Genomic DNA, 72,089 nt, shown 5'->3' on the forward strand with positions numbered 1-72,089 from the left:
AGGCACTTTGCAAAAAACAGCTCTGTTTTCTTTGGGAAAATGTGATGTGTCCACGTTGTGTTTTGGGGGCATTTCCAGTCACGGGCACTGGGCCTAACCCCACAAGTGAGGTACCATTTTTATTGTGAAGCTTGGGGGAACGCTGGGTGGATGGACATTTGTGGCTCCTCTCAGTTTCCAGAACGTTCTGTCACCGAAATGTGAGAAAAAGTGTCTTTTTGGCAACATTTTGAGGTCTGCAAAGGATTCTGGATAACAGAACCTGGTGAGAGCCCCACAAGTCACCCCATCTTGGATTTACCTAGGTGTCTAGTTTTCATGCATGCACAGGTTAGGTAGGTTTCTCTAGGTGCCTGCTGAGCTAGAGGCCAAAATCCACAGCTAGGCACTTTGCAAAAAACAGCTCTGTTTTCTTTTGAGAAAATGTGATGTGTCCACGTTGTGTTTTGGGGCACTGCTTGTCACGGGCGCTAGGCCTACCCACAGAAATGAAGTACTATTTTTATCGGGAGAGTAGGGGGAATACTGGGTGGAAGGAAATTTGTGGCTCCTTTCAGGTTCCAGAACTTTCTCTCACCGAAATGTGAGGAAAATGTTTTTTTAGTCAAATTTTTATGTTTGCAAGGGATTCTGGTAACTAAACCTGGTGAGTGCCCCACAACTCACCCCATCTTGGATTTTCCTAGGTGTCTTGTTTTAAAACATGCACAGGTTTGATTGGTTTCCTTAGGTGCCGGCTGAGCTAGAGGCCAAAATCCACAGCTAGGCACTTTGCAAAAAACAGCTCTGTTTTCTTTGGGAAAATGTGATGTGTCCATGTTGTGTTTTGGGGGCATTTCCTGTCATGAGCGCTAGGTCAACCCACAGAAGTGAGGTACCGTTTTTATTGGGAGACTTGGGGGAACGCTGGATGGAAGGACATTTGTGGCTCCTCTCAGATTGCAGAACTTTCTGTCACCCAAATGTGAGGAAAAGGTGTTTTCTTAGCCAAATCTTGAGGTCTGCAAAGGATTCTGGGTAACAGAACCTGGTGAGAGCCCTACATGTCAACCCATCTTGGTTCCCCTAGGTGTCTTCTTTTAAAAAATGCACAGGTTTGATAGGTTTCCTTAGGTTCCGGCTGGGCTAGAGGCCAAAATCCACGGCTAGGCACTTTGCAAAAAACAGCTCTGTTTTCTTTGGGAAAATGTGATGTGTCCACGTTGTGTTTTGGGGCATTTCCAGTCACGGGCACTGGGCCTAACCACACAAGTGAGGTACCATTTTTATTGTGAAGCTTGGGGGAACGCTGGGTGGATGGACATTTGTGGCTCCTCTCAGTTTCCAGAACATTCTGTCACCGAAATGTGAGAAAAAGTGTCTTTTTGGCAACATTTTGAGGTCTGCAAAGGATTCTGGATAACAGAACCTGGTGAAAACCCCACAAGTCACCCCATCTTGGATTTACCTAGGTGTCTAGTTTTCATGCATGCACAGGTTTGGTAGGTTTCCCTAGGTGCCTGCTGAGCTAGAGGCCAAAATCCACAGCTAGGCACTTTGCCAAAAACAGCTCTGTTTTCTTTTGTGAAAATGTGATGTGTCCACGTTGTGTTTTGGGGCACTGCTTGTCACGGGCGCTAGGCCTACCCACAGAAGTGAAGTACTATTTTTATCGGGAGAGTAGGGGGAATGCTGGGTGGAAGGAAATTTGTGGCTACTTTCAGATTCCAGAACTTTCTCTCACCGAAATGTGAGGAAAAAGGTTTTTTAGTCAAATTGTTATGTTTGAAAGGGATTCTGGTAACTAAACCTGGTGAGAGCCCCACAACTCACCCCATCTTGGATTTTCCTAGGTGTCGTGTTTTAAAACATGCACAGGTTTGATTGGTTTCCTTAGGTGCCAGCTGAGCTAGAGGCCAAAATCCACAGCTAGGCACTTTGCAAAAAACAGCTCTGTTTTCGTTGGGAAAATGTGATGTGTTCATGTTGTGTTTTGGGGGCATTTCCTGTCATGAGCGCTAGGTCAACCCACAGAAGTGAGGTACCATTTTTATCGGAAGACTTGGGGGAACGCTGGATGGAAGGAAATTTGTTTCTCCTCTCAGACTGCAAAACTTTCTGTCACCCAAATGTGAGGAAAAGGTGTTTTCTTAGCCAAATCTTGAGGTCTGCAAAGGATTCTGGGTAACAGAACCTGGTGAGAGACCCCAAAGTCACCCCATTTTGGATTCCCCTAGGTGTCTAGTTTTCAAACATGCACAGGTTTGGTAGGTTTCCCTTGGTGCCGGATGAGCTAGATCCCAAAATCCTCAGGTAGGCACATTGCAAAAAACAGCTCTGTTTTCTTTGGGAAAATATGAGGTATCCACGTTGTGTTTTGTGGCATATCCTGTCACAGGCACTAGGCCCACCCACACAAGTGAGGTACCATTTTCATTGGGAGACTTGTGGGAATGCTAGGTGGAAGGACATTTGTGGCTCCTCTCAGATGCCAGAAGTTTCTTTCACCGAAATGTGAGGAAAAAGTGTTTTTTAAGCCAAATTGTGAGGTTTGCAAAGGATTCAGGGTAACAGAAGCTGGTGAGAGCCCCACAAGTCACCCCATCTTGGTTTCCCTTAGGTGTCTTGATTTAAAAAATGGTCAGGTTTGATAGGATTCCTTAGGTGCCGGCTGAGCTAGAGGACAAAATCCACAGCTAGGCACTTTACGAAAAACAGCTCTGTTTTCTTTGGGAAAATGTGAGTCCATGTTGTGTTTTGGGGGCATTTCCTGTCGTGAGCACTAGGTCTACCCACAGAAGTGAGGTACTATTTTTATCGGAAGACTTGGGGTAATGCTGGGTGGAAGGAAATCTGTGGCTACTCTCAGATGCCAGAACTTTCTGTCACCCAAATGTGAGGAAAAGGTGTTTTTTTAGCCAAATCTTGAGGTCTGAAAAGGATTCTGGGTAACGGAACCGGGTGAGAGCCCCACAAGTCACCCCATTTTGGATTCCCCTAGGTGTCTAGTTTCAAGCATGCACAGGCTTGGTAGGTTTCCCCAGGTGACGGCTGAGCTAGAGGCCGAAATCCACAGCTAGGCACTTTGCAAAAAACAACTCTGTTTTCTTTGGGAAAATAGGAGGTATCCACGTTGTGTTTTGGGGCATATCCTGTCACAGGCACTAGGCCTACCCACACAAGTGAGGTACCTTTTTTATTGGGAGACTTGTGGGAATGCTAGGTGGAAGGACATTTGTGGCTCCTCTCAGATGCCAGAACTTTCTTTCACCGAAATGTGAGGGAAAAGTGTTTTTTAAGCCAAATTGTGAGGTTTGCAAAGGATTCAGGGTAACAGAAGCTGGTGAGAGCCCCACAAGTCACCCCATCTTGGTTTCCCTTAGGTGTCTTGATTTAAAAAATGGTCAGGTTTGATAGGATTCCTTAGGTGCCGGCTGAGCTAGAGGACAAAATCCACAGCTAGGCACTTTACGAAAAACAGCTCTGTTTTCTTTGGGAAAATGTGAGTCCATGTTGTGTTTTGGGGGCATTTCCTGTCGTGAGCACTAGGTCTACCCACAGAAGTGAGGTACTATTTTTATCGGAAGACTTGGGGAAATGCTGGGTGGAAGGAAATCTGTGGCTACTCTCAGATGCCAGAACTTTCTGTCACCCAAATGTGAGGAAAAGGTGTTTTTTTAGCCAAATCTTGAGGTCTGTAAAGGATTCTGGGTAACGGAACCGGGTGAGAGCCCCACAAGTCACCCCATTTTGGATTCCCCTAGGTGTCTAGTTTCAAGCATGCACAGGCTTGGTAGGTTTCCCCAGGTGACGGCTGAGCTAGAGGCCGAAATCCACAGCTAGGCACTTTGCAAAAAACAACTCTGTTTTCTTTGGGAAAATAGGAGGTATCCACGTTGTGGTTTGGGGCATATCCTGTCACAGGCACTAGGCCTACCCACACAAGTGAGGTACCTTTTTTATTGGGAGACTTGTGGGAATGCTAGGTGGAAGGACATTTGTGGCTCCTCTCAGATGCCAGAACTTCCTTTCACCGAAATGTGAGGAAAAAGTGTTTTTTAAGCCAAATTGTGAGGTTTGCAAAGGATTCAGGGTAACAGAAGCTGGTGAGAGCCCCACAAGTCACCCCATCTTGGTTTCCCTTAGGTGTCTTGATTTAAAAAATGGTCAGGTTTGATAGGATTCCTTAGGTGCCGGCTGAGCTAGAGGACAAAATCCACAGCTAGGCACTTTACGAAAAACAGCTCTGTTTTCTTTGGGAAAATGTGAGTCCATGTTGTGTTTTGGGGGCATTTCCTGTCGTGAGCACTAGGTCTACCCACAGAAGTGAGGTACTATTTTTATCGGAAGACTTGGGGAAATGCTGGGTGGAAGGAAATCTGTGGCTACTCTCAGATGCCAGAACTTTCTGTCACCCAAATGTGAGGAAAAGGTGTTTTTTTAGCCAAATCTTGAGGTCTGAAAAGGATTCTGGGTAACGGAACCGGGTGAGAGCCCCACAAGTCACCCCATTTTGGATTCCCCTAGGTGTCTAGTTTCAAGCATGCACAGGCTTGGTAGGTTTCCCCAGGTGACGGCTGAGCTAGAGGCCGAAATCCACAGCTAGGCACTTTGCAAAAAACAACTCTGTTTTCTTTGGGAAAATAGGAGGTATCCACGTTGTGTTTTGGGGCATATCCTGTCACAGGCACTAGGCCTACCCACACAAGTGAGGTACCATTTTTATTGGGAGACTTGTGGGAATGCTAGGTGGAAGGACATTTGTGGCTCCTCTCAGATGCCAGAACTTTCTTTCACCGAAATGTGAGGAAAAAGTGTTTTTTAAGCCAATTTTTTAGGTTTGCAAATTATTCAGAGTAACAGAAGCTGGTGAGAGCCCCACAAGTCACCCTATCTTGGTTTCCCTTAGGTGTCTTGCTTTCAAAAATGCACAGGTTTGATAGGTTTTCGTATGTGCCGGCTGAGCTAGAAGCGAAAATCCACAGCTAGGCACTTTGCAAAAATCAGCTCTGTTTTCTTTGGGAAAGTGTGATGTGTCCACGTTGTGTTTTGAGGCACTTCTTGTCACGGGTGCTAGGCCAACCCACAGATGTAAGGTACCATTTATATCGGGAGACTAGGGGGAATGCTGGGTAGAATGAAAATTTGTGGCTCCTCTCAGATTCCAGACCTTTCTTCCACCGAAATGTGAGGAAAAAGTGTTTTTTTGGCAAAATGTTGACATTTGCAAAGAATTATGGGTAATAGAACGTTGTGAGAGCCCCACAACTCACCCCATCTTGGATTTTCCTACCTGTGAAGTCTTAAAAAATGCACAGGTTTGGTAGGTTTCCCTAGGTGTCGGTTGAGCTAGAGGCCAAAATCCACAGCTAGGTACTTCGCAAAAAACAGCTCTGATTTCTTTCAGAAAATGTGATGTGTCCACGTTGTGTTTTGGGGCAATTCCTGTCACGGGCACTATGCCTACCCACACAATTGAGGTACCATTTTTATTGAGGGACTTGGGGGAATGCTGGGTAGAAGGAATTTTGTGGCTCCTCTCAGATGGCAGAACTTTTTGTCTCCGAAGTGTGAGGAAAAAGTGTTTTTTCAATCCAAATTTTGAGGTTTGCAAAGGATTCTGGGTAACAGAACATGGTGAGAGCCGCACAAGTCACCCCATCTTGGTTTCCCCTAGGTGTCTTGTTTTAAAAAATGGTCAGGTTTGATAGGATTCCTTAGGTGCCGGCTGAGCTAGAGGCCAAAATCCACAGCTAGGCACTTTGCAAAAAACAGCTCTGTTTCTTTGGGAAAATCTGATGTGTCCATGTTGTGTTTTGGGGGCATTTCCTGTCGTGAGCGCTAGGTCTACCCACAGAAGTGAGGTACCATTTTTATCGGGAGACTTGGGGGAACGCTGGATGGAAGGAAATCTGTGGCTACTCTCAGATGCCAGAACTTTCTGTCACCCAAATGTGAGGAAAAAGTGTTTTTTCAGCCAAATCTTGAGGTCTGCAAAGGATTCTGGGTAACGGAACCGGGTGAGAGCCCCACAAGTCACCCCATTTTGGATTCCCCTAGGTGTCTAGTTTCAAGCATGCACAGGCTTGGTAGGTTTCCCCAGGTGACGGCTGAGCTAGAGGCCGAAATCCACAGCTAGGCACTTTGCAAAAAACAACTCTGTTTTCTTTGGGAAAATAGGAGGTATCCACATTGTGTTTTGGGGCATATCCTGTCACAGGCACTAGGCCTACCCACACAAGTGAGGTACCATTTTTATTGGGAGACTTGTGGGAATGCTAGGTGGAAGGACATTTGTGGCTCCTCTCAGATGCCAGAACTTTCTTTCACCAAAATGTGAGGAAAAAGTGTTTTTTAAGCCAATTTTTGAGGTTTGCAAATTATTCAGAGTAACAGAAGCTGGTGAGAGCCCCACAAGTCACCCTATCTTGGTTTCCCTTAGGTGTCTTGCTTTCAAAAATGCACAGGTTTGATAGGTTTCCATACGTGCCGGCTGAGCTAGAAGCCAAAATCCACAGCTAGGCACTTTGCAAAAATCAGCTCTGTTTTCTTTGGAAAGTATGATGTGTCCACGTTGTGTTTTGAGGCACTTCTTGTCACGGTTGCTAGTCCAACCCACAGATGTGAGGTACCATTTATATCGGGAGACTAGGGGGAATGCTGGGTAGAATGAAAATTTGTTGCTCCTCTCAGATTCCAGACCTTTCTTCCACCGAAATGTGAGGAAAAAGTGTTTTTTTGGCAAAATGTTGACGTTTGCAAAGGATTATGGGTAATAGAACGTGGTGAGAGCCCCACAACTCACCCCATCTTGGATTTTCCTACCTGTGAAGTCTTAAAAAATGCACAGGTTTGGTAGGTTTCCCTAGGTGTCGGTTGAGCTAGAGGCCAAAATCCACAGCTAGGTACTTCGCAAAAAACAGCTCTGTTTTCTTTGGGAAAATGTGATGTGTCCACGTTGTGTTTTGGGGCAATTCCTGTCACGGGCACTATGCCTACCCACACAATTGAGGTACCATTTTTATTTAGGGACTTGGGGGAATGCTGGGTAGAAGGAATTTTGTGGCTCCTCTCAGATGGCAGAACTTTTTGTCTCCGAAGTGTGAGGAAAAAGTGTTTTTTCAATCCAAATTTTGAGGTTTGCAAAGGATTCTAGGTAACAGAACATGGTGAGAGCCGCACAAGTCACCCCATCTTGGTTTTCCCTAGGTGTCTTGTTTTAAAAAATGGTCAGGTTTGATAGGATTCCTTAGGTGCCGGCTGAGCTAGAGGCCAAAATCCACAGCTAGGCACTTTGCAAAAAACAGCTCTGTTTTCTTTGGGAAAATCTGATGTGTCCATGTTGTGTTTTGGGGCATTTCCTGTCGTGAGCGCTAGGTCTACCCACAGAAGTGAGGTACCATTTTTATCGGGAGACTTGGGGGAACGCTGGATGGAAGGAAATTTGTGGCTCCTCTCAGATTCCAGTACTTTCTGTCACTCAAATGTGAGGAAAAGGTGTTTTCTTAGCCAAATCTTGAGGTCTGCAAAGGATTCTGGGTAACAGAACCTGGTGAGAGACCCACAAGTCACCCCATTTTGGATTCCCCTAGGCGTCTAGTTTTCAAACATGCAAAGGTTTGGTAGGTTTCCCTTGGTGCCGTCTGAGCTAGAGGCCAGAATCCGCAGCTAAGCACATTGCAAAAAACAGCTCTGTTTTCTTTGGGAAAATGTGATGTGTCTATGTTGTGTTTTGGGGGCATTTCCTGTCGTGAGCGCTGGGTCTACCCACAGAAGTGAGGTACCATTTTTATCGGAAGACTTGGGGAAATGCTGGGTGGAAGGAAAATTGTGCCTCCTCTCAGATGACAGAACTTTCTGTCACCGAAATGTGAGGAAAAAGTGTTTTTTTAGCCAAATTGTGATGTTTGCAAAGGATTCTGGGTAAAAGAACCTGGTGAGAGCCCTACATGTCAACCCATCTTGGTTTCTCCTAGGTGTCTTCTTTAAAAAAATGCACAGGTTTGATAGGTTTCCTTAGGTTCCGGCTGGGCTAGAGGCCAAAATCCACGGCAAGGCACTTTGCAAAAAACAGCTCTGTTTTCTTTGGGAAAATGTTATGTATCCAAGTTGTGTTTTGGGGGCATTTCCAGTCACGGGCACTGGGCCTAACCACACAAGTGAGGTACCATTTTTATTGTGAAGCTTGGGGGAACGCTGGGTGGATGGACATTTGTGGCTCCTCTCAGTTTCCAGAACGTTCTGTCACCGAAATGTGAGAAAAAGTGTCTTTTTGGCAACATTTTGAGGTCTGCAAAGGATTCTGGATAACAGAACCTGGTGAGAGCCCCACAAGTCACCCCATCTTGGATTTACCTAGGTGTCTAGTTTTCATGCATGCACAGGTTAGGTAGGTTTCTCTAGATGCCTGCTGAGCTAGAGGCCAAAATCCACAGCTAGGCACTTTGCAAAAAACAGCTCTGTTTTCTTTTGAGAAAATGTGATGTGTCCACGTTGTGTTTTGGGGCACTGCTTGTCACGGGCGCTAGGCCTACCCACAGAAATGAAGTACTATTTTTATCGGGAGAGTAGGGGGAATGCTGGGTGGAAGGAAATGTGTCGCTCCTTTCAGATTCCAGAACTTTCTCTCACCGAAATGTGAGGAAAATGTTTTTTTAGTCAAATTTTGATGTTTGCAAGGGATTCTGGTAACTAAACCTGGTGAGAGCCCCACAACTCACCCCATCTTGGATTTTCCTAGGTGTCTTGTTTTAAAACATGCACAGGTTTGATTGGTTTCCTTAGGTGCCGGCTGAGCTAGAGGCCAAAATCCACAGCTAGGCACTTTGCAAAAAACAGCTCTGTTTTCTTTGGGAAAATGTGATGTGTCCATGTTGTGTTTTGGGGGCATTTCCTGTCATGAGCGCTAGGTCAACCCACAGAAGTGAGGTACCATTTTTATCGGGAGACTTGAGGGAACGCTGGATGGAAGGACATTTGTGGCTCCTCTCAGATTGCAGAACTTTCTGTCACCCAAATGTGAGGAAAAGATGTTTTCTTAGCCAAACCTTGAGGTCTGCAAAGGATTCTGGGTAACAGAACCTGGTGAGAGCCCTATATGTCAACCCATCTTGGTTTCCCCTTGGTGTCTTCTTTTAAAAAATGCACAGGTTTGATAGGTTTCCTTAGGTTCCGGCTGGGCTAGAGGCCAAAATCCACGGCTAGGCACTTTGCAAAAAACAGCTCTGTTTTCTTTGGGAAAATGTGATGTGTCCACGTTGTGTTTTGGGGGCATTTCCAGTCACGGGCACTGGGCCTAACCACACAAGTGAGGTACCATTTTTATTGTGAAGCTTGGGGGAACGCTGGGTGGATGGACATTTGTGGCTCCTCTCAGTTTCCAGAACGTTCTGTCACCGAAATGTGAGAAAAAGTGTCTTTTTGGCAACATTTTGAGGTCTGCAAAGGATTCTGGATAACAGAACCTGGTGAGAGCCCCACAAGTCACCCCATCTTGGATTTATCTAGGTGTCTAGTTTTCATGCATGCACAGGTTTGGTAGGTTTCCCTAGGTGCCTGCTGAGCTAGAGGCCAAAATCCACAGCTAGGCACTTTGCAAAAAACAGCTCTGTTTTCTTTTGAGAAAATGTGATGTGTCCACGTTGTGTTTTGGGGCACTGCTTGTCACGGGCGCTAGGCCTACCCACAGAAGTGAAGTACTATTTTTATCGGGAGAGTAGGGGGAATGCTGGGTGGAAGGAAATGTGTCGCTCCTTTCAGATTCCAGAACTTTCTCTCACCGAAATGTGAGGAAAATGTTTTTTTAGTCAAATTTTGATGTTTGCAAGGGATTCTGGTAACTAAACCTGGTGAGAGCCCCACAACTCACCCCATCTTGGATTTTCCTAGGTGTCTTGTTTTAAAACATGCACAGGTTTGATTGGTTTCCTTAGGTGCCGGCTGAGCTAGAGGCCAAAATCCACAGCTAGGCACTTTGCAAAAAACAGCTCTGTTTTCTTTGGGAAAATGTGATGTGTCCATGTTGTGTTTTGGGGGCATTTCCTGTCATGAGCGCTAGGTCAACCCACAGAAGTGAGGTACCATTTTTATCGGGAGACCTGAGGGAACGCTGGATGGAAGGACATTTGTGGCTCCTCTCAGATTGCAGAACTTTCTGTCACCCAAATGTGAGGAAAAGATGTTTTCTTAGCCAAACCTTGAGGTCTGCAAAGGATTCTGGGTAACAGAACCTGGTGAGAGCCCTATATGTCAACCCATCTTGGTTTCCCCTTGGTGTCTTCTTTTAAAAAATGCACAGGTTTGATAGGTTTCCTTAGGTTCCGGCTGGGCTAGAGGCCAAAATCCACGGCTAGGCACTTTGCAAAAAACAGCTCTGTTTTCTTTGGGAAAATGTGATGTGTCCACGTTGTGTTTTGGGGGCATTTCCAGTCACGGGCACTGGGCCTAACCACACAAGTGAGGTACCATTTTTATTGTGAAGCTTGGGGGAACGCTGGGTGGTTGGACATTTGTGGCTCCTCTCAGTTTCCAGAACGTTCTGTCACCGAAATGTGAGAAAAAGTGTCTTTTTGGCAACATTTTGAGGTCTGCAAAGGATTCTGGATAACAGAACCTGGTGAGAGCCCCACAAGTCACCCCATCTTGGATTTATCTAGGTGTCTAGTTTTCATGCATGCACAGGTTTGGTAGGTTTCCCTAGGTGCCTGCTGAGCTAGAGGCCAAAATCCACAGCTAGGCACTTTGCAAAAAACAGCTCTGTTTTCTTTTGAGAAAATGTGATGTGTCCACGTTGTGTTTTGGGGCACTGCTTGTCACGGGCGCTAGGCCTACCCACAGAAGTGAAGTACTATTTTTATTGGGAGAGTAGGGGGAATGCTGGGTGGAAGGAAATTTGTGGCTCCTTTCAGATTCCAGAACTTTCTCTCACCGAAATGTGAGGAAAAAGGTTTTTTAGTCAAATTTTTATGTTTGAAAGGGATTCTGGTAACTAAACCTGGTGAGAGCCCCACATCTCACCCCATCTTGGTTTCCCCTAGGTGTCTTCTTTTAAAAAATGCACAGGTTTGATAGGTTTCCTTAGGTTCCGGCTGGGTTAGAGGCCAAAATCCACAGCTCGGCACTTTGCAAAAAACAGCTCTGTTTTCGTTGGGAAAATGTGATGTGTTCATGTTGTGTTTTGGGGGCATTTCCTGTCATGAGCGCTAGGTCAACCCACAGAAGTGAGGTACCATTTTTATCAGAAGACTTGGGGGAACGCTGGATGGAAGGAAAATTGTGTCTCCTCTCAGATTGCAAAACTTTCTGTCACCCAAATGTGAGGAAAAGGTGTTTTCTTAGCCAAATCCTGAGGTCTGCAAAGGATTCTGGGTAACAGAACCTGGTGAGAGACCCCCAAGTCACCCCATTTTGGATTCCCCTAGGTGTCTAGTTTTCAAACATGCACAGGTTTGGTAGGTTTCCCTTGGTGCCGGATGAGCTAGATCCCAAAATCCACAGGTAGGCACATTGCAAGAAACAGCTCTGTTTTCTTTGGGAAAATATGAGGTATCCACGTTGTGTTTTGTGGCATATCCTGTCACAGGCACTAGGACCACCCACACAAGTGAGGTACCATTTTCATTGGGAGACTTGTGGGAATGCTAGGTGGAGGACATTTGTGGCTCCTCTCAGATGCCAGAAGTTTCTTTCACCGAAATGTGAGGAAAAAGTGTTTTTTAAGCCAAATTGTGAGGTTTGCAAAGGATTCAGGGTAACAGAAGCTGGTGAGAGCCCCACAAGTCACCCCATCTTGGTTTCCCTTAGGTGTCTTGTTTTAAAAAATGGTCAGGTTTGATAGGATTCCTTAGGTGCCGGCTGAGCTACAGGCCAAAATCCACAGCTAGGCACTTTTCGAAAAACAGCTCTGTTTTCTTTGGGAAAATGTGGTGTCCATGTTGTGTTTTGGGGGCATTTCCTGTCGTGAGCGCTAGGTCTACCCACAGAAGTGAGGTACTATTTTTATCGGAAGACTTGGGGAAATGCTGGGTGGAAGGAAATCTGTGGCTACTCTCAGATGCCAGAACTTTCTGTCACCCAAATGTGAGGAAAAAGTGTTTTTTTAGCCAAATCTTGAGGTCTGCAAAGGATTCTGGGTAACGGAACCAGGTGAGAGCCCCACAAGTCCCCCCATTTTGGATTCCCCTAGGTGTCTAGTTTCAAGCTTGCACAGGCTTGGTAGGTTTCCCCAGGTGACGGCTGAGCTAGAGGCCGAAATCCACAGCTAGGCACTTTGCAAAAAACAACTCTGTTTTCTTTGGGAAAATAGGAGGTATCCACGTTGTGTTTTGGGGCATATCCTGTCACAGGCACTTTGCCTACCCACACAAGTGAGGTACCATTTTTATTGGGAGACTTGTGGGAATGCTGGGTGGAAGGACATTTGTGGCTCCTCTCAGATGCCAGAACTTTCTTTCACCGATATGTGAGGAAAAGTGTTTTTTAAGCCAATTTTTGAGGTTTGCAAGTTATTCAGAGTAACAGAAGCTGGTGAGAGCCCCACAAGTCACCCTATCTTGGTTTCCCTTAGGTGTCTTGCTTTAAAAAATGCACAGGTTTGATAGGTTTCCGTACGTGCCGGCTGAGCTAGAAGCTAAAATCCACAGCTAGGCACTTTGCAAAAATCAGCTCTGTTTTCTTTGGGAAAGTGTGATGTGTCCACGTTGTGTTTTGAGGCACTTCTTGTCACGGGTGCTAGGCCAACCCACAGATGTGAGGTACCATTTATATCGGGAGACTAGGGGGAATGCTGGGTAGAATGAAAATTTGTGGCTCCTCTCAGATTCCAGACCTTTCTTCCACCGAAATGTGATGAAAAAGTGTTTTTTTGGCAAAATATTGACGTTTGCAAAGGATTATGGATAATAGAATGTGGTGAGAGCCCCACAACTCACCCCATCTTGTATTTTCCTACCTGTGAAGTCTTAAAAAATGCACAGGTTGGGTAGGTTTCCCTAGGTGTCGGTTGAGCTAGAGGCCAAAATCCACAGCTAGTCACTTTGCAAAAAACAGCTCTGTTTTCTTTGGGAAAATGTGATGTGTCCACGTTTTGTTTTGGGGCAATTCCTGTCATGGGCACTATGCCTACCCACACAATTGAGGTACCATTTTTATTGAGGGACTTGGGGGAATGCTCGGTAGAAGGAATTTTGTGGCTCCTCTCAGATGGCAGAACTTTTTGTCTCCGAAGTGTGAGGAAAAAGTGTTTTTTCAATCCAAATTTTGAGGTTTGCAAAGGATTCTGGGTAACAGAACATGGTGAGAGCCACACAAGTCACCCCATCTTGGTTTCCCCTAGGTGTCTTGTTTTAAAAAATGGTCAGGTTTGATAGGATTCCTTAGGTGCCGGCTAAGCTAGAGGCCAAAATCCACAGCTAGGCACTTTGCAAAAAACAGCTCTGTTTTCTTTGGGAAAATCTGATGTGTCCATGTTGTGTTTTGGGGGCATTTCCTGTCGTGAGCGCTAGGTCTACCCACAGAAGTGAGGTACCATTTTTATCGGGAGACTTGGGGGAACGCTGGATGGAAGGAAATTTGTGGCTCCTCTCAGATTCCAGAACTTTCTGTCACTCAAATGTGAGGAAAAGGTGTTTTCTTAGCCAAATCTTGAGGTCTGCAAAGGATTCTGGGTAACAGAACCTGGTGAGAGACCCACAAGTCACCCCATTTTGGATTCCCCTCGTTGTCTAGTTTTCAAACATGCAAAGGTTTGGTAGGTTTCCCTTGGTGCCGGCTGAGCTAGAGGCCAAAATCCCCAGCTAGGCACATTGCAAAAAACAGCTCTGTTTTCTTTGGGAAAATATGAGTTATCCACGTTGTGTTTTGTGGCATATCCTGTCACAGGCACTAGGCCCACCCACACAAGTGAGGTACCATTTTTATTGGGAGACTTGTGGGAATGCTAGGTGGAAGGACATTTGTGGCTCCTCTCAGATGCCAGAACTTTCTTTCACCGAAATGTGAGGAAAAAGTGTTTTTTAAGCCAAATTGTGAGGTTTGCAAAGGATTCAGGGTAACAGAAGCTGGTGAGAGCCCCACAAGTCACCCCATCTTGGTTTCCCCTAGGTGTCTTGTTTCAAAAAATGGTCAGGTTTGATAGGATTCCTTAGGTGCCGGCTGAGCTAGAGGCCAGAATCCGCAGCTAAGCACTTTACAAAAAACAGCTCTGTTTTCTTTGGGAAAATGTGATGTGTCTATGTTGTGTTTTGGGGGCATTTCCTGTTGTGAGCGCTAGGTCTACCCACAGAAGTGAGGTACCATTTTTATCGGAAGACTTGGGGAAATGCTGGGTGGAAGGAAAATTGTGCCTCCTCTCAGATGACAGAACTTTCTGTCACCGAAATGTGAGGAAAAAGTGTTTTTTTAGCCAAATTGTGATGTTTGCAAAGGATTCTGGGTAAAAGAACCTGGTGAGAGCCCTACATGTCAACCCATCTTGGTTTCTCCTAGGTGTCTTCTTTTAAAAAATGCACATCCTTGATAGGTTTCCTTAGGTTCCGGCTGGGCTAGAGGCCAAAATCCACGGCAAGGCACTTTGCAAAAAACAGCTCTGTTTTCTTTGGGAAAATGTGATGTGTCCAAGTTGTGTTTTGGGGGCATTTCCAGTCACGGGCACTGGGCCTAACCACACAAGTGAGGTACCATTTTTATTGTGAAGCTTGGGGGAACGCTGGGTGGATGGACATTTTTGGCTCCTCTCAGTTTCCAGAACGTTCTGTCACCGAAATGTGAGAAAAAGTTTCTTTTTGGCAACATTTTGAGGTCTGCAAAGGATTCTGGATAACAGAACCTGGTGAGAGCCCCACAAGTCACCCCATCTTGGATTTACCTAGGTGTCTAGTTTTCATGCATGTACAGTTTAGGTAGGTTTCTCTAGGTGCCTGCTGAGCTAGAGGCCAAAATCCACAGCTAGGCACTTTGCAAAAAACAGCTCTGTTTTCTTTTGAGAAAATGTGATGTGTCCACGTTGTGTTTTGGGGCACTGCTTGTCACGGGCGCTAGGCCTACCCACAGAAATGAAGTACTATTTTTATCGGGAGAGTAGGGGGAATGCTGGGTGGAAGGAAATTTGTGGCTCCTTTCAGATTCCAGAACTTTCTCTCACCGAAATGTGAGGAAAATGTTTTTTTAGTCAAATTTTGATGTTTGCAAGGGATTCTGGTAACTAAACCTGGTGAGAGCCCCACAACTCACCCCATCTTGGATTTTCCTAGGTGTCTTGTTTTAAAACATGCACAGGTTTGATTGGTTTCCTTAGGTGCCGGCTGAGCTAGAGGCCAAAATCCACAGCTAGGCACTTTGCAAAAAACAGCTCTGTTTTCTTTGGGAAAATGTGATGTGTCCATATTGTGTTTTGGGGGCAATTCCTGTCATGAGCGCTAGGTCAACCCACAGAAGTGAGGTACCATTTTTATCAGGAGTCTTGGGGGAACGCTGGATGGAAGGACATTTGTGGCTCCTCTCAGATTGCAGAACTTTCTGTCACCCAAATGTGAGGAAAAGGTGTTTTCCTATCCAAATCTTGAGGTCTGCAAAGGATTCTGGGTAACAGAACCTGGTGAGAGCCTTACATGTCAACCCATCTTGGATTCCCCTAGGTGTCTTCTTTTAAAAAATGCACAGGTTTGATAGGTTTCCTTAGGTTCCGGCTGGGCTAGAGTCCAAAATCCACGGCTAGGCACTTTGCAAAAAACAGCTCTGTTTTCTTTGGGAAAATGTGATGTGTCCACGTTGTGTTTTGGGGGCATTTCCAGTCACGGGCACTGGGCCTAACCACACAAGTGAGGTACCATTTTTATTGTGAAGCTTGGGGGAACGCTGGGTGGATGGACATTTGTGGCTCCTCTCAGTTTCCAGAACGTTCTGTCACCGAAATGTGAGAAAAAGTGTCTTTTTGGCAACATTTTGAGGTCTGCAAAGGATTCTGGATAACAGAACCTGGTGAGAGCCCCACAAGTCACCCCATCTTGGATTTACCTAGGTGTCTAGTTTTCATGCATGAACAGGTTTGGTAGGTTTCCCTAGGTGCCTGCTGAGCTAGAGGCCAATATCCACAGCTAGGCACTTTGCAAAAAACAGCTATGTTTTCTTTTGAGAAAATGTGATGTGTCCACGTTGTGTTTTGGGGCACTGCTTGTCACGGGCGCTAGGCCTACCCACAGAATTGAAGTACTATTTTTATCGGGAGAGTAGGGGGAATGCTGGGTGGAAGGAAATTTGTGGCTCCTTTCAGATTCCAGAACTTTCTCTCACCGAAATGTGAGGAAAATGTTTTTTTAGTCAAATTGTGATGTTTGCAAGGGATTCTGGTAACTAAACCTGGTGAGAGCCCCACAACTCACCCCATCTTGGATTTTCCTAAGTGTCTTGTTTTAAAACATGCACAGGTTTGATTGGTTTCCTTAGGTGCCGGCTGAGCTAGAGGCCAAAATCCACAGCTAGGCACTTTGCAAAAAACAGCTCTGTTTTCTTTGGGAAAATGTGATGTGTCCATGTTGTGTTTTGGGGGCATTTCCTGTCATGAGCGCTAGGTCAACCCACAGAAGTGAGATACCATTTTTATCGGGAGACTTGGGGGAACGCTGGATGGAAGGACATTTGTGGTTCCTCTCAGATTGCAGAACTTTCTGTCACCCAAATGTGAGGAAAAGGTGTTTTCTTAGCCAAATCTTGAGGTCTGGAAAGGATTCTGGGTAACAGAACCTGGTGAGAGCCCTACATGTCAACCCATCTTGGTTTCCCCTAGGTGTCTTCTTTTAAAAAATGCACAGGTTTGATAGGTTTCCTTAGGTTCCGGCTGGGCTAGAGGCCAAAATCCACGGCTAGGCACTTTGCAAAAAACAGCTCTGTTTTCTTTGGGAAAATGTGATGTGTCCACGTTGTGTTTTGGGGGCATTTCCAGTCACGGGCACTGGGCCTAACCACACAAGTGAGGTACCATTTTTATTGTGAAGCTTGGGGGAACGCTGGGTGTATGGACATTTGTGGCTCCTCTCAGTTTCCAGAACGTTCTGTCACCGAAATGTGAGAAAAAGTGTCTTTTTGGCAACATTTTGAGGTCTGCAAAGGATTCTGGATAACAGAACCTGGTAAGAGCCCCACAAGTCACCCCATCTTGGATTTACCTAGGTGTCTAGTTTTCATGCATGCACAGGTTTGGTAGGTTTCCCTAGGTGCCTGCTGAGCTAGAGGCCAATATCCACAGCTAGGCACTTTGCAAAAAACAGCTCTGTTTTCTTTTGAGAAAATGTGATGTGTCCACGTTGTGTTTTGGGGCACTGCTTGTCACGGGCGCTAGGCCTACCCATAGAAGTGAAGTACTATTTTTATCGGGAGAGTAGGGGGAATGCTGGGTGGAAGGAAATGTGTGGCTCCTTTCAGATTCCAGAACTTTCTCTCACCGAAATGTGAGGAAAAATGTTTTTTAGTCAAATGTTTTTGTTTGCAAGGGATTCTGGTAACTAAACCTGGTGAGAGACCCCAAAGTCACCCCATTTTGGATTCCCCTAGGTGTCTAGTTTTCAAACATGCACAGGTTTGGTAGGTTTCCCTTGGTGCCGGATGAGCTAGATCCCAAAATCCACAGGTAGGCACATTGCAAAAAACAGCTCTGTTTTCTTTGGGAAAATATGAGGTATCCACGTTGTGTTTTGGGGCATATCCTGTCACAGGCACTAGGCCCACCCACACAAGTGAGGTACGATTTTCATTGGGAGACTTGTGGGAATGCTAGGTGGAAGGACATTTGTGGCTCCTCTCAGATGCCAGAAGTTTCTTTCACCGAAATGTGAGGAAAAAGTGTTTTTTAAGCCAAATTGTGAGGTTTGCAAAGGATTCAGGGTAACAGAAGCTGGTGAGAGCCCCACAAGTCACCCCATCTTGGTTTCCCTTAGGTGTCTTGTTTTAAAAAATGGTCAGGTTTGATAGGATTCCTTAGGTGCCGGCTGAGCTAGAGGCCAAAATCCACAGCTAGGCACTTTACGAAAAACAGCTCTGTTTTCTTTGGGAAAATGTGGTGTCCATGTTGTGTTTTGGGGGCATTTCCTGTCATGAGCGCTAGGTCTACCCACAGAAGTGAGGTACTATTTTTATCCGAAGACTTGGTGAAATGCTGGAAGGAAGGAAGGAAATCTGTGGCTACTCTCAGATGCCAGCACTTTCTGACACCGAAATGTGAGGAAAAAATGTTTTTTAAGCCAAATTTTGATGTTTGCAAAGGATTCTGGGTAACAGAAGCTGGTGAGAGCCCCACAAGTCACCCCATCTTGGTTTCCCCTAGGTGTCTTGTTTTAAAAAATGCACAGGTTTGATAGGTTTGCTTAGGTTCCGGCTGAGCTAGAGGCCAAAATCAACAGCTAGGCACTTTGCAAAAAACAGCTCTCTTTTCTTTGGGAAAGTGTGATGTGTCCACGTTGTGTTTTGGGGCTTTTCCTGCCACGGGCACTAGGGCTACCCACACAAGTGAGGTACCATTTTTATTGTGAGACTTGGGGGAATGCTGGGTGGATGAACATTTGTGGCTCCTCTCAGTTTCCAGAACTTTCTGTCACCGAAATGTGAGGAAAAAGTGTTTTTTTGGCAAAATGTTGACGCTTGCAATGGATTCTGGGTAACAGAACCTGGTGAGAGCCCTACATGTCACCCCATCTTGGTTTCGCCTAGGTGTCTAGTTTTCAAACATACACAGGTTTGGTAGGTTTCCCTAACTTCTGGCTGAGCTAGAGGCCAAAATCCACAGCTAGGCACTTTGCAAAAAACAGCTCTGTTTTCTTTGGGAAAATGTGATGTGTCCACGTTGTGTTTTCGGGCACTTCTTGTCACGGGCGCTAGGCCAACGCACAGAAGTGAGGTACCATTTATATCGTGAGACTAGGGGGAATGCTGGGTAGAAGGAAATTTGTGGCTCCTCTCAGATTCCAGACCTTTCTTCCACCGAAATGGGAGGAAAAAGTGTTTGTTTGACAAAATGTGGACGTTTGCAAAGTGTTCTGGGTAACAGAACGTGGTGAGAGCCCCACAACTCACCCCATCTTGGAGTTTCCTACCTGTGAAGTTTTAAAAAATGCACAGGTTTGATAGGTTTACTTAGGTTCCGGCTGAGCTAGAGGCCAAAATCAACAGCTAGGCACTTTGCAAAAAACAGCTCTGTTTTCTTTGGGAAAGTGTGATGTGTCCACGTTGTGTTTTGGGACTTTTCCTGCCACGGGCACTAGGGCTACCCACACAGGTGAGGTACCATTTTTATTGTGAGGCTTGGGGGAACGCTAGGTGGACTGACATTTGTGGCTCCTCTCAGTTTCCAGAACGTTCTGTCACCGAAATGTGAGGAAAAGTGTTTTTTTGGCACATTTTCGAGGTTTACAGAGGATTCTGGATAACAGAACCTGGTGAGAGCCCCACAAGTCACCCTATCTTGGATTTACCTAGGTGTCTAGCTTTCAAACATGCACAGGTTTTATAGGTTTCCCTTAGTGCCGGCTGAGCTAGAGGCCAAGTCCACAACTAGGCAGTTTGCAAACAACAGCTCTGTTTTCTTTGGGAAAACATGATTTGTCCATGTTGTGTTTTGGGGGCATTTCCTGTCGTGAGCGCTAGGTCTCCCCACAGAAGTGAGGTACCATTTTTGATGGGAGACTTGGGGGAATGCTGGGTGGCAGGAAGTTTGTGGCTCCTCTCAGATTCCAGAACTTTCTGTCACCCAAATGTGAGGATAAAATGTTTTTTTAGCCAAATCTTGAGGTCTGCAAAGGAGTCTGGGTAACAGAACCTGGTGAGAGCCCCTCAAGTCACTCCATTTTGGATTCCCCTAGGTGTCTAGTTTCAAACATGCACAGGTTTTTTCGGTTTCCCTAGGTGAAGGCTGAGCAAGGGGGCAAAATCCACAGCTAGGCACATTGCAAAAAACAGCTCTGTTTTCTTTGGGAAAATATGAGGTATCCAGGTTGTGTTTTGTGGCATGTCCTGTCACAGGCACTAGGCCCACCCACACAATTGAGGTACCATTTTCATTGGGAGACTTGTGGGAATGCTAGGTGGAAGGACATTTGTGGCTCCTCTCAGATGCCAGAAGTTTCTTTCACCGAAATGTGAGGAAAAAGTGTTTTTTAAGCCAAATTGTGAGGTTTGCAAAGGATTCTGGGTAACAGAAGCTGGTGAGAGCCCCACAAGTCACCCCATCTTAGTTTCCCTTAGGTGTCTTGTTTTAAAAAATGGTCAGGTTTGATAGGATTCCTTAGGTGACGGCTGAGCTAGAGGCCAAAATCCACAGCTAGGCACTTTATAAAAAACAGCTCTGTTTTCTTTGGAAAAATGTGGTGTCCATGTTGTGTTTTGGGGGCATTTCCTGTCGTGAGCGCTAGGTCTACCCACAGAAGTGAGGTACTATTTTTATCCGAAGACTTGGTGAAATGCTGGAAGGAAGGAAGGAAATCTGTGGCTACTCTCAGATGCCAGCACTTTCTGACACCGAAATGTGAGGAAAAAATGTTTTTTAAGCCAAATTTTGATGTTTGCAAAGGATTCTGGGTAACAGAAGCTGGTGAGAGCCCCACAAGTCACCCCATCTTGGTTTCCCCTAGGTGTCTTGTTTTAAAAAATGCACATGTTTGATAGGTTTGCTTAGGTTCCGGCTGAGCTAGAGGCCAAAATCAACAGCTAGGCACTTTGCAAAAAACAGCTCTGTTTTCTGTGGGAAAATGTGATGTGCCTACATTGTGTTTTGGGGCATTTCCTGTCACGGGCAATAGGGCTACCCACACAATTGAGGTACCATTTTTATTGTGAGACTTGGGGGAATGCTGGGTGGATGAACATTTGTGGCTCCTCTCAGTTTCCAGAACTTTCTGTCACCGAAATGTGAGGAAAAAGTGTTTTTTTGGCAAAATGTTGACGCTTGCAAAGGATTCTCGGTAACAGAACCTGGTGAGAGCCCTACATGTCACCCCATCTTGGTTTCGCCTAGGTGTCTAGTTTTCAAACATACACAGGTTTGGTTGGTTTCCCTAACTTCTGGCTGAGCTAGAGGCCAAAATCCACAGCTAGGCACTTTGCAAAAAACAGCTCTGTTTTCTTTGGGAAAATGTGATGTGTCCACGTTGTGTTTTCGGGCACTTCTTGTCACGGGCGCTAGGCCAACGCACAGAAGTGAGGTACCATTTATATCGTGAGACTGGGGGGAATGCTGGGTAGAAGGAAATTTGTGGCTCCTCTCAGATTCCAGACCTTTCTTCCACCGAAATGGGAGGAAAAAGTGTTTGTTTGACAAAATGTTGACGTTTGCAAAGTGTTCTGGGTAACAGAACGTGGTGAGAGCCCCACAACTCACCCCATCTTGGAGTTTCCTACCTGTGAAGTTTTAAAAAATGCACAGGTTTGATAGGTTTGCTTAGGTTCCGGCTGAGCTAGAGGCCAAAATCAACAGCTAGGCACTTTGCAAAAAACAGCTCTGTTTTCTTTGGGAAAGTGTGATGTGTCCACGTTGTGTTTTGGGACTTTTCCTGCCACGGGCACTAGGGCTACCCACACAGGTGAGGTACCATTTTTATTGTGAGGCTTGGGGGAACGCTGGGTGGACTGACATTTGTGGCTCCTCTCAGTTTCCAGAACGTTCTGTCACCGAAATGTGAGGAAAAGTGTTTTTTTGGCACCTTTTCGAGGTTTACAGAGGATTCTGGATAAAAGAACCTGGTGAGAGCCCCACAAGTCACCCCATCTTGGTTTTACCTAGGTGTCTAGCTTTCAAACATGCACAGGTTTTGTAGGTTTCCCTTAGTGCCGGCTGAGCTAGAGGCCAAGTCCACAACTAGGCAGTTTGCAAACAACAGCTCTGTTTTCTTTGGGAAAACATGATTTGTCCATGTTGTGTTTTGGGGGCATTTCCTATCGTGAGCGCTAGGTCTCCCCACAGAAGTGAGGTACCATTTTTGATGGGAGACTTGGGGGAATGCTGGGTGGCAGGAAGTTTGTGGCTCCTCTCAGATTCCAGAACTTTCTGTCACCCAAATGTGAGGATAAAGTGTTTTTTAGCCAAATCTTGAGGTCTGCAAAGGAGTCTGGGTACCAGAACCTGGTGAGAGCCCCACAAGTCACTCCATTTTGGATTCCCCTAGGTGTCTAGTTTCAAACATGCACAGGTTTTTTCGGTTTCCCTAGGTGACGGCTGAGCAAGGGGCCAAAATCCACAGCTAGGCACATTGCAAAAAACAGCTCTGTTTTCTTTGGGAAAATATGAGGTATCCAGGTTGTGTTTTGTGGCATATCCTGTCACAGGCACTAGGCCTACCCACACAAGTGAGGTACCTTTTTTATTGGGAGACTTGTGGGAATGCTAGGTGGAAGGACATTTGTGGCTCCTCTCAGATGCCAGAACTTTCTTTCACCGAATTGTGAGGAAAAAGTGTTTTTTAAGCCAAATTTTGAGGTTTGCAAATTATTAAGGGTAACAGAAGCTGGTGAGAGCCCCACAAGTCACCCCATCTTGGTTTCTCTCAGGTGTCTTGTTTTAAAAAATGCAAAGGTTTGATAGGTTTCTGTACGAGCCGGCTGAGCTAGAAGCCAAAATCCACATCTAGGCACTTTGCAAAAAACAGCTGGTTTCTGTGGGAAAATGTGATGTGCCTACATTGTGTTTTGGGGCATTTCCTGTCACGGGCACTAGGCCTACCCACACAATTGAGGTACCATTTTTATTGTGAGACTTGGGGGAATGCTGGGTGGATGAACATTTGTGGCTCCTCTCAGTTTCCAGAACTTTCTGTCACCGAAATGTGAGGAAAAAGTGTTTTTTTGGCAAAATGTTGACGCTTGCAAAGGATTCTGGGTAACAGAACCTGGTGAGAGCCCTACATGTCACCCCATCTTGGTTTCACCTAGGTGTCTAGTTTTCAAACATACACAGGTTTGGTAGGTTTCCCTAGCTTCCGGCTGAGCTAGAGGCCAAAATCCACAGCTAGGCACTTTGCAAAAAACAGCTCTGTTTTCTTTGGGAAAATGTGATGTGTCCACATTGTGTTTTGGGGCACTTCTTGTCACGGGCGCTAGGCCAATCCACAGAAGTGAGGTACCATTTATATCGGGAGACTAGGGGGAATGCTGGGTAGAAGGAAATTTCTGGCTCCTCTCAGATTCCAGACCTTTCTTCCACCGAAAAGGGAGGAAAAAGTATTTGTTTGACAAAATGTTGACGTTTGCAAAGTATTCTGGGTAACAGAACGTGGTGAGAGCCCCACAACTCACCCCATCTTGGAGTTTCCTACCTGTGAAATTTTAAAAAATGCACAGGTTTGTTAGGTTTCCCTAGGTGCCAGTTGAGCTAGAGGCCAAAATCCACAGCTACGTACTTCGCAAAAAACAGCTCTGTTTTCTTTGGGAAAGTGTGATGTGTCCACGTTGTGTTTTGGGGCAATTCCTGTCACGGGCACTATGCCTACCCACACAATTGAGGTAACATTTTTATTGAGAGACTTGTGGGAATGCTGGGTGGAAGTAAATTTGTGGCTCCTCTCAGATGCCAGAACTTTTTGTCATCGAAATGTGAGGAAAAAGTGTTTTTTTGGCAAAATGTTGACGCTTGCAAAGGATTCTGGGTAACAGAACCTGGTGAGAGCCCTACATGTCACCCCATCTTGGTTTCGCCTAGGTGTCTAGTTTTCAAACATACACAGGTTTGGTAGGTTTCCCTAGCTTCCGGCTGAGCTAGAGGCCAAAATCCACAGCTAGGCACTTTGCAATAAACAGCTCTGTTTTCTTTGGGAAAATGTGATGTGTCCACGTTGTGTTTTCGGGCACTTCTTGTCACGGGCGCTAGGCCAATCCACAGAAGTGAGGTACCATTTATATCGGGAGACTAGGGGGAATGCTGGGTAGAAGGAAATTTGTGGCTCCTCTCAGATTCCAGACCTTTCTTCCACCAAAATGGGAGGAAAAAGTATTTGTTTGACAAAATGTTGACGTTTGCAAAGTATTCTGGGAAACAGAACGTGGTGAGAGCTCCACAACTCACCCCATCTTGGAGTTTCCTACCTGTGAAATTATAAAAAATGCACAGGTTTGGTAGGTTTCCCCAGGTGCCGGTTGAGCTAGAGGCCAATATCCACAGCTACGTACTTCGCAAAAAACAGCTCTGTTTTCTTTGGGAAAATGTGATGTGTCCACGTTGTGTTTTGGGGCAATTCCTGTCACGGGCACTATGCCTACCCACACAATTGAGGTACCATTTTTATTGAGAGACTTGTGGGAATGCTGGGTGGAAGGAAATTTGTGGCTCCTCTCAGATGCCAGAACTTTTTGTCACCGAAGTGTGAGAAAAAAGTGTTTTTTCAATCCAAATATTGAGGTTTGCAAAGGATTCTGGGTAACAGAACCTGGTGAGAGCCCCACAAGTCACCCCATCTTGGTTTCCTCTAGGTGTCTTGTTTTAAAAAATGGTCAGGTTTGATAGGATTCCTTAGATGCCGGTTGCGCTAGAGGCCAAAATCCACAGCTAGGCAATTTAGAAAGAACAGCTCTGTTTTCTTTGGGAAAATGTGATGTGTCCACGTTGTGTTTTGGGGCACTTCTTGTCACGAGCTCTAGGCCTACCCACAGAAGTGAAGTACCTTTTATATCGGGAGACTAGGGGGAACGCTGGGTGGAAGGAAATTTGTGGCTCCTCTCAGATTCCAGACCTTTCTCTCACCGAAATGTGAGGAAAAAGTGTTTTTTAGCCACATTTTGATGTTTGCAAATGATACTGGTAACTAAACCTGGCGAGAGCCCCACATCTCACCCCATCTTGGATTTTCCTAGCTGTCTAGTTTTAAAAAATGCACAGGTTTGGTAGATTTCCCTAGTGCCGGTTGAGCTAGAGGCCAAAATCCACAGCTAGTCACTTTGCAAAAAACAGCTCTGTTTTCTTTGGGAAAATGTTGTGTGTCCACGTTGTGTTTTGGGGCAATTCCTGTCACAGGCACTATGCCTACCCACACAAGTGAGGTACCATTTTTATTGAGAGATTGTGGGAATGCTGAGTGGAAAGAAATTTGTGGCTCCTCTCAGATGCCAGAACTTTTTGTCACCGAAGTGTAAGGAAAAAGTGTTTTTTCAAGCCAAATTTTGAGGTTTGCACAGGATTCTGGGTAACAGAACCTGGTGAGACCACCACAAGTCACCCCATCTTGGTTTCCCCTAGGTGTCTTGTTTTAAAAAATGCACAGGTTTGATAGGTTTCCTTAGGTTCCGACTGAGCTAGAGGCCGAAATCCACGGCTAGGCACTTTGGAAAAAACAGCTCTGTTTTCTTTGGGAAAATGTGATGTGTCCATGTTGTGTTTTGGGACATTTCTAGTCGCGGGCACTAGGCCTACCCACACAAGTGAAGTACCATTTTTATTGTGAGGCTTGGGGGAACGCTGGGTGGATGGACATTTGTGGCTCCTCTCAGTTTCCAGAAATGTGAGGAAAATGTTTTTTTAAGCCACATTTTTATATTTGCAAAGGATTCTGGATAACAGAACCTGGTGAGAGCCCTACAAGTCACCCCATCTTGGATTTATATAGGTGTCTAGTTTTCAAGCATGCACAGTTTTGGTAGGTTTCTCTAGGTGCCGGCTGAGCTAGAGACCAAAATCCACAGCTAGGCACTTTGCAAAAAACTGCTCTGTTTTCTTTGGGAAAATGTGATGTGTCCACGTTGTGTTTTGGGGCAATTCCTGTCAGGGGCACTATGCCTACCCACACAAGTAAGGTACCATTTTTATTGAGAGACTTGAGGGAATGCTGGTTGGAAGGAAATTTTTGGTTCCTCTCAGATGCCAGAACTTTCTCTCACCGAAAAGTGAGGAAAAAGTGTTTTTTCAAGCCAAATTTTGAAGTTTGCGAAGGGGTTCTGGGTAAGAGAACCTGGTGAGAGCCCCACAAGTCACCCCATCTTGGTTTCCCCTAGGTGTCTTGTTTTAAAAAATGAACAGGTTTGATAGGTTTCCTTAGGTGCCGGCTGAGCTAGATGCCAAAATCCACAGCTAGGCACTTTGCAAAAAACAACTCTCTTTTCTTTTGGAAAATGTGATGTGTCCATGTTGTGTTTGGGGGCATTTCCTGTCGTGAGCGATAGGTCTACCCACTGAAGTGAGGTACCATTTTTATCGGGAGACTTGAGGGAACGCTGGGTGGATGGACATTTGTGGCTCCTCTCAGTTTCCAGAACTTTTTGTTACCGAAATGTGAGGAAAATGTGTTTTTTTGGCAAAATGTTGATGTTTGCAAAGGATTCTGGATAACAGAACCTGGTGAGAGCCCCACAACTCACCCCATATTGGATCTACCGAGGTGTCTAGTTTTCAAACGTACACAGGTTTGGTAGGTTTCCCTAGCTTACGGCTGAGCTAGAAGCCAAAATCCACAGCTAGGCACTTTGCAAAAAACAGCTCTGTTTTCTTTGGGAAAATGTGATGTGTCCACGTTGTGTTTTGGGCACTTCTTGTCACGGGTGCTAGGCCACCCACAGAAGTGAGGTACCTTTTATATCGGGAGAGTAGGGGAAATGCTGGGTTGAAGGAAATTTGTGGCTCCTCTCAGATTCCAGAACTTTCTCTCACTGAAATGTGAGGAAAAAATGTTTTTTTAGCCAAAGTTTGATGTTTGCAAATGATTCTGGTAACTAAACCTGGTGAGAGCCCCACAACTCACACCATCTTGGATTTTCCTAGCTGTCTAGTTTTAAAAAATGCACAGGTTTGGTAGGTTTCCCCAGGTGCCGGTTGAGCTATAGGACAAAATCCACAGCTAGGCACTTTGCAAAAAACAGCTTTGTTTTCTTTGGGAAATGTGATGTGTCCACGTTGTGTTTTGGGGCAATTCCTGTCACGGGCACTGTGCCTACCCACACAGGTGAGGTACCATTTTTATTGAGAGATTGTGGGAATGCTGGGTGGAAGGAAATGTGTGGCTCCTCTCAGATGGCAGAACTTTTTGTCACCAAATTATGAGGAAAAGTGTATTTTCAAGCCAAATTTTGGGATTTGCAAAGGATTCTGGGTAACAGAACCTGGTGAGAGCCCCACAAGTCACCCCAACTTGGTTTCCCCTAGGTGTCTTGTTTTAAAAAATGCACAGGTTTAATAGGTTTCCTTAGGTGCCAGCTGAGACAGAGGCCAAAATCCACAGCTTCGCACTTTACAAAAAACAGCTCTGTTTTCTCTTGGAAAATGCGATGTGTCCATGTTGTGTTTTGGGGCACATCTTGTCACTTGCGCTAGGCCAACCCACAGAAGTGAGGTACCTTTTATATCGGGAGACTAGAGGGAATGCTGGGTGGAAGGAATTTTTTGGCTCCTCTCAGATTCCAGAACTTTCTCTCACCGAAATGTGAGGAAAAAGTGTTTTTTAGCCAAATTTTGATGTTTGCAAATGATTCTGGTAACTAAACCTGGTGAGAGCCCCACAAGTCACCCCATCTTGGTTTCCCCTAGGTGTCTTGTTTCAAAAAATGCACAAGTTTGATAGGTTTCCTTAGGTTCCGGCTGAGCTAGAGGCCAAAATCCACAGCTAGGCACTTTGCAAAAAACAGCTCTGTTTTCATTGGGAAAATGTGATGTGTCCACATTGTGTTTTGGGACATTTCTAGTCACGGGCTCTAGGCCTACCCACACAAGTGAGGTACCATTTTTATTGTGAGGCTTGGGGGAACGCTGGGTGGATGGACATTTGTGGCTCCTCTTAGTTTCCAGAAATGTGAGGAAAACGTTTTTTTTAGCCACATTTTTATATTTGCAAAGGATTCTGGATAACAGAACCTGGTGATAGCCCTACAAGTCACCCCATCTTGGATTTACCTAGGTGTCTAGTTTTCGAGCATGCACAGGTTTGGTAGGATTCCCTAGCTGCCGGCTGAGCTAGAGGCCAAAATCCACAGCTAGGTACTTTGCAAAAAACAGCTCTGTTTTCTTTGGGAAAATGTGATGTGTCCACGTTGTGTTTTGGGGCAATTCCTGTCACGGGCACTGTGCCTACCCACACAAGTGAGGTACCATTTTTATTGAGAGATTGTGGGAATGCTGGGTGGAAGGAAATGTGTGGCTCCTCTCAGATGGCAGAACTTTTTGTCACCAAATTATGAGGAAAAGTGTATTTTCAAGCCAAATGTTGGGATTTGCAAAGGATTCTGGGTAACAGAACCTGGTGAGAGCCCCACAAGTCACCCCAACTTGGTTTCCCCTAGGTGTCTTGTTTTAAAAAATGCACAGGTTTAATAGGTTTCCTTAGGTGCCAGCTGAGACAGAGGCCAAAATCCACAGCTACGCACTTTACAAAAAACAGCTCTGTTTTCTTTTGGAAAATGCGATGTGTCCATGTTGTGTTTTGGGGCACATCTTGTCACTTGCGCTAGGCCAACCCACAGAAGTGAGGTACCTTTTATATCGGGAGACTAGAGGGAATGCTGGGTGGAAGGAAATGTGTGTCTCCTCTCAGATTCCAGAACTTTCTCTCACCGAAATGTGAGGAAAAAGTGTTTTTTAGCCAAATTTTGATGTTTGCAAATGATTCTGGTAACTAAACCTGGTGAGAGCCTCACAACTCACCCCATCTTGGATTTTCCTAGCTGTCTAGTTTTAAAAAATGCACAGGTTTGGTAGGTTTCCCTAGGTGCCAGTTGAGCTAGAGGCCAAAATCCACAGGTAGGCACTTTGCAAAAAACAGCTCTATTTTCTTTGGGAAAATGTGATGTGTCCACGTTGTGTTTTGGGGGCATTTCCTGTCGTGAGCGCTAGGTCTACCGACAGAAGTGAAGTACCATTTTTATCAGGAGACTTGGGGGAACGCTGGGTGGAACGAAATTTGTGGCTCCTCTCAGATGCCAGAACTTTCTGTCACCGAAATGTGAGGAAAAAGTGTTTTTTACGCCAAATGTTGATGTTTGCAAAGGATTCCGTGTAACAGCACCTGGTGAGAGCCCTACAAGTCACCCCATCTTGGTTTCCGCTAGGTGTCTTGTTTTAAAAAATGCACAGGTTTGATAGGTTTCCTTAGGTTCCGGCTGAGCTAAAGGCCAAAATCCACGTCTAAGCACTTTGCAAAAAACAGCTCTGTTTTCTTTGGGAAAATGTGATGTGTCCACGTTGTGTTTTGGGACATTTCCAGTCGCGGGCACTAGGCCGACCCACATAAGTGAGGTACCATTTTTATTGAGAGACTTGTGGGAATGCTGAGTGGAAGCAAATTAGTGGCTCCTTCCTCTCAGATGCCAGAACTTTCTGTCACCCAAGTGTGAGGAAAAAGTGTTTTTTTCAAGCCAAATTTTTAGGGTTGCAAAGGATTCTGGGTAACAGGACCTGGTGAGAGCCCCACAAGTCACCACATCTTGGTTTCCCATAGGTGTCTTGTTTTAAAAAATGCACAGGTTTGATAGGTTTAATTGTTGCCGGCTGAGCTAGAGGCCAAAATCCACAGCTAGGCACTTTGCAAAAAACAACTCTATTTTCTTTTGGAAAATGTGATGTGTCCATGTTGTGTTTTGGGGGCATTTCCTGTCATGAGTGCTAGGTCTACCCACCGAAGTAAGGTACCATTTGTATCGGGAGACTTGGGGGAACGCTGGGTGGAAGGAAATTTGTGGCTGCTCTCAGATGCCAGAACTTTCTGTCACCAAAATGTGAGGAAAAGGTATTTTTTAAGCCAAATTTTGATGTTTGCAAAGGATTCTGGGTAACAGAACCTGGTGAGAGCCCTACAAGTCACCAGATCTTGGTTTCCCGTAGGTGTCTTGTTTTAAAAAATGCACAGGTTTGATAGGTTTCCTTAGGTTCCGGCTGAGCTAGAGGCCAAAATCAACAGCTAGGCACTTTGCAAAAACCAGCTCTGTTTTCTTTGGGAAAATGTGATGTGTCCACGTTTGTGTTTTGGGGCATTTCCAGTCGCGGGCTCTAGGCCTACCCACACAAGTGAGGTACCATTTTTATTGAGAGGCTTGGGGGAACGCTGGGTGGATGGACATAAGTGGCTCCTCTCAGTTTCCAGAACGTTCTGTAACCAAAATGTGAGGAAAAGTGTTTTTTGGGCAAAATTTTGAGGTCTGCAAAGGATTCTGAATAACAGAACCTGGTGAGAGCCCCACAAGTCACCCCATCTTTGATTTACCTAGGTGTCTAGTTTTCAAGCATGCACATGTTTGGTAGATTTCCCTAGGTGCCGGCTGAGCTAGAGGCCAAAATCCACAGCTAGGCACTTTGCAAAAAACAGCTCTGTTTTCTTTGGGAAAATGTGATGTGTCCACATTGTGTTTTGGGGCATCTCCTGTCACAGGCAGTAGGCCTACCCACACAAGTGAGGTACCATTTTTATTAGGAGACTTGTGGGAATGATGGGTGGAAGGAAATTTGTGGCTCCTCTCAGATTCCAGAACTTTCTGTCACCCAAATGTGAGGAAAAATTGTTTTTTAAGCCACATTTTGAGGTTTGCAAAGGATTCAGGGTAACAGAAGCTGGTGAGAGCCCCACAAGTCACCCCATCTTGGTTTCCCTTAGGTGTCTTGTTTTAAACAATGCACAGGTTTGATAGGTTCCCTTAGGTGCCGGCTGAGCTAGAACCCAAAATCCACAGCTAGGCACTTTGCAAAAAACAGCTCAGTTTTGTTTGGGAAAATGTGATGTGTCCATGTTGTGTTTTGGGGCATTTCCTGTCATAGGCACTAGGCCTACCCACACAAGTGAGGTACCCTTTTTATTGTGAGACTTGGGGGAACATTGGGTGGATGGACATTTGTGGATCCTCTCATTTTCCAGAACTTTCTGTCACCGAAATATGAGGAAAAAGTGTTTTTTTGGCATAATTTTGAGGTTTGCAAAGGATTCTAGATAACAGAACCTGGTGAGAGCCCCACAAGTCACCCCATCTTGGATTTACCTAGGTATCTAGTTTTCAAACAGGCACAGGTTTGGTAGGTTTCCCCAGGTGCCGGCTGAGATAGAGGCAAAAATCCACAGCTAGGCACTTTGCAAAAAACAGCTCTGTTTTACTTGGGAAAATGTGATGTGTCCACTTTGTGTTATGTGGCACATCTTGTCACGTGCGCTAGGTCTGCCCAAAGAAGTGATGTACCATTTTTATTGGGAGACTAGGGGGAATGCTGGGTGGAAGGGAATTTGTGGCTCATCTCAGTTTCCAGAACTTTCTCTCACCGAAATGTGAGAAAAAGTGTTTTTTAGCCAAATTTTGATGTTTGCAAAAGATTCTGGGTAACAGAACCTGGTGAGAGCCCCACAACTCACCCCATCTGGATTTTCCTAGGTGTCTAGTTTTAAAAAATGCACAGGTTTGTTAGGTTTCCCTAGGTGCCAGCTGAGATAGAGGCCAAGATCCACAGCTAGGCACTTTGCAAAAACAGCTCTGTTTTCTTTGGGAAAATGTGATGTGTCCACGTTGTGTTTTGGGGCATATCCTGTCACGGGCACTATGCCTTCCCACAGAAGTGAGGTACCATTTTTATTGGGAGACCTTTGGGAATGCTGGGTCAAAGGAAATTTGTGGTTCCTCTCAGATGCCAGAACTTTCTTTCACCGAAATGTGAGGAAAAAGTGTTATTTTTAGACAAATGTTGAGGTTTGCAAAGGATTCTGGGTAACAGAACCTGGTGAGAGCCCCACAAGTCACCTCATATTGGTTTCCCCTAGGTATCTTGTTTTAAAAAATGAACAGGTTTGATAGGTTTCCTTAGGTGCCGGCTGAGCTAGAGGCCAAAATCCACAGCTAGGCACTTTGCAAAAAACAGCTCTGTTTTCTTTGGGAAAATATGATGTGTCCACGTTGTGTTTTGGGTCATTTCCTGTGACGGTCGCTAGGCCTACCCACAGAAGTGAGGTACCATTTTTATTGTTAGACGTGTGGGAGCGCTGGGTGGATGGATATTTGTGGCTCCTCTCAGTTTCCAGAACTTTCTGTCACCGTAATGTAAAAGAAAAAGTTTTTTTTTGTTGCAAAATGTTGAGGTTTGCAAAGGATTCTGGATAACAGAACCTGGTGTGAGCCCTAGAAGTCACCCCATCTTCGGTTTACCTAGGTATCTAGTTTCAAACATGCACAGGTTTGGTAGGTTTCCTTAGGTGCCGGCTGTGCTAGAGGCCAAAATCCACAGCTAGGCACTTTGCAAAAAACAGCTCTGTTTTCTTTGGGAAAATGTGATGTGTCCATGTTGCATTTCCTGTTGCGAGCATTAGGCCTACCCACGCAAGTGAGGTACCATTTTTATTGGGAGACTTGGGGGAACACAGAATATCAAAACAAGTCTTATCGCCCCTTGTTTTACTCTACATTATTTTCTTCCAAATGTTAGACAGTGTGTAAAAAAGACATCCATTTATGAAATGCTCTGTAATTCTCATGCTTGTATGGGCACCCCGGAATTCAGAGATGTGCAAATAACCACTGCTTCTCAACACCTTATCTTATTCCCATTTTGGAAATACAAAGGTTTTCTTGATACCTATTTTTCAATTTGAATTGCTGTATACCCGGTATAGAATGAAAACAAAAGCAAGGTGCAGCTCATTTCTTGGCTCTGGGTACCTAGGGTTCTTAATGAACCTACAAGCCCCATATATCACTGCAACTAGAAGAGTCCAGCAGATGTAACGGTATATTGCTTTAAAAAATCTGACATCGCAGGAAAATGTTACAGAGTAAAACGTGGAGAAAAACGGCTGCTTTTTTCACCTCAATTTCAATATTTTTCAGCTGTTATTTTCTGTAGGAAACCCTTGTAGGATCTACACCAATTACCGCTTGCTGAATTCAGAATCTTTTCTACTTTTCAGAAATGTTTAGCTTTCTGGGATACAGCACTGGTTTCACACCCATTCCTGTCACTGACTGGAAGGAGGCCAAAAGCACAAAAATGTTAAAAATGGGGTATGTCTCAATTAAATGCCAAAATTGTGTTGAAAAATTGGGTTTTCTGATTCAAGTCGGCCTGTTCCTGAAAGCTGGGAAGATGGTGATTTTAGCACTGCAAACCCTTTGTTGATGTCATTTTCAGGGGAAAAAACACAAGCTTTCTTCTGCAGCCCTTTTTTCCTTTTAAAAAAAATGAATATTTTGCTGTATTTTGGCAAATTTCTTGGTCTCCTTCAGGGGAACCCACACACTCTGGGTACCTCTAGAATCCCTAGGATGTTGGGAAAAAAGGATGCAAATTTGCATGGGTAGCTTTTGTGAACAAAACATTAATAATTGTTATTAATACACCTGCGATAGCATGTGCCCTAGAGTTTGGACATTGCAAAGGGTGGGGTGAAGGTCATTGCTGTAGGCTACGCACTGTGCCTGTCCCTGCCCTACTGCACACAGCAAATGGCTATGCACAGTGGGATCAGTTTTCCATTACTGTCAGGATCCAAACTTGGTTGCACTTTGTGCAATAGAGTCACTCTCTCATGGAGTGTGAGGTGCAGGGCCTAGCCTGTTGGGGCCAGATAACAGTGAATGTTATGTCATGCTATGATATAAGGGTTTATATAACCCAGATATCACCCGAGGGGGTATCCAGGCACTAGAGCAGATGTGCAGGCCAATTGGAGCTCCTAGCTGAAGAGCCAGCTCTTCAATTTTTTGTACAATTCGAGTAGAGATGGGGAGCACTTGATGTGATGGGGAAGATTATTTCAGGATTTTATAGTGAGAAAGGAAGTTTCTAAGAGACTGCAGGAGCACCATAGTCAGGACGTTTGCTTCTGGCAGACTGTAGATCCAAACTGGGACCCATAGGTGAGGCTGTGTGTCACTGAGCACAGTCTAAGGCTGTCTGCAGCTAGGCTGGACACCTGAAAAGTGTGATACAAGGTCCTATCAGGACATAAGTTGTGAACAGAGGTGAGATCCAAAGAAAATCAATTTAGAATATAATAAAAACTGAAATTCTGTTTGGAAGGAAAGGTTCAAGTGACATTATAGTTAGATTTGGTAATAACATCACAACATCTCTTAGAAAAACTAGAAATTTACCAAAAAAACACCAAAAGTCTTGAGTAATGATATAGTTAGTATTTAACATATGTTAAATAAACCTTTGACATTCACTGAAGAAACACCTACCCTGTTATGTTCTAAAGCCTCTTCTCCATTCCCCCATCTTCATTCTAAGCTGTTCTTCACTGTTTAGTTCTTTTGTTGCAGTCCATGCCTACCTACCCCCTTTCTTTTTGCCACACCATGTGATCTTATATCATTAAGCAAATACAGTGACTAGGCCCAAATGAAGGCGCAATCCCAAGTATGCCCTCCGTAATTGAGTCTTGTATGATACCTCTTGTGCTCCAGGGAGGAAAATGGGCCACCAACACTTTTATCAGATGCATATCACCTACCAAACTACAAATACTCCCACTGAGCAGCAAGAATCATATATAATTCATGTGTCGAAAACTTTATTTTCTGTGGTTCTTTATTTTTGACATCAACCAATGTCCAGATATTGTCCAAATGCACCCGACACATTTTTCGTCACTTCAATTTCATCAGGGCTACACACAGAAACACAGCATACGTAACTAAAATGGGGCTACTAAAAACGCAGCATATTTAACCAAAATTAGTTACACATAAGTACTATTAGTACCATTACTTATTAACCTGTGCAATACAAGATCACAATTACATGTGCCCATTATATCAAACCAAACTGCAAAAAGAGACTGAACCTAACCCCAAGTTAAATTCAAGACACCCAGCGTTGTAAAATAGTGTTTTACTGTGCCAAACAATATACAGTAGACATGCAGAAAACATTCTGTGATTAATGTAACTATCCACCTAATCAGGTACAAGCATGCAAATGCAGAAACCTTAATCAAAAGAAAATAGTAAAGGAAAAAAACTGCAAGCAAAATGAAGAGTGAAAGGATTCCACCTAATGTATTAACCCATCACACATGGGGGCATACCTACAAGAAAGTGGCGCACCTGCATTGATGTGCCACTTTTCTTGCACCTGCTTGCTTAGTTGAGAGAGATTGACCAATCCTGAGAGAAGGCATCGAAGGCTAACTCTAAGGGATCAGGATACCAACTGAGGAATTGGGGTAGTTGAGCGTTGAGACGAGACTCAAATAGACCCCATTTCCGAAAAATAGCCTTGAAAATCTTGGGATGAAGTCTCCAATCACTTCAATCCTGAAGATATAGAGAATGTAAATCTGCCACTGTACTTAGGTACTCTGCATGAACCAAAATCCTTCTTAGAAGGCAAAATTCCCAAAATGCTTTTGCTAATTCCACTAAAGGTTTGGATTTTGTGCCTCCTAAATGATTGATATAATGGACCATTGATATGTTGTCCATCCTGAGAAGCAATGAACAACACACTCTGTCTTTGCTAGGCTTTGTATCAGAAAGGAGCCAGCAAGCATCTCTAAATAGTTGATGTGCAACTTCAACTCCTCTAGAGACCATGTACCCCCAGTCGAGATTGGACCACACCGGGCTCCCTAGCCAAAACGGCTTGCATCGGATTCTAATACAAGATCTGGGGCTGATGCAAAGATAGTCTTGCCATTACAGGCGTCTAAATGGTCTATCCACCATTGTAATTCTGGGTGAGATTCTTGATCTAAAGCAATGTTCTCTGAATAAGCAAGACCCTTTTGAAGATGATGTATTCTTAGTCTTTGGAGGGCTCTGTAATGAAGAAGACTTGGAAAAATGTCCTGAATTGAAGAAGAAAGGAGGCTTGTTGGATTGCGCAAAGTTTGAAGAATCTCAAATTTTATGGATTTTACTTTTGCTGAAGGAAGATGTAGAGTAGCAGAGACTGAGCCCACTAGAAAATCTAGAAACTCTATTTGTTGAACCGGAACCAGAGAAGACTTTTCATTGTTGATGAGAAAACCGAGATCCAACAGAAGAGAACAAGCTAACAGGACATGAGATTGAAGAGAAGAATGGTTTTGGTTCATGATGAGTATATCATCCAGGTAAATGATTAACCTGACTCTTTTAGCTCTGAGAAAGGCTACAACCGGCTTCATGAGCTTTGTGAAACACCAGGGTGCGAAAGATAGGCCGAAAGGAAGAGAGGAGAACTGAAATGTCTGCTTTAGCCATTGGAATTGTAAGTATTTCCTGGAATCTGGATGCATGGAAATGGCAAGATATGCATCCTGTAGGTCCAAACGAACCATCCAGTCGCCCTGAAGGAGAGAATCCCAGAGTTGCAATATAGTCTCCATTTTGAAATGGCGATAAACAACAAAATGGTAAAAATGCTTCAAATTGATGACTGGATGCATCTTTTTTGTTTTTCTTTTGAACTAGAAAAACTGAACTGATGAAACCTGAAGGGTCAAGATGACAAGGGACAATTGAGTGTGTCTGAAGAAGAGACTGCATTTCTGTTGAGATTAGGCTTGTCATTTCCACAGAGAATTGGGGAGGGTGAGGAAGCACCAACTGAACAGAATTTGAATAAAGCTCAATAGCATAACCTTGTAAAGTGTCTACAGCCATGGATCCACAGTAATTGACTGCCATTTTGGTAGAAATAATAAAAGATTACCTCCTACAGTAGGAAGGCTAGAAAGGTGACATACTGGTTTGGGATGAGTATCTGGAACCTCTGTTGCCCTTGTTGCAGAAACCATGGCTTCTCTGAGGGAAGAACTGTGGCCTATATTCTTGGTATGAGGTGTTGTATGCACCACGGGAACCCTGGTTCTTGTTTGAGAGGCTGGCAAAGTGGTTCCTGCCTCTGCCGGCCCTAGCAAAAACCCGACTGGCAAACATCTTTTTAAGAGATTGCTCAGCTTTGTCCAACAAAGCGAAAGTTGCCACATACTTGCTAAGTTCCTTTATAAAAGAATCCCCAAAGAGGAGACCTTCTGCTTTGATGCCAGGATCTGAAAACGCCAGATTTACAAGTTTGGGGTAAAGCTTGAGAAGGAGGCCTTTTCTGCGCTCGTGCATGATTGCAGCGTTGACATTCCCCAAAAGACATATGGAACATTGAACCCATAAGGACAAATCAACGGGGTTAATGGAAGAATTATCAAAACGAGCTGCCTCTGCCAAATCAAAAATGCGAGTCAATGGACCCACAATGTCCGAAAGTTTTTCCTGGCATGTGGACCATGCCTTATCCACACCCTTGCGGGGATCCTTACCAAAATTTGTAAAAAAGGTAAGAAGGGAAGGATCAATTGAGGGAGTAGTAGTTATTTGCAAGTGCAGGAAAGGACAAAGGCACTTGGAGCTACGTTTCACCCTAGTTTGTTTATCCAGTAGAGTGCGTAGCCTAGAAACCATGTAATCCCCAACATGATCTGCAGGAAACCATTCTGTGGAGTGCAGATGGTGTATACCATTTGGGTCAAACATAGGGACCCCTTCCATGTCGGTCATTGCTAGAGGTTTTGAAGCCTCTTGTGCAGAAAATTTTGCTTTCTTAGGAGGAGGAGGAAGACCAATATCCCTGTTATCATTATCAGATTTGGCTGCATCTGAGTCAGCATCTTGCATGTCATCATCAGTATCCATAATATTTGATATAACAATAGAAGAAATGTGCTTAGATTTTTTCGTACATTTGAGAGATGATTTATTGTTTTTTTTAACACCCTCCAATAAGGGAGGCCTATGAGGAACTGTGGCCTTTTGAGAGGAACCCTCACCAACCAATAGCGTCACTTTGGGAAGATTTTTTGGTAATGGGTGTTTTCTGCTATCCCCCGCAGACTGGGCCAAAATCGTCTTGGATACCAGCTTAAAAAGATAATTTTCCAAATTTGTAGAAAGTTTATTCCTTGAGGCTGAAACAGCCTGCTTCACAGAACTTTAAATAAAGTCACTTAAACATTCGTTGATAACTTTCTCCTCTTCATTCATTGCCCTAGAATAGGAGAACTATCAATCTCCAAAATAAACAGCAGGCAAACTGTGTGCACACAATTATCTGGCTGGGAAAGAGTTCATTCTTTCCTCAGCTGGAGGAAAACTAGCCTAGCTCCACCTATGGGCAGAGAAAAGGGAGGACCCCGAGAGAGGGAAGGCAAACAAACCACAGGAAGCCTTCTGGCTTGAAGAAAACGTGGGCAGCAGGCTGAAAGTGGCCAGGAAACGGAGCAGCAAGGAAAACAGAGAAGGAGCCGGCAAAGGAACTCAACGTTTCTCACAACCGTAGTCTGAAAATGGCAACCAAGAGAAAAACGTCAAAGGTTCTGAAAGGTGAAGCGCAAAGCAGGAGGCATGTTGGGGTGTGCTGCTACAAGCCCTTCGGTGAAATTGTAAACAGAATAAGCACGAGAAGGGTAGTGTGCCTAAAAGTAAACAGTAAAAATACATTTACATGTTTCCTCAAAAATACTTATCTTGACTGTGAGCAGCAAGAAAAGAGGGCTGTTCAGGGTCAAGATAAGTATTTAGGGGTATTCTGCCCAGTGATTGGTGCATATCTATGGACTATACATTTCTTCCCATTGCCATGTTTGTTTGCCTTCTGAGATTTGTAGTTTGTAGTTTTTCTGTCTTGACTCCTGCTATTGAATAAAACAAGAAAAGAAAAGCATAATAGGAGCCTCCAGTCTTGCCATAAAATTGCAAATTACATAATGCACATGTGACACTGCCACTTACTGATCCTCCAAAGTGCAGATAACTAGTGTCTCTCTAAAAGTGATAGAAAACTATTTCTGTTATGTACACAAATACTAGACTCTCAGTCAGGTAGTCAGAAGAATATCGTCAGTCTCAAAATAAACATTTGTCAGACTCATGACAGATGTCAGGCTCTCATATGGAACAAGCAAAAATATTTTTAATTATCACCACAAAAAACAATAAGCACAAAACATCCAAGCATTACAACATGGATAAGCTACTTCCATGTCTGAGATATACTATGACAAAAGGAAAATTACAAAAAACAATTGTCACTCCACAAGAGAGAGAGTACAATTTCTATTCTTTACACAACTACAAGGCTCACAATCAGGTAGTGAGTAAGAACGTCATGAGCCTGAACTTACAATAATCGTCAAACTCACACCAGATATTAGGCTCTCTCTTAGAACAAATATATCTCCAAATAAAATATAACCACAAAAACCATAAACCTAAACATCCAAATATTATAACATAGATACGCTACTTCCATATATAACTGCGATAGAAAGGAAAAACAGTAGAGAGGAAGTACCAGTAATAATACCACTTTAATAAGAGAGAATATATGTTAAATCAAATAGAGACAAGTATGTGGATGGAATATCAACCAAGGGATGTTTGTACATAAGCATTAGGTACCAAGAAAGTATTGCAATTCATAATCAATATTCAGTCTCTTTTCAACAGAAAGGAGACACATAATCCACAACTCTTCAGGTTGTCATGATTTCATTTTACAGTTACCACCCCTGATTACACTCTTCATGAAGTCAATACCAAGAAATTTGAAGCTAGAATGTGTTTTATGTACCTGACATTCCATTGTATGTGCTTCTATTGGATATTTGACATCTTGTTGTTTCAGTGCTCTGAAGTGACCTCTTGGTCTCTGGACCAGCATAGCCCAACAGGGAGCAGGGCTGCCATTATCTCTTTTCCTTATTGTCATTTTTTAGCTCATCCAATCTATGACATTTACGGAGCATTTCTTCATAGCCTTTCCTCCAATTGTTTCCTGTTATAAAATAGTCTTACATCCATAACCTCCACCCCTCTACACCAGATTTACACATGTAGGTGATGGGCAGCTTATGTCACAGAAAGAAATGGATATGACCAGTGCAGGATTTATCAAGGGGGCATTCTGAACCACAAAGTGTGCCTAACTGCTTGATAACTGAGTTAAAGCTGGGCCTATATTGCGGGTGAAAATTGAGGCTCTATCCTCTTCGCTCGGGCTCTTATTCGAGATCACTCTTTTCCCTGAGCTGATTCCTGTGCATTGTTATAACACAAAAAGACATTTCAGGATACATCAATTTGCTTATAATAACCATGTTACTAAGTTTTCTTCATGATTTTTACTGGAGGAACTATTCTCAAAGGGAGACTAAAATCTTCAGTTCACCTTTTTTATGCAATTACAACTGCTAATTGATTGCAAATGTTTATGAAATGATGACCTAACAATTAGCACATTTGTTTTCCTTGCCTTGGTTATGTTTGGTTATCACAGTGCTTCATGGACAATGCCTAAAGATAACAAAACATATATACAAGTCTCTGGTACACTCTGTGCTTAAAATTGCTAGCAGATGGACTTGTAGTATTTAATTTGAGCTTGTTAACAACTTTTGATGTTAAAAATAATATTGTTATGCTTTGCAGCAGGAAACTCTAATGGCACCTGATGTTGAAGGTGTACCTAAAAGGATGAGATATTGCAATTCATAAATGTGAGTTCCTCTGCGAAAATGTGAACAGCTGCAGGACATGCACACTGGATACATGGAAGAAACCCAATAGCAGTCTTCTGCTCCCTCGAGATTTTGTACTTGTGGTCAGGATAGGGCACATAAGCCAGGCCCTCCCTCCATTGAGTGGGAGGCACATCTTTAACCATGATGACATGCCAGTCACACAACTGCATTCCAGCTACAGATCTTTAAACACCTGCAGCAGAATTGAAGACCTTTTTTATCCTTGAAGCTACCTTACAAAAGGCAGCATGTGTCCACACATAGAATGCCTATGTCACAGCAACTCTTTCTTCCCTCAGGGAGAAGTGGCCACTGCACCAGAGCTCAGAGCAAGATCCGTTAATCAACCTGGCAATAAATGTGCTTCCTAGGGGTTGAGAGATGGTTTGGAAGTGCATTAGTCTGAAAGGCCAGAGAGTGGAGTGGAAAGAGAAATTTGGCATGCACTTGGCCAAAATCATTGGTGGTCAATAGGGAGCCATTAGGGTACCAGGGATCAGTAAAAGAAAAGATCAATAAGAAGCTTGATTGGGGACACTAGCCCACCATGGTTAAGAGGATGGAGTCACTAAATCACTCAGGATTAGTAAAGGGGAGAGCAGATGGAGGAATGTTGGCAGCGCCACTAGGCACTAGGGCACAAGAGTGATTTATTGAACTGAAAATAGGCAGGGGTAATTAAGAAGTATGGGGGACAACTGACAATCCACGAAAGATTAAGTTGATGAGGATAAACATTAAAGTGAGAAGGATATGGGAGGGGTAGAAATTAGAAATAGGCTGGCAAGCTTTTTTCAAACAAAACTCTTCCTATCTATCGGAAACTTGATCTAGTTAATAACAGGCCTGGTACCTTTACCTTAGAGAACAGACAGGGGGTTGATGCCTCTCCTGTGATCACAGAATTGTTGCCTAAGCAGAGGAAAGGACTCTCAAATGTTTCCAGCTTGTTTGTTGAACAGGTGGAGGCTTATCTGTTCACAATAAAATCTGGTTCCCCCAGCAAACAATGTTCACTCAAAGTCCTGCATCTGGTAGGCACGATGGTGGCTCCCTAGCTGGCCACCACTATTAAAAAAGCTATCTGCTCAGGAACACACCCTCTTCTGTGAAAAGGGCAGCTGTGAAGCTTCTGCTAAAAAAATAATCTAGATCCTACTGAGCTGAAAAATGACAGATCGTTTTCTCTATTGCCAACTCTACGAAAATCTTGAAGAAGCACCTCAATTAACAATTGGTGGTTTATTTAGAAGAGCAGGAACTTCTTGATCCATCTGCATTTGGGTTTATGTTCAAGTATGAGACTTGAACCACTTTGGTCTCAGAGGTGAATAATAATCACTCTGTGGTGGATGCTGGGCAGGCTGCAGCTTTGATCCTTCTGGATCTATCAGCATCCTTTGATACCATCTCTTCTACCCTTCTGATGGACCGGCTGCAAACACTGGGGCTTTCTAGGTCAGCTTTAAATGTGTTAACATAATTTCCGAAGTAAAGATCCCAGACTGTTGTCATGAACCAAATTAGTTATGATCTCATCTCTTTACCTTGTGGTGTGCCACAACCCGCTTTAATATGTATGTCTCCCCTTTAGCCACTCTGATACGGTCCTTTGGACTGCTGGCCTTATCCTATGCAGATGACACACAAATCATCCTGTCCATCACTAAGGATGTTGAGACTACAGTGGGCAACTTCAAAAATTTCATGCAGGCAGTGGCGTCCTGGATGATCAGCCTTTTATTTAGACTAAATGGAGAGAAGACAGAGGTGCACATTTTTGGGTAATCAACCATCCATTTGGAAAAAAATGTGGTAGCTTGACTCTTTAGGGGTGTTACCTTCTCCGGCAGACTCTGCCAAAAATCTTGGAGTCCTTGTTGATACTAAATTGTCATTTGAACTTCAGATCAGTCATACAGTATCCACTTGTTAACTGTTTATATGGATGCTGAGAAAGGTATTCCCTTTTCTTCTGTTGAAGGCTCGCAAGCAAGTAGTTCTTGCCTTGTTTTCTTCTTAGCTAGACTACTGTAATGCTCTCTACTTGGGGATCAACAAATCCTCAGTTGTGAAACTTCAGTTAATACAGAATGCAGCCACCAGACTGGTACTGGATATTCCTAAACATCTATCAGTCTCGGAGGGGATCTCCTATTTACACTGGCTACCCTTGAACAAGTGCAGTTCCTTTAAGGCTCTGTGCATTGTTCACAGAGCATTGCAAGATGTTAGGCCTAGCACATTAACTAGTATGTTCCAGAGGTACATTCCCACCAGGCCTCTCCGGTCTGCCAATCACAATATTGTGGTCATCCCTAATTTCAAGAAGACCAGGTAGGAGAGAAGGTCCTTTTCTGCGACTGCAGCAAAGCTGTGAAGCTCTCTTCTATGAGCTATCTGTGAGCTACAAGAATAAAATAGCTTTTGGAAGCATTGAAGACATGGCTTTTTCCTCAGTGATTTGTGGCCTACTCTTGCATGAGTTCTTCATTCTTGGAGCTCCCCTTCCCTTTTGTTAGAGCCTTGATGGCATTGGTTACTGTGCCCTTTAAAAATATTTTGCATTTAATTTAATTTCAGGGGCATTTGTCCCTCCAGAAAAATTAGATAGGCCCTGGAGATGGGACAAGGGATGGCTAGGGTGCATTGGGTCTGGAGGTTAGAGGGATCTCCAGGCTATCAGGGTGAAGGGATATGAAAAGTGGGGTATGAGAAGGTTGTGGCACTATAGAAGGGGTATCATGGATTTAAGAGTGTTAGCATGACTATGTCCTACCCAGTCCTTCTCTCTCCCTCTAAAGAGTAAAACACACCCTAACATGAGGCACAATATGATAATGAAGACCCTTTCTAAGAGAAAAAGAGGCTGAGGAAGCCAAGACAGACACTCCTGAAGGTTGGCAGTTGGAAGCTCTGTACATGTTTTCTTATGCACAACATCTCATTTGTATAGACCTTTTTAATGCGAGACACATGAAAGACAAGGTGGATTTTCAAATGACCACGAAGATCAAGATTGAAATCCTGCTGTAGCCACTACCTTAACAATTGAAATAAGACCTACAAAAATAGGCACTTACTTGGAATGCACCCTGAGAATGGTGAGATACTCAGTGAATAACAAAATCTATTTTCAACTGTATAACTGGGACAAGGAGTGTGATGTCTATCTGCTTTAGCTACTCTGATGTGTTGTAATGCAGATGTTTGTACATTGTTGATGTCCTTTTAGAGAGTCTGCACTGAGGAAATAAAGTAGGAGGGAACCTTGGGAGCCCATTTCTGAGGATGCTATTCTGTTGAGCAAAAAAGGGGAGTATTCTAAGGATGATTCAATGGTGTTTTTATAGGAGAGTTCCACTACTTAAACCCATTGTGCCCTTTTCTCTGCATGATTCTTTGGGAAACATCTGAGGTTTACTTCCAAAGAATGATTCATCTCTCTGCCTGCAAGTCAATCTGAGGTTGTTAACTCGTATTGTGGTCTATTATAAACAAAAACACTGTTTTCTTTATAATGAAGGTAAGTATGTTATAAAATCCATTGGTATTTAGGATCAAGGTTGTTCAGGAGTAGGGAGTGACTTTGAAAGTCCCACTGGTTTAATTCTTGAGATTTAGGCTTGGGTCAACATTACACAGTCAATATCCTTGCTGAGATTTGGCCATCAAACTGCGGAGAGACCAATTCTTATAATTTTCTCACACCAGGATGGTTGACTCATGTCCTCCTTGTAAAATCTGCTGCTGAAGATTTTTATTTGAGATAAAGCCTGTATATTTATGCCATACAAGTATATTTTCTCTACTCTTCTGAAACCGAGTGATCTGTATTAATTTTTTTTTCTTTTTTTTGGAGTTGCTGTACAAACCCTTGCTCTGATTCATTGTGCTTATATTGAGTAGCCATAACAGATGGAGGGCTACTGATAGGTTGAAGATATTCTCCATGTTTAGATAGAGCATAAGCCTTCTCATGTGTGTTGCCTAGTCTGCAGCTGATTTCATAGTCCAACCTTTTTCTTCTATACCACAGTGAAATGAAACTCCTTATGTTAGCAGATAAATAAAACAGACAATCTCTGAAACTGCCTGTAGCCAATAAAAATACTAAAAATCTTTAGATCTCCTTGATAGTTCTTGCATGGTCACACCTACACAAATTTTAAATTGTCCATGTCATATGTGTTCCTACTTGTGAAATTTGAACCCAAGAAATACAGCCTCTGGTTCTTCAAAAAAAGCATTGCTATAATTTGGTAAGAGTGCATGCGCTCTTAATCATCTTAACAGGTCTTTAATGTGTCTGTGATGCTCTTTCAAAATGTCATCAAGGTAGATACTGATGTATGTATCCAACAGTTCTCAGAAGATATGATTCATGAAATGGTGGAAAGCCGCTGATCTATTGCATTACCCAAAGTGCATCACTACATATTCAAAGTGTCCTTATATGGTGTTACATACAGTCTTCCATTCACCTTGTCAAATGCATGCTAAATTATGCCCCCTACAATATGAATGTTTGGAAAGATTTTAGCTGACTTGATCTGACAAAGAAGACAGGATTAAAGGTCAAATGTATCTGTTTCAAATTGTAACTGCTTTGCAGTTTATAAGGGGTTGCATTACTGCCTGCGGTTAGAAGATGAAAACAATGAGTGTCAGAAAAAAAAGGGCTGATTGCAGAGGCCCCCTAACTTTTTGCCCCCATTTTTCACTTTTTGCTGGTGTTTTCCTGACTCTGATGGTGCCCTGGGTACTGCTATCCAGTCCCAGGGCCTGTGCTCTGTGTAAAATCAATATGCAAATTAGGGTAATTATAATTAGCTAAGTTAACCTACCTATAAGTCCCTAGTATATGGTAGGGCATGTAGGTTTAGGGACCACAGCATAGGTAGTGCACCCACTGCTGAGGTGCCCAGTGTCATTTTAAAGGCAGGCCTGCCTTGCTGGCTGCTTTTAAATTAAAGGTAAAAGCAAATTCGACTTTGGAATTAAAAGTAGTTCCAAAGTCTTAAACTACCTTATTTTTACATATAAGTCACCCCTAAGGCGTGCCCTATGTGCCCCTAGGGCTGGGTGCCATGTAACTATAAGCATGGACCATATAAAAATAGCTTTTTAAGTCCTGGTGAGATAAAAACAGCCAAATTCGTTTTTCCCTCATTGTAGTAAATGGCCATCATAGGCTACAATGGGGAGACTTTATTTGAATTTTTAAAGTCTCCTTAAATGATGGATACCAAGAGTTTGGTGTCAAATTAATTGTTGTAATAAATCCCACAACTTCCAGTTGTGGGATTTAATATAACTTGTTCAGGTAAAGAGTTTTAAACTTTACCTGAAAAGTTGTCAATTTCAACCCTGCATTGTTTTTGCTGCTGTGCTCTGATTGGCCAGCCTCTAGCAGCCTGACCAGGCTGCCTTGATGAGGTGTGAAGTGGCCTGGCTTCACACAAAGGAATGTGCATGTGGGAGGGAATCTCCCCTCAGCAGATGGTGAGGCAGGAAGGGGGAGGGCTGCCAAACTGGTCTTCAAAGGCAGAGAAGGACATTTGGAGCAACCAGCAACACCCCCACATCCTGCAACCCCAGACAACTAGGTGCCCCCTTTATTAGATTAGGAGAGGGCAGGAGAGGTGTGTGTTTATGATTTTTAGCCACACCAGTGGGTGGGCTCAGCCAGATGTAACCTCCAAAAATCAGATTCAGCCATGGTGGATTTTTGGAGAATGTTTCCTCCTGGGATTGATTTTTGCCACACTTCCCAGGAAGTGGTCACCACAGGGGGAAGGGCCGTGCACCTGATTGGAGAACCAGGACCCTCCTGCCTTTCACCCAGGAGCAAGGATAAAACTGGCAGACCTGCACCCACACCTCATTTCCCTACCACATCCAACAAGAAAGAACTACAGAAGAAGAAGGACTGCCTGCTGGACCCCTGACCTGCACCTGGAACCTGCACTCAGAAGGACTGCACCAGCTGCACACTTGGGCTTCACCACAAGAAGGACTTTGCCTGGCTTCAACAGGTTCAAGGAGGGACCCCCTGTTTGCTACAGGTGAAAAATTGCTAACCAGAGTCCCCTTCACCAACTCCTGAAGAAATCAACAAGCTGGCCACTGCCCAGTGGCCAAAAAGGAGTTTGCGTCAGGTGCATTCTGGGAGTTGTAGTCCGCACCCCCCAAGTACCATCTCAGAACTTCTGGACCCTTGGGGTGAGCTGTGGACCTCAGAAGAACCTTAAAAGGACATCTGGGAGAAGCCCCAGGAGTTTGGAGAAGTCTGGAGAACTTTTGAAAAAAAGCTCCATAGAGGGACCGACCCGCCACGGCAACTCTAGCCGGCTTGCCTCAACCGCGACCCGGCCTGATTTTCTGGTTTGTCCCGGTAAAGAAAATCTCAGAAAACGAGACTAAGTCCGAAGGTAAAAAGTTGACCGGGACCTCACAGCCAGCGTATCCGAGGAGGGCTCCAGGGACGTCGGATCAAGATCCAGGTTTACCCCGGTCGAAGGATTTTCACCTCGAAAAAATGACTAAGTCCGAAGGTAAAAATCTCCACTGAGGATTCCCGCATCGCGTATCCGGAGAAAGGCTCCAGGAGGTTGGATTGGACTGGCAGGTTCGTCCCGCTGAAGAAAATCTTTGAAAAAGAGACTAAGTGTGAAGGTAAACTTTTAACCGAGGCCTCCCGCGGCCTGTAGCCGAGCAGGGCTCCATCGCGGTCGGCCTTAAACTTTGACTTTGCCACGGTCGAGGTGCAACCAGATGACCCGATTGGCGCTTTTTGTTTCTAGGCGCTAGAAAGACAATAATTCTTTAAAAATTCATATCTCCGGTTACCCTTATCTGATTTTATTCGTTTTTGTGTCATTTTAAAGATAAAAATATAATCTATTTTTATAAATTGGTTTTGGATTTTCAAACTGTTTCCTGTGTTTTATTTAATTGCTATTTTGTGATATTTGAATGCTTTACACTCTGTCTCCTAAGTTAAGCTTTGACGCTCGTTGCCAAGCTACCAAGCGTTGAGCTGGGTTTAATTTACTGAGACCTAACTGGACCTTAGTGGAGGTTACTGGCCTATTGCTAAGTGTAGGTACCTACCTGCCATTACCATTAACCCATTTTCCAACAATGTGGACCTCAGCTGGTGAAGTGGAATGGTGAATGCACCCCTCTTGTGGGTTTATGGGTATGCTCTCTAGGAGAATTTTGTCTTCTTGCACACTAAGGGGGTCATTCTGACCCCGGCCGGCGGCAGAAGCCGCCGGCCTGGCTGGAACCGCCAGATTACCGCTGCGCGGTCAAAAGACCGCCGCGGGTATTCTGGGTTTCCCGCTGGGCTGGCGGGCGACCGCCAGAAGGCCGCCCGCCAGCCCAGCGGGAAACACCCTTCCATGAGGATGCCGGCTCCGAATGGAGCCGGCGGAGTGGAAGGGGTGCGACGGGTGCAGTTGCACCCGTCGCGATTTTCAGTGTCTGCATGGCAGACACTGAAAATCTTGATGGGGCCCTGTTACGGGGGCCCCTGCAGTGCCCATGCCATCGGCATGGGCACTGCAGGGGCCCCCAAGGGCCCCACGACACCCCATACCGCCATCCTGTGCCTGGCGGCCAAAACCGCCAGGAACAGGATGGCGGTATGGGGGTCGGAATCCCCATGGATTCCCCAGGGCAGCGGAAAACCGTCGGTACACCGCCGGTTTTCCGTTTCTGACCGCGGCTGTATCGCCGCGGTCAGAATGCCCAAGGGAGCACCGCCAGCCTGTTGGCGGTGCTCCCGCGGTCGTTGGCCCTGGCGTATTTTACCGCCAGGGTCAGAATGACCCCCTTAATGTCTACATTCGCCCATGTAGAATCTTGGCTTTGGGAATAATATTTATGGGACAGTCTTATGGGTGATGAGGTGGTAATTGATCAACTCCTTTTATACTGAAGATATCCTGGAAATCCATGAGTCTCTGGTATCTATGTTTGCTTAATTTTCTCTTTTACTACACATAATATTGAGGAGGAACCTTTTTCAACCCCTTCTTTGGAAACAGTGCTGATAGCAAGTTTAAAATGAGATGGTAATTGTCTGATTTTGAAAATTAATCAAAGGTGTGTGTCTTTTTAACCAAAGTGCACCCAACACAATATCAAAAGAAGGATTCTCAATAAGTACAAAATGAATTGTTTCAAAGTGTCCATTATTGAAGGTGATTCTGCAAGGATAGAGTTTTCCCAATATATTCATATAGAAATCAAGGGTTTCCCATCAATCACTTTGACAGGTTCTAGAACATCCTTTTGTTGTTCAAGTAAACCTTGCTTTTCATGAAATCTTTGATCCATGAATCACCACAAAGAGCTACAGTCAATATCAATTTCACATCTAGCACTCTTTTTTGCTGGATGGAAACCTTGGAATTAAACACACACTCAATTGGGTTTATCTTTTAATGCTGAGAAGAGAGATTTCCCACAAAGCTGAGCTTTTGTGTTTTTACAAAATGTCCCTGCTTTCCACAATAAAAACATAAACTTATTTTCTTTCTGTGCTTAGTATCTTAAAGCTATTTCCAAATTGCATACCTTCCTCTGGTTTTTCTTTGGGTTTCTCCGTTGATAAGGGAATCATCACCTTTGCAGGAACCCATCACTGTTCATATCTTTATTGTGTTTGGTGGGTGTTAGAAATTGTGATTCTAGTTAGCAGAGGTATGCACTCTGTCCAAGTAGGGACCAGGATTCTAGTCAGCGTAAGTCAGATACACAACCTAATTTAACCTGTGCTCACCAAGTGGTAGTTTGGGACAGAGCAGGCAGGCTTAACATAGAAGGCAATGTTTTAAGTATTTATACAACACTTAATTACAGCAACACAGTGAAAGATACCACAAAAAGTAATCAACACCAGGTTAGAAAAATAGAGAATATTTGCCTGAGAAAATCAAGACCACAATGGCAAACATCGACTAAGTAGATCCTGAGAAATGCAATTTTAAAGGTTTAGGTGATAACATCGCATAGAAGCGCAAAATGCCAACAGTGGTTATCCGGTCATGCTGGATGGGGACAAAGTCACAAGTTCCGGTCAAACATGATGGAGCGCATGATGGAGCGTGGGCCAGCTACAGGGAACAACTTGGGCCCGCTGAACACAGTACCTAGTACCTTAAATCCTAGGGCATGTTCTGTGTGCATTGCTTTGTGAGGCTTTGCATCGTCAAGCATTGGTTCTGAGAAGATGAGCGGTGAGGCTTTGCGGGTTTTGGCGTCACTTTGAATTGCTTGAGGGTAGTTCTGATAACAACACCAGAAGGCAGAACACTTTAGGCCTACCTCCAAGGGTCCAGGACTAGAGTACAGGTACTGTAACAGATGAGTTGCAGGCAGTCTTTGATGTCCCTGATACTGCAGAAGAACAGGGGGCAAGCCAGCAAACCCTTGGAAATTCTTGATTGTAAGAATGTAAAGACAAGTCTAGCCCTTCTCACTGCAGGACAGAAGCAGCAGGCAGCAGGCCAACACAGCAGAGCAAACAGCAAAGTAGCAGTCCTTCCTATAGCAGCAGCAGTAGACCAACACAGCAGAGCAACTAGCAAAGTGGCAGTCCCTCCTGCAACAGTAGCAGCAGGCCAACACAGCAATGCAGTTGCAGAATTGCAGTCCCTACTGGCAGGACAGCATTCTTTCTTCCTGACAGAGTGTCCTTGGTTCCAAAAGAATCTAATTTGGTGGGGTGTGGGGTCCAGTATTTATATTTTGGTCCCCTGGTTCTGGAAGGCGGGGGAATTTTCCAGAGGCAGGCCTTTGAAATGTACAGAAACCCTATCTCCCCTGTCATGGCTCCAAGCTGGCTGGAGGGACAAAACAGGGTAATTAAGCCCTATTGTGAGTGGACAGGACAAGTCTATTCAGGTGTAAGTGAGAGAGTGCTCAGCTCTGCCCCTCCCATCAAGCCTGTCAAGGGCCCATTAAGGCCCATTACGGCCCATCAAGTCACACTTAATATCCCATTGTGTGAGTCTGCCTAGAGAGAATGCACACAGCCTAGCTGTCACCTAACCCAGGTGTGATTCAGTGGTACGCAGTGGCACAGAATGGTGAAAGTAAGAAAATGTCAACTTTCTAAAAGTGGCACTTTCAGACTTACAATTTTAAACCTGACTTTACCATAAGTTGTGATTTTAAATGGTGAGTCCAGAGACACCAAACTCCGCATTTCTATCTTTTACCAATTGGGAGTTAACTCTTAAAAGATGCTTTAAGGTAATCCGAATTTTGGCTTATTGGATAGATAGGCCTTGCAGTAGTGAAAAATGATTTAGCAGTTTTTCACTACTTTGACATGTTAAACTTAAAGGTACTTGTTCAACTTTTTAAAAGCAATGCACCCTGCCCTTAGGAGTGAAATATATGTAATAAAAAGGTAGGTTTAGGCCTGGCAAAAGGGGGCACTTGCTAGGTCGAAATGGCAGTTTACAACTGTACACACAGGCCCTGCAGTGGCAGGCCTGAGTCATAATTAAAGTGCTAAGGTAGGGGGTAGCACAAACAGTGCTGCAGGCCCACTAGAAACATTCCGTTTACATGCCCTGGGCACATGTAGAGCACTTTACTAGGGACTTACAAGTAAATTAAATAAACCAATTGTGGTTTAGTAAATGTTATCATATTTAGAGGAGACTGCACATGCACTTTAGCACTGTTTAGCAGTGGTAAAACGCCCAGAGTCCACAAATAGTGGGTCAGAAAAATAGGAGAAGGGAGGTAGAAAGTTTGGGGATGACCTGCAGAAAGGACCACTTCCAACATTGGGCATCAACCTGTAATGTGATATCTCTTAGTGTTGTTGTGGTGGTGGGTTGATTCACAAATAAAGGAAAGGCCCTCTTTTAGTCTTAGTCTTAGTCTTTTAGTCTTTTCCACAGGACTTGTTAGGAGGACACCACAATGAACATATCCACCAGCTGCCTTCTGTCATTAGCTGCCGAAAACGGCTAATGGACTATACCAAGGCTCCTTTCCCTTATTAGAAGGAAAGTACCATTGCATGTGCAGAGGCTTGAGATTGTCTTTTCACAAGATAGCAGTAAACTGCTGACCAAATGCTCCAAAGTTTAATAACTTAAGTCTTTTGGTTAAAATGAATGGAGTAACCCATGCTAACAAACCGTTGCTAAGATAGGACAACAAAAAGGTAACCTTTGTTTGGTCATTTGCAAATTGTGGTGGCCAGAAAATGTAAATTACATTGATCCATAAAGGGTTCAGAGAAATAAGGGTGCCCCATAAACTTTTTGGGTAGTGCCAAAATAGAGGAAATGTACTGAGATTCTGCTGAGTTACGTGGTTCAACTACTCCATCAAAAATCAAGATTGGTACTTTGATGAGGCAGAGTGTTGATTCCTCCTTCCTCAATTTATGTCCTTGTCAGATTAATTGCTGATTCAATTTCTGTAAGAGGTTAACACTCTCTTGGCATGTTGGATTCTGATGACCATGATCTGCAAAGAATTGGTCTCAGATGCTATTTTGTGTGGTTTTGGAAAACGGTCACGGAATCTGTACTGTGAGAAAGAGGATGTTGAAGTCTCTCCATCTGCCTTTAGGGGTTGATTCATCTCCTTGAATTAGGCCAAAGATTTAATGACGAACCAGGCTAAGTGGAAAAGAAGGTTAGGAACGGGAGAGAGAGCAAGAGAAAGAGATAATAAAAAGGAGAGAGAGAGAGAGAGAGCGAGGGGGAGAGAGAGATAGAGAGGGGTAGCGATTATTGCAGGTTGGTAGTTGAAAGAGCTGGACTGTATTTCGAAGGTGCAATCCCTGGGGTACACACTATCAAGGGTAGGTTCTCCATTTCAAGGTGAGAGAGCACAAATTGCTAAGGGCTCATACACAGGAGAAAAGTAAAATATCCAAATATCACAGATTGGTGCTAACTCAATGGAAGACAGTGACACACTGTAACTAGCTTCCTGTGTACTACAAAACCAGTACAGGAGCAGAAGATAAAGACCACAGAAGCAGTGGCATTAAGGAAGACTGGATGACAAATACAAACTAATCAATAGAGTAAATAGGCAAATAACAAATCACAACAGGCTAAGGTAACCAAACAGGTGAAAAACAACAATGATGAAGGAATGAGTTGAGTTAGGTGCAAACTAATGTCAATAAAAAGGATTCACGACTTCCACTACTGCCAGAGAAGGGAGCTCAGTGTATTAGTTAGGCCTAAATATTCTGTTAGCCCCTATGTTATCCCCTGATGTTTGTGTGGGTGTACTTGTCATCTAGTGAACAGAGCTGCCACTCTGACTCTGAGAAGTCTAGTTTTATGTATCAAATGGTGTAATTTCCATTGTCCTGAGTGCAATCTCTTCCATGTTAGCCTTCTCTAATGCCTTATTGTCTCATGACCAGACAAGTGGATTTGGGAAGGGGTTTGGTAGGTATGGGAACATTGGTGAAATTAAGGGGATTAGGAGGCAGAGGAGTAAAGGGGTTGTGGTAAGGAAAGACAACAGCAGTAAGAGTGAAAAAGCTACAAAAGTTGAAATTAAGGTCAATCTGGGTGTGCTGACAGAAATGAGGGGGAAACCATGCAAGTGTGCAGGATGTTGGTCATGTTAACAAAGGAGAGGAGTGTGTGGAAGAGGTATCAGGGTAACAGGGAGAGCCTTTGGCAGGAGGTATCAGGATATGGCCATTGAGAAGAAGAGACAAAAGTCGAAAGGGTGAAATTGAAGTATTGGAAAGGAGAGGACATAGTTGAAATAGGACAGCTTTTCGGATAGGTGTTGAATGGTGGGGATGGGGCGGGAAAGTACAAATAGGATATAGAGTCACAGAAGAAGAAGAAAGAAAAGGACAGAAGATGATGGTGTAAAAGCAATAAACGAAGGATTGGGTCGGCAGATAAACAGAGGTATTTGCTAGTATGCCAGCAAAGCAACTGTTAAAACGGGACGGAGGGGATTACTTGGAGTGAGGTGGACATAGTGCAGAGACTAGAGAAGAAGAAAGAATGAGCCAAAAAGGTCTTAGAGAAGGGAAAAGAAGAAAAGGAATGTGCAACAAAAGGAGGGTAGAAGCAGAAGAGGGGAAGGAAAAGGTTGAGAAGGTTTGGAGGATGGAAGGACGTGAAGGATCGTAGATGAGGGGAGCAGTGGTTCTCCAGTGGACAGATTGGAAACAGGGAAAAGCCTCAGAAAACAGGGAAACAGAGGGAGGATAGGGGGCTAGGTACGTGAGAAAGCAGACAAGGGTATGCTGGTGGAAGGAAAAAAGATAACAAGCATTTGCAAAGGCAATAGGTTTCACCTGTGAGACCCTCTTGTCTTTGGCAATGACTTTTATCTATGCTGTACAGCTGAAAATATTTAAAAAATAAAAAACAATATGATGTACCCATCAAGTCATTTTCTAAGTGCATGCCGAAATGTACCTGCATGTTTAAAAACTTGGCAAGCATTTTTTTCTTTTTATCGAGCTGAGATATATTTATGTGACAAATTGTTCGCAATGCAATTTTTTTACAAAGTGCTAACACACTTATAAAAACAACAAACAGATGATGAGTGTGTTGAAGTTTGGGAGTGGATCAGAGATGAGGCATCACAGGGCATATGGACTATGGAAGAGAAGAATGCAGGAGTGGTAGAGAAGAACAGGCTGGAGACAACCATGGGAAGCACATGGGCAATGGAGGGTGGGCAGGATGGGATGGGTAAGCACATGGACAAAAAAGGGAAAGCACACAATAGAGGATGGGCAAGCGGGATAGAGAAGCACACATACAGCGAAAGGTAGCAAGGCAGGGATGGGGAAGCATGCAGACAATGTAATAATGTAGGGCAGGAAAGGATGGGGAAGCACACAGACCTTGGAGGGTGGACGGACGGGGATGGTGAAGCACATGGACAATGAAAGGGGATGGGGAAGCAAGAATGGCAATGGAAGTTGGGCAGACAAAGAAAAGGAAGAACAGCAACTGAGGAATAAGAAGCGAGAGAAGTGAAAGTGGGAATGTAGCGCATAAAAGGCATGATGGAGAAAGCTGGTAAACACATGCACTCTTGTGGAGTGCTTAACCAAAAAAAAAAAGTAATCCCTAAAAAGGGAGCGGTGGAAGAACGCAAGTAATGGGTCCATGCTCTATGTAGGAAGCGAGTAGAGGAAGGAAGGAAAGCCAATGAAAAGGAAATGAAAGTGACAATAAAGCCAAACAGTGGTGCATGCATAAGCTAGCAATATGCATGTGCTGTCTTAGGCAGGACCTAAAAATACCAGAGCTTGGCTGACTGAGAAAAGTCACAATTATGAGCAAGGACATATGTCACACTAATGAATCCTCTTCCTTAATGATGTACATTGTAAAATAACCATCTTTTCAAATGAACATCAAAACAACTGTACCTTCACTTGCCCCAAAACAGATCAGCCTATCCCATTTGACCTTAAAGTCTCCCCTCCCCCAATCCCTCAAGTTCATTCTAAGCGGTTCTTCAATGTTTTTGGACAATGTTCCCTTCTGTGTCTAACTGCCCCTTATGTATTCTGCCACAATATTTCTTCCTATATCTCGACCTTTTGATTTTTGGAACAGCTTACCCAAACATGATCCATGGTGGATGTTCCCTATTTTCATTTTCTTTAATTTATGAGCTCAGCCAAATTAGGTGCTGTCCACTGTATTTCTCCAGGGCTTTCTTCCGCTTGCATCCTGTGATACCATTTCAATTTGCTTTCTCTTTCACAGATTTACTCAGGTGGGTGATGGACATCTTGTGCCACATGACATAGTGAATATTCCCTGTCTAGGCCTCATGAAGGAGGTATTCTGAGCCACAATGATACACCAAGGGCTTGTCGTTTGGGTTCTATTGATCCCTAAAAGGCCAGTGTGAAGAGCATCATTTCCTCCCTTAGCTCAAGGCCATTATTCCAAACCTACTCGCTTCCTACGGCCTAAGCCAATTCTTCTCACTGCTCCCCACTCTTATAGCGCAGAAAGACATTTTAGGATATACCAGTCCCCTTACAATAACCACAATATAGTGTTCTCCTTAGTTGTTGATAGTATAAATATATTGGCAAAACTTTAGGGGTCATTCCGACCTCGGCGGTAAAAGTCGCTTACCGCCGGCCAGAAGGCTGCCATAACACCGCCGCGGCCGCGGGAAACCGCCACGGTCATTCTGACCCACAACTGGCAAACCGCCAAAAACCCGACATCCACAAAAGTCCGCCACACCAAAGGTCAGCGGGAAACTGGCGATGACCAAACCTCCACCGTCACGCCAACAGAAATACGCCCATGCCATTCCGACCCGCAAATCCCTGCAGCGGTCTTTTAACGGCGGTATTCCATTGGCGGTACACACCACCGCGGTCAAAATACACACACCTTTACAAAACACTACCACATTGGATAATTCAAAATACACACACCTGAGACACATACACACACCACTCCCACACACCCAATTAACTATAAAACACACACCCACATCACCCACAAACCCCTACGACCACAATTGCGAGTAAAGGACAGAGAGAGAGAGCACAGCATAGAGTACACCATCACACAGAGGCAAATCACAACACCACCCACACAATTTCCATGCACAAAACACCATACACCACCACACTCACCACACTCTACAACACATACACCACCCCTCACCTCATCCACACCACCCCATGGCACCCCAAAGACACCCCAGGTTCTCTGACGCAGAACTCAGGGTCATGGTGGAGGAAATAGTTTGTGTAGAGCCCCAGCTCTTCGGGGCACAGGTGCAGCACACCACCATTGCCAGGAAGATGGAGCTATGGAGCAGAATAGTGGACAGGGTCAACGCTGTGGGACAGCATCCACGCAATCGGGACGACATCAGGAAGCGGTGGAACGACCTACGGGGGAAGGTGCGTTCCATGGTATCAAGGCACAACATCGCGGTACAGCGGACTGGCGGCGGACCCCCACCTACTCCCCCAGAATTCACAGCATGGGAGGAGGAAGTCTTGCACATCCTGCATCCTGAGGGCCTCGCAGGAGTAGGCGGAGGAATGGACTCTGGTAAGTCAAATCTTCACTACTCCATTCCCCCCACCCCACCTGCATGCCAAATCATACCCCCACCATCACCCCCACCCCCATCACACCAACTCCTTGCAAATGGCTCACCATCACATCCCACCCATCCCAAAACCTAGCCCTGCGTGCGTCCCCAAAGCATGGACACACATCCCCAAAGCATGCCCACTGCACACACCCATCACCCCCACAAGCCACCGTCACAAAAGCCCCCACAAGGGAATGCCAGCACTGGGGGACACGGCCACCCACCCATTACACGAAATGCCACACACAGAAGCAATAACCATACTCTTATACCCCTGCAGGACCCGAACGCCACCACACCGCCACGGAGGGTCCAGAGATGTCCATCCCACCCCCAGAAGAGGCCCCCAGTGATGACAGCAGCTCTGTCTCCCTGGACCCTGATGACCAGCCCAGCCCATCGGGGACCTCGGGACAGTCGGTTCCCCACAGACAGCCACAGGCTACACCAGACCTTACCCCCTCTGGGAACACCAGCACAGCTCCCACCCAGCGGGCCCATGCCTCTGTCTCCAGGACACGTCAATCAGCGGTGTGTCCACCACTACAGGGCACCCAGGTTGACCCACCACCCCAACAACAACAGGGACCTGGGGGCAGTGGTAGATGGACACACCGTCCAGGGGACAGAGGCCCAGGGAAACAGGGGAACTGGGAGGGCTGCTGTGCGACAGGGGGGGGACAGGCCCAGGGAACCGACTCTCCAAGAGGCCCTCTCCTCCATCATGGGAGCATACCACCACTCCCAGGAGACGATGGCTACGGTACTGGCCAGGTTCCAGGAGATCCAGGTCATGCAGGAGCAACAGTACATGGGGTTCAGAGAGGAACTGAGGAACATTAGTTCCGCAATGGGGACCATCGTCGTGGCCCTAACCCAGATAGTCACCACATTGCGGGACCATGTGGCACCACAAAGGGCCCCTGTCACTAGCCTGGACCAGGAACAGCCTACCACGTCCGCCGGCGCTAGTGGACAGGAGGCCCCCACACAACAACAGGCCACCAGAACCCCACCTCCTGCAGAAGAAGAACCACCCCGCAAGCGGAACCTGAGATCTCACAAGAAGACAGAGTAGGATTGCAAGACCCCCGCCAGCAAACGATACCCCCTGATGTCATCCCACTGTCCCACATTGTCACCCTGTCCAACCTTGAACTGCCCCTGCTCCATCCTTCCACAGGCATATGGACAATGCACCTGTGCGACTGAGAACTGGACTCTGCCCTGGACATTACTCCACCATCACCAATCCCCATTTTACAATCATGTTCCTTAAATTTAGCACTTGAATTAAATCACTTCTTGCACTAAAAAAATCTGGAGTCTGCTTGTATTTTGAACAAATGTATTAGACATAACGGTGCCAAAATGTTCAGTTACATTGTGATGACAACATTCCACTGTCACACAGCTGTAGTCCATGGGCAAACAAAGCAGAGGTCACGCAGTGGGGCCCACAGCTCTGAAAACGGAAGGGAAAGTCACAACTCAGTTAACAGGAACTGGGGGGGGACTCAGACAGTAGAGAGGCAGGAGACTTTAAGTAAATGTAAAATGGCGTGGTTGATTCGTACCTGTGTGCTACTGAAAATACTGTTGTATCACTGTGTCCCTGTTGTCTGTGTCGTCCCTGTCGTCTTCCTCCTCTTCACTCTCCACAGGCTCCACAGCTGCTACAACACCACCATCTGGACCATCCTCCTGCAGGAAAGGCACCTGGCGTCGCAAAGCCAGGTTGTGAAGCATACAGCAGGCCACGATGATATGGCACACCTTGTTTGGTGAGTACATTAGGGATCCCCCTGTCATATGCAGGCACCTAAACCGGGCCTTCAGGAGTCCGAAGGTTCTTTCTATAATCCTCCTAGTTCGCCCATGGGCCTCATTGTAACGTTCCTCTGCCCTTGTCCTGGGATTCCTTACTGGGGTCAGTAGCCACGACAGGTTGGGGTAACCAGAGTCACCTATTAGCCACACACGGTGTCTCTGTAGCTGTTCCATCACATAAGGGATGCTGCTATTTCGCATGATGTACGCGTCATGCACTGACCCAGGGAACTTGGCATTAACATGGGAGATGTACTGGTCAGCCAAACAGACCACCTGAACATTCATAGAATGATAACTTTTTCTGTTCCTGTACACCTGCTCACTTCCACTGGGGGGAACCAAGGCCACATGGGTCCCATCAATGGCATCAATGATGTTGGGGATATGTCCAAGGGCATAGAAATCACCCTTCACTGTAGGCAAATCTCCCACCTCAGGGAAAACAATGTAGCTCCGCATGTATTTCATCAGGGCAGACAACACTCTGGACAAAACCTTAGAAAACATAGGCTGAGACATCCCTGATGATATGGCCACTGTTGTTTGGAATGATCCACTTGCCAAAAAATGGAGTACTGACAGAACCTGCACCAGAGGGGGAATCCCTGTGGGTTGGCGAATGGGGGACATCAGGTCTGGCTCCAGCTGGGCACACAGTTCCTGTATAGTGGCTCGGTCAAGTCTGTATGTAAGTATGACATGTCTTTCTTCCATTGTCGACAGGTCCACCAGCGGCCTGTACACGGGAGGATTCCTCCATCTCCTCGCAAGTCCCAGCGGATGGTGCATAGGAAGGACAACATGGAGCACAGAGTCAATCAACCCACAGGTACGTAACCACAGCTTGCACATCACACGATTCGCTGTGCATTGAATGGCTTGTATGAGTGGCAATGCAAGGCCTAGGCCTGTGTGACGCCGTAGAAATTCAGCCATGTGGGCCCTTGAAATGGCGGCTGCCTGACCTGTGAAGTGTGACAATGGGATGTGAGGTCAATGCGTGGCGTGGCACACCGTGGTGGTAGGCGGTCGAAGACCGCGGCGCAAAGCAGCATTGGTTAACATTGAACCCAATGGGTCTCAGGAGCCAATGACGATGTGCGCCGGCGGTCGCGGTACGCACCGCCGCGGTACGCACCACCGCAGGCGTGACCGCCATTTTCTACTTGCTTAATCACTCGAGACCTGATCATCCACAGGAGAGGACCTATACTGCAAGTGCTGCTGTGAACTCGGTCTGGAAGAGACAATGGCTGCTGCGACTGGGGAAAGGGCCCCTGCCTTCGCATCTGAGGAATTGGATAAATTTGTTGATGGGGTCCTCCCCCAGTATGCGCTACTCTACGGTCCTCCAGACCAACAGGTAAGTACACTGGGAGCACGTAGTATGGGCTATGCCTGTGTTGAGTGGGGTGGATGTAAGATGGTGGGGAGGGGAGCGAATGAGGAGTGCAACGCACGACAGATGAGAGCATGTGCCACATGGCAAGGTTGGGGAGGGGGGGCCGCGCACATCGACCATGCAGAAAAGTGAAGAAATTTATTTTTCAACCCTGTACATGTCACATAGGTCAGCGCCCATCAGAAGATCGACATTTGGCGTGCCATCGCCAAGGACGTCCGGGCCCTGGGGGTCCACAACAGACGGGGCACCCACTGCCGCAAGAGGTGGGAGGACATCCGCCGCGGGAGCAGAAAGACCGCCGAGGCTCTGCTGGGGATGGCCTCCCAACGTAGGAGGGGTGCCAGTCGTCAATTGACCCCCCTGATGTCCCGGATCCTGGCGGTGGCCTACCCCGATTTAGATGGGCGCGTGAGGACATCACAGCAGACGCAAGGGGGTGAGTATCAGCACATTCCGCTATATTAGCGCACAGTGGAGGCGTCTGGGTGGGGGAGGAGGGCTGTGGCTATCTCTAGGCCAGGGCGGTTTCTGTAGGCTAGGCCCCTCCGTTAGACATGGCCCTGTGCCCCGCCCCCAACCTCTGTAGGGTGCTAAGTACAGCTATCCATGGCCCGGGCTCACCTATGTGTGCATTTGTCGTCCATAGACTTGTAGGCCAAGTCACTATCATTGAGTAGTGTACCCCGAGTGCGCGGCGTAGTGCAGGGGGCTTCTGTGTCTGTCCTCTCCGCCAACGGTGCCGCCAATTCATGCACTCAACATGTCTTCCTTTCTTCTCCCCCCCCTTTTTTTTTGGATTTCCTGTTCATGTGTGCATTAGCATCATCAGGCGGAGGAGAAGTGGCATCGGCGCACGAGGGAGCTGCATCTCACATGGCCCCGGAGGGCCCTGCAACCGACTCCGAGTTCACCACTGAGACGGAGGGCGAGGGGGACTCCACAACGGGGACCCGTGGAGACGTCAGCGACACCGACACGTCCTCGGAAGGGAGCTCCCTTGTGGTGGTGGCAACATCCGTGCCCACCGCAACAACAGGTACAGCTGCCACCCAGCGCACCAGCTCCGCCCTCCCAGCAGCCCCTCAGCTTTCGCCCCGTGCCCGCTCGGCCAGGAAGCCGGGCATCTCCTTCGCCCCTGGCACCTCAGGTCCTGCCCCAGTTACCCCTGCTGCCCTCAGTGCGGAGATCATTGACCTCCTCCAGACGCTCATTGTTGGGCAGTCTACCCTTTTGAATGCCATCCAGGGGGTAGAAAGGGAGGTGCATCGGAGCAATGCATACCTGGAGGGCATTCATTCGGGTCAGGCTGCCCATCAGCGATCGTTCAACGCTCTGGCCTCAGCACTGACGGCAGCAATTGTCCCTGTGTCTAGCCTCCCCCCTCCAACTTCCTCAACCCAGTCCCACTCCCCTGTTCCTCTGCCTATCCCAGACACACCTACAGACCAGCCTGCACACACATCAACACCCAAGGGCAGCTCATCCAGACATAAGCACCACAGATCACACAAGCATTCACCCAAGCAACATCCACATGCAGACACAGCAACACCCACTGCCTCCACTGTGTCCCCCTCCTCCTCGTCTCCCTCCTCCCTCCCTGTGACGTCTCCACTCACACCTGCATGCACACCACCATCAGCCAGTACGTCCATCACCACCACACCCACCAGAACAGTCCGCACACGTGCAGTCACCACCCCCACTACCATTTACACGTCCCCTGTGTCCTCTCCCAGTGTGTCTGTCACCCCTCTTCCCACACAAACGCAGGCAGCCACCCACCCAACAGCCATCCACCTCACGACAGCCTCCGTCACAAGCACCTGCACCCAAAGACAGCACACTTGACTCTCCTACAACCACATCCTCTTCCTCCACACCCATACCCACTACAACTACCCATCCCTGTCTTTCTAAATTGATTTTCCTTTCCAACCTTGACCTCTTTCCAACAACTGACACACCCCCTCCATCTCGTAAGAATCCAACCAGCACCTCAGCCACCACAAGCCCTGCACCTACTAGGACCATCGTTCAGGGCTATTGGAGTCCACCAGCTCCTAGGGCAGGAACATCGGCCAGCAGCAAGGGGACAGCCAGCCCACCCCCTGGGAAAAGAAGCAAAAAAGGGAAGGGCCGGCGCCACAGGCCTGAGACGGCTGCCCCCAAGGACACCAGCCTTGCACCGTCACCTGGACCATCCACCAAGGGAGGAAAGGGCCCCAGAGATTCTTCCAAGGGAGGCAAGCGCCCCAGAGATTCTTCCAAGGAGGGCAAGGGCCCCAGAGATTCTTCCAAGGGAGGCAAGGGCCCCAGAGATTCTTCCAAGGAGGGCAAGGGCAGCAAGGCGAAGAAGTCCGGCAGCAGGCGAGCTGCCCAGGAGGGCCCCATCAGCCCCATTTGGGGTGTGACGGAGGACACCCAGGAGTCCAGCACAGGAGGGCCCCGCAAGCGATAGGTCGGATGGTGACTGAGCGGGAATGATTGCCCAGATCTGGTTCCCTAGGAACACAAGAGAAGCACCGCTGAACAGGGCCCCGCCATGAGAAGCACCGCTGAACAGGGTCCCGCCGCTGAACAGGGCCCCGCCGTGAGAGGCACCGCTGAACAGGGCCCGCCGTGAGAAGCACCGCTGAACAGGGCCCCGCCGTGAGAAGCACCGCTGAACAGGGCCCCGCCGTGAGAAGCACCGCTGAACAGGGCCCCGCCGTGAGAAGCACCGCTGAACAGGGCCCCGCCGTGAGAGGCACCGCTGAACAGGGCCCGACGTGAGAAGCACCGCTGAACAGGGCCCCGCTGTGAGAATCACCGCTGAACAGGGCCCCGCCGTGAGAGGCACCGCTGAACAGGGCCCCGCCGTGAGAATCACCGCTGAACAGGGCCCCGCCGTGAGAGGCACCACTGAACAGGGCCCCGCCGTGAGAGGCACCGCTGAACAGGGCCCGCCTTGAGAAGCATCGCTGAACAGGGCCCCGCCGTGAGAAGCACCGCTGAACAGGGCCCCGCCGTGAGAAGCACCGCTGAACAGGGCCCCGCCGTATCTGCACTGCTCCGCTGGGCCCTTCATCTCAAGCACCGCTCCGCTGGGCCCTTCATCTCAAGCACCGCTCCGCTGGGCCCTTCCTCTCAAGCACCGCTCCGCTGGGCCCTTCCTGTCAAGCACCGCTCCGCTGGGCCCCGCCGTCTCTGCACCGCTCCGCTGGGCCCTTCATCTCAAGCACCGCTCCGCTGGGCCCCGCCGTCTCTGCACCGCTCCGCTGGGCCCTGCCGTCTCTGCACCGCTTCACTGGGCCCTTCCTGTCAAGCACCGCTCCGCTGGGCCCTTCCTGTCAAGCACCGATCCGCTGGGCCCCGCCGTCTCTGCACCGCTTTGCTGGGCCCTTCCTGTCAAGCACCGCTCCGCTGGGCCCTGCCGTCTCTGCACCGCTCCGCTGGGCCCTTCCTGTCAAGCACCGCTCCGCTGGGCCCCGCCGTCTCTGCACCGCTCTTCTGGGCCCTTCCTGTCAAGCACCGCTCCGCTGGGCCCTTCCTGTCAAGCACCGCTCCGCTGGGCCCTTCATCTCAAGCACCGCTCCGCTGGGCCCTTCCTGTCAAGCACCGCTCCGCTGGGCCCCGCCGTCTCTGCACCGCTCCACTGGCCCCTTCCTCTCAAGCACCGCTCCGCTGGGCCCTTCCTGTCAAGCACCGCTCCGCTGGGCCCCGCCGTCTCTGCACCGCTCCGCTGGGCCCTTCATCTCAAGCACCGCTCCGTTGGGCCCCGCCGTCTCTGCACCGCTCCGCTGGGCACTTCCTGTCAAGCACCGCTCTGCTGGGCCCTTCCTGTCAAGCACCGATCCGCTGGGCCCCGCCGTCTCTGCACCGATCCGCTGGGCCCTTCCTGTCAAGCACCGCTCCGCTGGGCCCTTCCTGTCAAGCACCGCTAAGCTGGGCCCCGCCGTCTCTGCACCGCTCCGCTGGGCCCTTCCTGCCAAGCACCGCTCCGCTGGGCCCTTCCTGTCAAGCACCGCTCCGCTGGGCCCCTCCGTCTCTGCACCGCTCCACTGGGCCCTTCCTGTCAAGCACCGCTCCGCTGGGCCCTGCCTGTCAAGCACCGCTCCGCTGGGCCCTTCATCTCAAGCACCGCTCCGCTGGGCCCTTCCTGTCTAGCACCGCTCCGCTGGGCCCCGCCGTCTCTGCACCGCTCCGCTGGGCCCTTCCTCTCAAGCACCGCTCCGCTGGGCCCTTCCTGTCAAGCACCGCTCGGCTGGGCCCCGCCGTCTCTGCACCGCTCCGCTGGGCCCTTCCTGTCAAGCACCACTCCGCTGGGCCCTTCATCTCAAGCACCGCTCCGCTGTGCCCTTCCTGTCAAGCACCGCTCCGCTGGGCCCTTCATCTCAAGCACTGCTCCGCTGGGCCCCGCCTTCTCTGCACCGCTACGCTGGGCCCTTCCTGTCAAGCACCGCTCCGCTGGGCCCTTCCTGTCAAGCACCGCTCCGCTGGGCCCCGCAGTCTCTGCACCGCTCCGCTGGGCCCTTCCCGTCAAGCACCGCTCCGCTGGGCCCTTCCTCTCAAGCACCGCTCCACTGGGCCCTTCCTCTCAAGCACCGCTCCGCTGGGCCCCGCCGTCTCTGCACCGCTCCGCTGGGCCCTTCATCTCAAGCACCGCTCCGCTGGGCCCTTCATCTCAAGCACCGCTCCGCTGGGCCCTTCCTCTCAAGCACCGCTCCGCTGGGCCCCGCTGTCTCTGCACCGCTCCGCTGGGCCCTTCATCTCAAGCACCGCTCCGCTGGGCCCCGCCGTCTCTGCACCGCTCCGCTGGGCCCTTCATCTCAAGCACCGCTCCACTGGGCCCTTCATCTCAAGCACCGCTCCGCTGCGCCCTTCCTCTCAAGCACCGCTCCGCTGGGCCCTTCCTGTCAAGCTCTGCTGGGCCCTTCCTGTCAAGCACCGCTCCGCTGGGCCCTTCCTGTCAAGCACCGCTCCGCTGGGCCCTTCCTGTCAAGCACCGCTCCGCTGGGCCCCTCCTCTCAAGCACCGCTCCGCTGGGCCCCGCCTTCTCTGCACCGCTCCGCTGGGCCCTTCCTGTCAAGCACCGCTCCGCTGGGCCCTTCCTCTCAAGCACCACTACGCTGGGCCCTTCCTCTCAAGCATCGCTCCGCTGGGCCCCGCCGTCTCTGCACCGCTCCGCTGGCGCCTTCATCTCAAGCACCGCTCCGCTGGGCCCCGCCGTCTCTGCACCGCTCCTCTGGGCCCTTCCTGTCAAGCACCGCTCCGCTGGGCCCTTCATCTCAAGCACCGCTGGCCCATTGGCAGGGCCGGATCTGTGTCGGGCAGGGCTTCACGAAGCACTCTGGGCACCATGCCTCCTCCATGACCAGTGGAGTCTGTAATCCACCAGATGGACTGTGGCTTTGCACTCCCCAGGATGGTACAGTGGGCAATCCACCCACTGAAAAGACTTGTGAGACTGTGGCTTTGCACTCCCCAGGATGGTACAGTGGGCAATCCACCCACTGTAGAGACTTGTGAGACTGTGGCTTTGTACTCCCCAGGATGGTACAGTGGACAATACACCCACTGAAAAGACTTGTGGGACTGTGGCTTTGCACTCCCCAGGATGGTACAGTGGGCATGGAGGCCCCTCGTGGATCTGGCGTCGTGGACTCATGTGGCTGAGGTGCCCCCACTTCCTTTCCCCCTGAGGTGCCTGTGGTTTTATTATCTGATGCCCCAGCAGTGTTCTCTCCAATGGAATCGGGTCTCGTGTGTGGGCTTTGCCCATGTGTTTATGCACATTGGCCCACGAACAATGGCATGTAGCCAAAATGTGCCGGACTTTTGGAATATGTATACATTGTTCATGTTGTGATTTATTTGTTTTAAAAATCTCATATTTCACTTAAGTTCAAATATGCTTTAATATACTTCTTTTTTAATGATCATTTTATTTTGTCTTTGAATTATTCCGGGGGGTTTGGGTGGTGTAAATCTGACTTGTTGCTCTGCATTGGTGTGTGGGGATTTGGGGGGGGGGTGTCACGTATGTGTGTGCCCGTAATCTTTTCTCCTCCCCCCTCCTCTCTGTCGTAGGTGCAGTACTCACCGTTGTCTCCTGCGGCGGCGTTCGTGCTCCTGGTAGAGGAGCAGGTAGACAATCGCTGGTAGGATGTTTAATTCGGGTTCCATGCTGTCCAGATTCCTCGTGGAGTGTATAGAGGTGAGCGTTTTCCCATTCATGGTCTGTTTCCGCTGTGTTTTTATCGGCAGAGCTCCCGCCCCGGAAAAGGTGGCGGATTGGTGGGTTGTGATAGGGTGGGCGGTACATTGTCTGCCGCCTGCCTGTTGGTGGTGACCGCCACGCTGTTTGTTTGCCCCGCCGTGGCGGTCGGAGTGTTAAAGTGGCGGGCTGTGTTGGCGGTTCCCGCCAGGGTCAGAATTCCATTTTTTTTACCGCCTGCCTGTTGGCGGGTTGGCCGCCGCTTTAACACCGACCGCCAGGGTCGGAATAACCCCCTTAGTTCTTCGGTTCACCTTTTTTTAAATTTAAGTACCAATTCAGTGTACTGTTAACTTATTGGAAGTGTATTTTCTAGTAATAATGTTTTACAAAACTATCACATTTGTTTCTCTTGTAGAGGAATATTTTCACAGACGTAAATTCACTGAAATATCAGGGGTTGCAGAAGTGACATCACATACCCTTTGACCTTCGCTTTCACTCACACACACATACACCTACACACAATTCACACTTGTGAGAAACAGGCATCTTGTTGCAATACCCCCCGCTTTTTGCCTGGTTTCTGAATGCAACCTAGCCTGGAGTGCACTTAGATCCTGCTAACCAGGTTCCCGGTGCCAGTGTTCTTTCTCCAAAACATTGTAAAAGTAATTGGAAACACCTTTAGCTGCCACTATAAGTCTACTTAAGTACCCAGGACATGGGGTCCTATGGGTAAGCCCCTGAGGGCAGCAGCACTCATTTTGCCACTCCCAAGGGCCATGCATCCAGAGACACACAGTACTGCCATAGCAGGCTGAGAGTCCTCATGCAAACCTAAAATACAAACTCGACATGGCACACTCTCTGTGTGCCCTGTCCACCCTACATATGCATTATATGTTATGGGTAGGTCACCACTCTAGCAGACCTTCCAGCCCTAACAGAGGGTGCACCATACTATATGTGAGGGAAATTGCATGAGCAATATGCCCCTACTGTATTTTTGCCAAACCTGGGGCATAGTGAGTGAACAGAGTAGTTGTTTTACAATGTGTTCTGGACACTGGTCAACACGTGTTTCCCAGCTACATAATGGCTACTCTGAACCCTGGGTTGTTTGGTATCAAACAACTCATAATGATAAATCCAAACTGATACCAGTAGTGGATTTATTATAAAATGTACCCAGGGGACACCTTTAAGGTGTCCCCTGAAAAGCTAACTATCCTGGCATGGTTGCTGACTGGTTTCAGCAAGCCTGCCACATCCAGAGAGCGAATGTACAAACCTGTGGGAGAGCCATGTCTCTCTGGTTTGTAAAACAATGCCCATCCTAGGTGAAGGAGCTAACACCCCATCCCTCAGGAATATGCACTGCCCTGGCAGTGAGCTTCAAAGGGCTATCACCCTTGAAACTCAATCCTCAATCCTGCTGATAGCAGTATATGCCCCCCTCTTTGGAAACCCCCACTTTTGGAGGGAGCAAAGGTGGGAAACTACACAAAGGGTAGAAGGAGTGGTCTCACTGTGCATACGCCACCCCTAGGGTTTGCAGGCGAAGTGGACCCTTCATTTTATTTTCCTTCATGTTGGATGGCACAAAAATAGCCAATAAAGTTTAGGGAGGTGACCCTTCCCACCGGATGTTGTCATTGTAGTAGGTGTAGCCACCCAAGGGTAAGTGTCCCTTGGGAAACTATCAGGTTCCCCCTAAAATGCCCACTAAATTCAGTATTTAGTGGGCTCCCCTAGACCAAGAAATCATATTGGAAAAGTAAAAGAAGACCAGCACCAAAGAAGATCCAAAGCAGGAGAACTGTGGACTTGCTGCACCAGAAAAGGCTCCAAACACTGCAAGCTGCACCCAGGACCTGAAAATCGCTGCTGAGGAGGAGCTGAACACAGGGGCAACCCCAAGAAACCCAGGTTCAAGAATCACTACATATCTCTCTTCTGAGTAGAGGCACCACTTCAACAAAAATCTCCACAACGAAACACCAACAACTGCCTAGATGTAACCTACGAGTGTGCCAAGTTTGGTAGCACTGCACTCTCCAGTAGCCTAGTTACACCAATACCCTGGGTACTGGTCAGCTGACACCGGACAACCAGAAAACAGGCTCCTTAGAGCTGAAAAAGGATCAGGAGGAAGCCCTAGTAGAGGGACTTTAGGAACACCCTGGATCTCCAATCAGAAAGCTCCTGTTGTCCTGTAAGCAGTCCTCAAAGAGACTCAAATCCAGCTCCAAAGGACTCCATTGCGCACAGCTCCTGGATCTCCAGCTTGCCCAGCATCCGGATGCTCTGAGCCCTGCAACAAGGAACTAGCTGTGCTACACGGGTCTCCAACCCCTTGTGACCTCAACAGCCCAAGGGGACCCCCAGGCACCATCTTTAAATCTACAAACCATCTCCTTTCCAAGTGGCCTGTCCAGGTGGCCCTGTACCTAGGCAAAGAGACTTTTCAACACTGCTCCCACCAGAACCGAGAGCTGCGAAAGGCTCTCCAGCTGGCACAAAGTGCCGATAGACTGCTGCAACCATCCTGCAAAAGAAGAGACTAGTAACTCAACTCTACGATTTTTAATGCATTTTTAAAAGTGACTGCCTATTGATTCCAACGGTGCTTAATTACGCACAGAAAGACTAAAATTATTTAAAAAAATAAAAGTCATATCTCAAAGTAAAGATCTTGGCCTTAAAATTTATATAAAAATCTGAAATATGTTTTCATAAATTCTGGTCTTGTGTTATTCATTGTGTTTTTGTTGCATGATTGGATCTGTGAACACAGCAAATACTTAGCACATCTCCTGGATTAGCCTAACTGCTCGACCACCTACCTTAAAAATTGGAGCATTAGGTGGTCTAATTTTTCACCTCTGAAGACCCATGTGCAGTTGCCTGGACCCCCTGCAAAGTGTGCCTAGTTTGCACACTACAAAGAGTGCCAGCCTTCGACAACACATAAACACACTCACCCGCAAGGACACACACGACCTACATTTAAAATATTTTTTTACTTACGTCAGCTGCCATGGCATATTCCAGCTAACTGTACTCCATTTTTATTACACTAATAGTAATATTATTCACTATTAATTTATTACACTAATAGTGAATAACATATTATTCACTATTAGTGTAATAAACTAAAAGTGAATAATATTACTATTAGTGTACCACAAAATTGACAGAAAATAGAGAAAGTGCAGCCCCAACTGACGTCCATATGGAGAGCTGCTCCTGTGTTCCTGGCACCTGAATCTGCCTCCTCTGAGGCCACAGGTTGTAAATGTAGTGGCAAGGGCAGCAAAGGGAAAGGCATGGGTCGCAGATGCGACCTCTGGCGACCCCTAAATAACTTCAATTAGTTTTTTGTTTTTTGTTCCTTGCAAGGCTTTGCAGACAATGTCTAAGGAAAAAACACATATTTACAAGTCGCTGGCAGACTGCATTTTGGAAAAAACGTGTCTGACGCTAGACTTTTTATTTTAATTGGAGCCTTATGGCAGCTTTTCAGATTACAAATAATATTGTAACGTTTCGCAGCAGGAAGGTCCAGTGGCAACTGATTTTGGAAGTGTAACTGAACACGCGAGATAATGCAATTAGTAAATTCCAGAGCTTTGGTGACAGCGCCTGTATCTAAACCACATTCACCTCAGCTACATGGAAAAACCTAAAAGAAAAGTTATGTCCTTTTATGTATTGGAGCCTGTGGAGGAAGAAAATTCACAGGGTCCGAATAGATTGTTAAGAGTATTCTCCCAATTACAGCTAAAGTTTCCTGCTTGAAACTAATTAAACTATTTTTTTATGAAACTGGCGAAGTGTGAACTTGCGTTTATTTATTCATTTTTTATTTTAAGAAGGGAGTTGAGCTTCATTTCCTATTTGCAGTACCAGAAACGAGTAAGTGAAACCACTCAGAGCCGTAAACGGCAGAGGGTATACAGGTGTGTTTTTTCTTTTCCTGCCACAAAAAGTCAATGCCTTCATGGGTCCTGCATCAAAGAGACACCATTGCGCAATTACGGGTTAGGAGGGCGGTGTTGGGAAGGGGATACGGGTTACCTGCTTCTTCCTAGGGGTGAGGAAAGTATGGGTGGCAGCCTGTAAAATAAATCTCATCACGTAGACGCCCTGCTCAGAAATCTACCCCCAGAGACGTTTTCTATGGTGATAGCTAACAGTGAGTGTCATTTCTTCACTTGATGTCAGGGCCAGCTTTAGAGTTGTCAGCACCTTGTGCAACAATTTTTGTTGGTAAACCACTGACCTCCTTCTCCATGGATTCCCTCAATACCAAACTCCAACAGAGCCTCTTACCTATCCGTATCCCTCTTCTCACACGTATTTAGTTTGTTTCACAGCCCTACTCATCCCAATGTAAGGTGTTAGAGTGCTTGACATCAAAGACACATATTATACAGAGAAAATGAATCATACAAGTGTGTCAATGTATCGGAACAGTTACATAAGACAATAAGGGCTACAAGTTGGCAGAGTCCTATATCACCAATATATGAAGAAGAAAAGGGGCTGATTTACTAAATTTTTAGGGGCGAGCGCAAAGCGCTCTGTGAGTTGTAATCTCTCTTTGAGCTTCAAACCACGCCCATCGCACGTCAGTCTCTTTCATTGACTTGTGGGCTTGCCTTTTAAAATCTGCTTTCTTTCATTGGTGAAAGGCATAAGTCATGCCTTTTCCAGTGTTTAGCTCTCCTCGAGCGTAGCGACCATATACTTGAAATATACGAGGCTCCACGTTTTCCGTCTGGTTTCTAGACTACTTTTTCTCTTTTTTCACAGCGCGATCTTGCTGGGCAGAACTCGAGTCCTTTGCATGCCATCGACCCTGTTACATAGTTAGTTGCACTTTTGCTGGTTAGGTAGATAATTGCACTTTTGCCGATAGGTTTCACTACGAGTGAACTTTTATTCCCCTTTGTGTGTCTGCTTTGAACTGATGGTGCCCTTCAGCTCGCTTATGTGAAACTTTTACTTTTCAGTTTCTATGGCAAAAAACTAGTTATGTGAAACTGTTTTTTCATTTTCAATTTATGTGGCAAGAAACGTCCGGTTAGGAGTTTACAAAGCTAATTGCTCTAGCTCAAGCAAAGGTGAGACCCATTACATTACAAATCCTTGTTCTGCAGTGAAACGTAGTAATCAAGGTTTCTGTGCTGCGTCGTGAAGCATGGAGAGCAAATATCCAATACAATTTGCCACAATTGCTCTCTCCCCTAGTGATGGTGCATTTTAGGCCTTGAACCAATGCACACACCCTTACCCCATCGTGCAAGAGTGTGGGTGATGCACTGACAAAGTTTAACACTTTTTCCATTGTGCATGTATGCTGTGCAGTGCAGCACACATGCAAAGCTGCAAATGTTACAGAAAATAAATCTTTTCTCCAATAATTTATGTGCCTCAAGAAGATGTATCATTTTGACACAACCCCCTTTCTACCAATGTTAGTGTATTGGGATTTGTGTCAAAATCCATGGGTGGTTGCATGGGAATATCTATCTACCACTCATGGTACGTCCCTTTGACACAAATCAGCACACAGTGTTAAACTGTATTACCTTAGGGCTACTTTCCAATGCAAATTAGGGGTTGCTCTGGAAAGTATTTTTCAAAGCAACACTTTGCTCCCGGTTTGCTTCACTTTTATGATGTGAATGAGGTGCAAACTGTTAGTAAATCCAGCAGCGAGTTATACTCTTTTAAAGTCGTAGGTCAAGTGAAGTGCCGCCAAAACCCCAAAATAAAACACCCCTCCCTCCAAAAGCCCAAATAACACTAACTATAACATAAACACAACTACTACACTTACATGCACTACACACGTACATACATTACACACATGCATTACACATGCATGCATTAGACATAAAAAAAAAAAGACACCCACGGGCTGCACGTCCTCCTCTTTGTTTACTGCTCTCCGATAGAGGAGGAGCTCCTCTAATTAATCCGTAAACTGCCCTCATGCTTTCAAACAGTATGAGAGAAGCACCTGGATTGGATGGAGCATTATGGCTGAACGCTCCTTCAGGCCCTCGAGGCCTGTGCCTTGGCTTCACCCAGCTTCTTAAGACAGCTGAGTGGA

This window comes from Pleurodeles waltl, chromosome 6 (assembly GCF_031143425.1).
Source record: "Pleurodeles waltl isolate 20211129_DDA chromosome 6, aPleWal1.hap1.20221129, whole genome shotgun sequence".
NCBI lineage: Eukaryota > Metazoa > Chordata > Amphibia > Caudata > Salamandridae > Pleurodeles > Pleurodeles waltl.